This window comes from Heptranchias perlo, chromosome 3 (genome assembly GCF_035084215.1).
Source record: "Heptranchias perlo isolate sHepPer1 chromosome 3, sHepPer1.hap1, whole genome shotgun sequence".
In the NCBI taxonomy this organism is placed as follows: domain Eukaryota; kingdom Metazoa; phylum Chordata; class Chondrichthyes; order Hexanchiformes; family Hexanchidae; genus Heptranchias; species Heptranchias perlo.
This window is the reverse complement of record NC_090327.1, coordinates 45,551,663-45,623,751: the sequence shown is the minus strand read 5'-3', so window position 1 is coordinate 45,623,751 and position 72,089 is coordinate 45,551,663. Positions and strand designations below refer to the sequence as shown.

The 72,089-nt window shown below is 41.2% G+C and overlaps 1 protein-coding gene across 1 annotated transcript; it reads right to left on the bottom strand.

The window, feature by feature from the left end:
- Positions 1 to 16,846: 16,846 nt before the first annotated feature.
- tmem64 (transmembrane protein 64) lies at positions 16,847 to 64,448 on the bottom strand. Its single transcript, XM_067979386.1, has 3 exons — positions 63,041 to 64,448; positions 23,430 to 23,585; positions 16,847 to 20,548 (listed from the first exon to the last, which is right to left on the bottom strand). The coding sequence occupies exons 1-3, from the start codon at positions 63,740 to 63,742 to the stop codon at positions 20,357 to 20,359; spliced, it is 1,050 nt and encodes a 349-aa protein (XP_067835487.1). The 5' UTR covers positions 63,743 to 64,448; the 3' UTR covers positions 16,847 to 20,356.
- Between the last annotated feature and the right edge of the window lie 7,641 nt (positions 64,449 to 72,089).

Here is a 72,089-nt window from a genome sequence, read left to right as displayed (position 1 = left end):
ATTGGGGGTAATATATTAGCATGGATTGAGGATTGGTTAATGGACAGAAAACAGAGCTAGGAATAAATGGATCCTTTTTGGGTTGGCAGGTTGTAAAGAGTGGGTTGCTGCAGGGATCGGTGCTTGGGCCTCAGCACTGAGTGCAATGTATCCAATTTGCTGACAATGTAAAGCTAGGTGGGAAAGTAAGCTGTGAGGAGGACGCAAAGTGTATGCAAAGGGATATAGACAGGATAAGTGAGTGGGCAAGAAGGTGGCAGATGGAATATAATGTGGGGAAATGTGAGGTTATTCACTTTGGTAGGAAAAATAGAAAAACTGAATATTTTTTAAATGGTGAGAAGCTAGTAAATGCTGGTGTTCAGAGGGATTTGGGTGTCCTTGTACACAACACACAGAAAGTTAACATACAGGTCCAGAAAGCAATGAGGAAGGCAAATGGTATGTTGGCCTTTATCGCTAGGGAGTTGGAGTACAAGAGTAAGGAAGTCTTGCAGCAATTGCACAGAGCTTTGGTGAGACCTCACCTGGAGTACTGTGTAGAGTTTTGGTCTCCTTATCTAAGGAAGGATATACTTGCCTTAGAGGGGGTGTAACAAAGGTTCACTAGATTGATTCCTGGGATGAGAGGGTTGTCTTATGAGGAAAGATTGAATAGAATGGGCCTATACTCTCTGGAGTTTAGAAGAATGAGAGGGATTCTCATTGAAACATATAAGATTCTAAGAGGGCTTGACAGGGTAGATGCTGAGAGGATGTTTCCCCTGGCTGGAGTGTCTAAAACTAGGGGACATAGTCTCAGGATAAGGGTTCGGCCATTTAGGACTGAGATGAGAAGCAATTTCTTCACTGAGAAGGATGTGAATCTTTGGAATTCTTTACCCCAGAGGGCTCTGGAGGCTCAGTCATTGAGTACATTGAGATCGATAGATTTTTGGACTCTAAGGGAATCAAGGGATAGGGTGGGAAAGTGGAGTTGAGGTCGAAGATCAGCCATGATCTTATTGGAGTAGGCTCAAGGGGTTATATGGCCTATTCCTGCTCCTATTTCTTATGTTCTTATGTTTCTATCCTTCTGTTAGTTATGTCCCTTTTTTCAACTGCCATTATGTTATCTCTAATTAATACATCTACTGCATGCCCCCGTCTTCCTTCCCTATCCTTTCTGATTATGTTATAGCCTGCAATATTTAGTTGCCATGATTTTTATGTAGCCATATTTCAGTTATTCCTAATACATCTGGTTCCTCGCTACGAATTATCGCCTCCAGTTCCCCTGTTTGATTTTGAACACTGTGTACGTTGCTTTTCAGGCAATTTAATTCATCTTTAATAGATGTTCCTTTTACTTTATTTTTAACAGTCCTTGTATAATTCTGCTTTTAACTGTATTTGTCCCTTGACCATTTATGTTATCTTTATTCCTTACCTTGGTCTGACCTTTTCATTCATCTTTTTCTTTTATCATTAAACTTTTGTTATTGCTACAAGATCCCTCCTCCCATCTTGCTAGTTTAGCGCCTAATGCACCGTCCTATTCATCCTTTCTGCTAGGACTCTGGTGCCATTCCAGTTCAGGTGGAGCCCGTACCAGTGGTACAGCTCCTTCTTGTCCCAGTATTGGTGCCAGTATCCCATGAAATGGAACCCCTCCTTCCCACACCAGTCTTTCAGCCATGATTAACCTTTCTGATCTGCCTATCCCTATGCAAATTAGCACGTGGCTCGGGTCGTAAACCTGAGATTACCACACGTGAGGTCCTGCTTTTTAGTTTAGTTCCTAGCTTCTGATATTCCCTTAGCAGGACCTCCTCCTTGTTCTTCCTTATGTCATTGGTGCCAACATGGCATCAATGCAAATGAGCCCTTAAGGGCTTTGATGGGTGTAAAATTTGCACTAAAAAGATCGAGGAAATTTGTGTTTAGCGCAATAATTATGTAAACGTTCCCAAATGTGCTAAAATGTAAATGCCCTTGATCTTTTCAGCCCAATAACAGCATAGCAACGGCATAAGTGCTGAAGACAATTAGGAAATTCAGGGACATATGCGAAACCTTGGCATCTTATTCAACCCAGACCTGAGGTTCAAGTGCCACATAATATCTATCTTCAAGATTGCTTACCTTCACCATTACAATGTCACTCACCTCCGGCACCCGGCTCACTCCCACTGCTACTGAAACCTTTATCCATACTTTTGTTACCTCTAGACTCGAATTTTCCAATGTCCTTCTTGCTGGACTCCCATCCTCCAAAGACTTGAAATTGTTCAGAACTCAGCTGCCCATATCTTGTTATGCATTAATTCCAGCTCACCAATCATTTCCGTCCTTATTGTTCGACTTTGGCTCCCTGTACCTAAATGTATGAGATTTATAAGCCACATCCCATTTTGTAGTGAAATAAATCCTAGCAATAACAGTGATGGACAACAATAGAGAATAATGAATAAAAGATATTTCTTGCAGGGAAATAATCTAATTACTCAGATGAAACCAGAAGGTAATCTGTTTCTATCCTATTTATTATTATCTTTTATAATATGCATTTTGAAATTCATGGGCGCTTTGGTTCATTTTTCAATGGTTTTATGCTAGAGGTAATGGTGGATATTAATGGCCAGAATATTCCATTCATGATAATTTCCTAATTAAAATATTATAATGTGATTCTCCACATTAATAGTGTTGTATCCTCAATATTTCGGTTGTATAGAGCTGCTGGACAAAGCAGTCTTTTGTTCTTTTTATTATTTACCTTGGCCCTGGAACTGTTAGATGAGATGGTTGGATTTCATAGAGGGATCAAGGGGATTGTCACAGGTATTATGAATATAAGGTCATGTTATATGTAAATGCTATTTTCATTCATTTTTTAAAAATCCTTCAATCTTGAACCTATATTTCAGATTTTGACACAGTGGAAGACTTTTGAGATGGGAGATTATTTGGTAAAAATCTGATATTGTCTCTCAATAAAAGAGACGCCTTGCCTTTTGCACTCACATGCTGGAACGCCATCATTGAGGATCGGGATGTTCATGGAGCCTCCTCCTCCCGTTAGTTGTTTAATTGTCCACCACCATTCACGACTGGATGTGGCAGGACTGCAGAGCTTTGATCTGATCTGTTGGTTGTGGAATCGCTTAGCTCTGTCTATAGCATGTTGCTTTCGCTGTTTAGCATGCATGTAATCCTGTGTTGTAGCTTCACCAGGTTGGCACCTCATTTTTGGTGTTGTAAAACATATCAGTAGTACCTTTGTATTATCAGACAAGAAACCACGAAAATTGGTAACTCTAAAACACAAGTTTTTTTAAAATAACCTTGGAAGAAAAAATGAATTAAACATTGAAAAAGCCATAAAAACAAGTAAAGGAACCTTGAGAAAACACTATCAAGGAAAAGAAACATCACTTACAAATATTTGGGTTAAACTGAGTCCCATTATTAAAATTGTGAAAATTAGCACATAAACATCTAAGGAAGAACAAAACAATGACAGTGAAGTTTAACAGAATTTTGTAATAAATAAATAACACAGATAAACAGAAAAGCCGTAAATAGAAGATGATTATGGGTGCATAAATCCGCAGAGAACTATAAAAAAAAGGGGATGTTTTTGACTGCAGCTGGACTTATGTCCTGTCTTGACAAGGATTCCTCCAATGCCACTGGCAGAAGATATTGTCCCAGGTTTTCTCTGGGTCTGAACTAGGATTACAGGTGAGAGCTGGACTCTCAGGATCGGATAACCATTTCATACACTTAGCGCATGAACCTTCAGTGTTCATGTATCACAACATACAAGTCCATCTCCTGCAATAGAGCCTTAAAAGGTTAACCCTGCATGGTATATACATGCCTGGAATTGCCATAACTCAAATGCATCATGCTGCATTTATCACACAAAACATTTGTAATCCATTTAGAAGTTGTGCATCCTGCGGGATGAAGAAAGCTACCAAACATATTGTGAATAAAACTAGGAAAAGACTTTACTGATTGTTTGAGTTAGTTATCCTAATAAATTGCCTTTTAAATATTTCAGATTTTCCATGAGTGGAGATAATTTCCAGGATGAATTTTATTCATCTAAAACTTGTATTCTTGATACTTCGTATTATTGCAATTATTTTCCTCATGTTAGATTCTTATTGTTACTTATTGATTCTGCCTTCCCATGTGGAAGCTATGCTCACATGCTACAACACTGTAGCCCCGATTCTCTGATCCACACTCCCTGCCAGTGCAGCTCCCCACTGGTAGCTCAGAACTGTATAATCATCCCTACCATTAGTACCAGTTTCGTTACTATTTATGTGATTATAGAGTGGATTTTTAATTACAAACACTCCCAGGTGAGAATAGTGTGCAGCAGGGTATCTGCCTGATGTATTGTGCACAGCCATTGCTGCCTGAATTCCCAGATTGGGCCCCAATTTTGAGCTCCTGCCCGTGCAACTAACTGCCTCTAGATTACATGCGGGGTGGGGTCTGCATCGCTGCAGCGGCTATTTAAAAGGAAGTTCAATATAAATTTCTAAGGCAGCAGCCCTAATATCTGGGGAAGTTATGGAATGTCTCAGCAGATGAACCTCCAGATCTACAGATGCAGGTTCTGCTGCATGAGATGCGTGTAAGGAGATTGCTTTGATTGGCACTCCAGGGTAACTCCACTGAGGGGAGCAGTGCAGCATGACTTGAGTGAATTGGTGACATCTGCTGGAAAGTATGCATATGTGAAGGTTTGGTGAGGATAGAAACCAGCTTTTAAACATTATACCTCTGCTCACCTTTTCTTCACTTCCCTGACATTCTTTTCCCCATTTGCTATCTTTTTTTTATTTTTATTTTATCTGTCTAGAATACTTTGTTCCATAACTTTTTCTTTAAAAAAATGTTTTCTTCTCCTCCCTGTTCCCAAGATTAATTCTGAAGGTGTGAAGCTGCATCAAAAAATGTGTTTTTTGTTGGCTGAAAACACCAAGGCCTGTTTCTACACTTAGTTGAGATCTAAAACATGAAGGTTAATGTTATATTGTAGATGCAATTTTCTGGTGTGAAATACTCAAGCACTAAAGCTGCATGTTAGCTGCCCAACTGCATCCAGATAAGAGAACTTATGGTGTAGAAAATGTAGATTTACAAAAGTTAATATGAATATTATTAGGAACAGGAAAAAGCAATTTCACCCATCTCTTTTTGATAGCTGAACCCCACCTACCCAGCATTTAATCATATCCCTCAATCTCTTCTTTCCAGGGACGCACCATAAACCTATTTTATACTATCCGTTCCAAAAAAAAATCTCAACGGGCTTATTCGCCAACTCTATTAGCCTTTATGTCTAAAAAAAAGTTTTGCCCAACTTCTCTCTTTACTCTTAACTTCTTGATTTTTGTTTGTCGCCACAAGCTTGGATAAGCTTTGTCAGTCCTCTTCATAATCTAGGAAACTTTAGCTAAATGATTGAGAGCTCACCTTTTCCAAACAGAACAAGCTCAAATTCCATAATCTTTCCCACCTTTCTGTACGATTCATATCTATTGAATAATCGAGGTAGAAAAATCATTCTCTCATGCCTCACTTTGTATCATTAGCAGTGCAGACTATTTTTTTTCATCTAGTGTGCTGCTGGGAAAAGCCCAGAGTGGAGGCAGTGAGTTGACACTAATAGACATGAATTAGAAAGATAGCCAGTGATTAAAGCAATGTTTCAAAATTATCTCTTGATCTGTCTTGATAAGTTGCTTATGTCCTCATAAAAGAGTACACTTTTTAGCAGGCTGATAAACAGCAAGGCATTTCTACATTGACAGCTGAACAGAACCAGCTTTTAATTAAATTTCAAAATGTTTTCGGATGTTGTGAGTGCCAGGTATGTTAATCTGAGAAAAGAAACAGGGTCAACTTTCAACACAAACTGTCACCTGATGATAATGAACCCATTTCCAAATACCTCTTACCATTTCAGATGTTACGTATCTGTACAATTTCACATATCTAATAAAGGTCACCCTCCACAATATTTAGATATAAACCTGTTGTTTAAAATGAGACTATGTGGAGGTCCTTATTGTGTGCATTGAAGTGCATTATGTAACTCCTGGCATTAACTCCTCCAGGTCCACCTTCTCTTTTGTGAATCTCTCCTTTCTACTTCTTTTGGAAATAGATGTCAGGCTTGGATGCCAGTGTGAGCCACAGTGATTTGTAGAAATTACTAGCCTCTTCTGACTTTATAAGAGGCAGCTGAGCTCCTGTGCTTCTTGCTACTGCATAATAATCTGACATCTTAACATCTTAAATTTAAATGCCATCCATCACAATGTGCAGTATTAATGATTCAGCAATAAATGTTAATGCTGAAAAACTGTCTAAACTACCTTTGGGAGTGCAATTTCTCCTATCAATAATTTTCATGATAACTTGGTGCGAGTATAAAGCTTACCCACACGGGTAATTCTACCTCCTTTATACAAAACAATTCAAATATAGGCATCTTTAAAGGAAGTAGGTGAGCACATTGCGGATGCCCTAACTATAATCTTTCAAATTTCTCTAGATTCAGGAACTGTCACTCTAGATTGGAAAATTGCACACGTCACTCCGCTTTTTAAGAAAGGAGAGAAGGAAACCGGGGAATTATAGACCAGTTAGCCTAACATCTGTTGTGGGGAAAATGCTGGAGTCTATAATTAAGGATAGGGTGACTGAACACCTCAAGAATTTTCAGTTAATCAGAGAGAGCCAGCATGGATTTGTGAAAGGTAGGTCGTGCCTGACAAACCTGATTGAATTTTTTGAAGAGGTGACTAAAGTAGTGGACAGGGGAATGTCAATGGATGTTATTTATATGGACTTCCAGAAGGCATTTGATAAGGTCCCACATAAGAGACTGTTAGCTAAGATAGAAGCCCATGGAATCGAGGGAAAAGTACGGACTTGGTTAGGAAGTTGGCTGAGCGAAAGACGACAGAGAGTAGGGATAATGGGAAGGTACTCACATTGGCAGGATGTGACTAGTGGAGTCCCGCAGGGATCTGTCTTGGGGCCTCAATTATTCACAATATTTGTTTAAGACTTAGATGAAGGCATAGAAAGTCTCATATCTAAGTTTGCCGATGACACAAAGATTGGTGGTATTGTAAGCAGTGTAGATGAAAACATAAAATTACAAAGCGATATTGATAGATTAGGTGAATGGGCAAAACTGTGGCAAATGGAATTCAATGTAGACAAATGTGAGGTCATCTAGTTTGGATCAAAAAAGGATAGAACAGGGTACTTTCTAAATGGTAAAAAGTTAAAAACAGTGGATGTCCAAAGGGACTTAGGGGTTCAGGTACATAGATCATTGAAGTGTCATGAACAGGTGCACAAAATAATCAAAAAGGCAAATGGAATGTTGGCCTTTATATCTAGAGGACTAGAGTACAAGTGGGCAGAAGTTATGCTGCAGCTATACAAAACCCTGGTTAGACCACACCTGGAGTACTGTGAGCAGTTCTGGGCACCGCACCTTTGGAAGGACATATTGGCCTTGGAGGGAGTGCAGCGTAGGTTTACTAGAATGATACCCGGACTTCAAGGGTTAAGTTACAAGGAGAGATTACACAAATTGGGGTTGTATTCTCTAGAGTTTAGAAGCTTAAGGGGGGATCTGATTGAAGTTTATAAGATATTAAGGGGAACAGATAGGGTGGATAGAGAGAAACTATTTCCGCTGGTTGGGGATTTTAGGAGTAGGGGGCACAGTCTAAAAATTAGAGCCAAACCTTTCAGGAGCGAGATTAGAAAACGTTTCTACACACAAAGGGTTGTAGAAGTTTGGAACTCTCTTCCGCAAATGGCAATTGTTACTAGCTCAATTGCTAAATTTAAATCTGAGATAGATAGCTTTTTGGCAACCAAAGGTATTAAGGGATATGGGCCAAAGGCAGGTATATGGAGTTAGATCACAGATCAGCCATGATCTTATCAAATGGCAGAGCAGGCACGAGGGGCTGAATGGCCTACTCCTATGTTCCTATCTTAGTTCTCATAGCAAAAATACATTCAAAGTAAAGCCTTTACCACAATTCATCTACAGAAGAAAAGCAATGACAATTATTTCTGACTGCAGATAAATGTTTATAGGAACATAGGATCAGGAGTGGGCCATCTAGTCCCCCAAATCTGTTCCGCCATTCAGTTCGATCACGTATGATCTTTACCTCAACTCCAATTACCTGCCTTTGCTCCATATCCCTTGATACCCTTACTCAGCAAGAATTTATCGATCTCGGTCAGATTTGTAACAGTTATGAAAGCAAGAAGTTGTTTTTTACTGCAGCATCAATCCATCATTTTGATGCATTTTTGCAAGTGATGTTGGTTACATTTATATCTACAAATATGGAAACAGCAGTTTCCTTTGGCCCCTGGATTCTCTATAAGTACAATTAAATGAATTATTGCAGAAATAAACAATTTGCTTTTACATAGTGGTTCATGTTCTCAGGACATTTCAAAGTCTTTAACATCCAATTAATTAATTTTTGAAGTATAGTCACAGTTATGTAGACAAATACACCAAGCCATTTGTGCACAGCTTGGTCCCACAAACAGCAAATGATAGTTAATCTGTTCCTGGTTGTAGAATTTTACAGCAGAGAACAAGGCCTTTCAAATATTTATCCACTTTTTTTTAAAAAGCTATTTAAGATTCTGCTTCCACCATTGTTTCAGGTAGGGCGTTCTATGTCCTTCACTAACTGCATTGAAAAAGTCCCTTGTTTTAGTGATGATTTTAAATTTCTAGTAATTAACTCACCAACCAATTTATTTATTCACAATTTATCTTATCAAAACTCCTTATACTGTTAAGCATCTCTATCAGAGATCTTCTTCACCTTCTCCATTCGAGTTGATTGAGGGAGGAATGTGGACCAAGAGAACTCCATGGGCTTCTATGAATCATGTTACGTCTTTAATGTTCACCATAAACAGGTAGACAGGGCCTTGGTTTAACATGTCACCCGAAAGACAACACCTCTGACAATGTAATACACTGTCTGCCTAGACTATGAACATATAGGAACATTCAGCCCCTCGTGCCTGCTCCACCATTTGATAAGATCATGGCTGATCTGTGATCTAACTCCATATACCCGCCTTTGGCCCATATCCCTTAGATAGCTTTGGTTGCCAAAAAGCTATCTATCTCAGATTTAAATTTAGCAATTGAGCTAGTATCAATTGCTGTTTGCGGAAGAGAGTTCCAAACTTCTACAACCCTTTGTGTGTAGAAATGTTTTCTAATCTCGCTCCTGAAAGGTCTGGCTCTAATTTTTAGACTGTGCCCCCTACTCCTAGAATCCCCAACCAGCGGAAATAGTTTCTCTCTATCCACCCTATTTGTTCCCCTTAATATCTTATAAACTTCGATCAGATCCCCCCTTAAGCTTCTAAACTCTAGAGAATACAACCCCAAGTTGTGTAATCTCTCCTCGTAACTTAACTCTTGAAGTCCGGGTAGCATTCTAGTAAACCTACGCTGCACTCCCTCCAAGGCCAATATGTCCTTCCGAATGTGCGGTGCCCAGAACTGCTCACAGTACTCCAGGTGCGGTCTAACCAGGGTTTTGTATAGCTGCAGCATAACATCTGCCCCCTTGTACTCTAGATATAAAGGCCAACATTCCATTAGCCGCCTTGATTATTTTCTGCACCTGTTCATGACACTTCAATGATCTATGTACCTGAACCCCTAAGTCCCTTTGGACATCCACTGTTTTTAACTTTTTACCATTTAGAAAGTACCCTGTTCTATCTATGTGCTGAAGTACTGGAGTACGACCCTAACCCAAGACCTTTTGATTCAGAGGCAAGAGTGTTACCAACTAAGCCAAGCTGACACTAAGCAAAGCATGCTGGATCTTTTAAAATTCAAAATGATTTTGTTGTTCAATACAACTAATTGATTATGTCACCTGGAGCTCAGAAAATGGCAGACATACGATGAAGACTATCACAGGCCGTGTTCAGTTACTTACCTCAAATCTCAGTGTTGTATGCTAATCATTGTAAATATAGTACAGTAATATTTATGCACTTTTATGAAGCCTACAATTAGATTTGAATGTATTCATTAGTAAAATGTGCATGTGTTAAGGCAATTGTACTCACAAAATGCCCTGGGAGCCAAACCGGTCTTTCAGCAGATAGTGGCTCACAAACACATGAAGCAGCCTATTTCACAGCCCACCACTCTGAAATAGAGCTTGGATATGAGTCAGTACATGGAGTTGCTTATGGTAGACCTTAGGAGTGGCCTACAAGCAAGTCACCACTCAAGATTGTGGCCTGCCACAAAAATGTAGGTTGCTCCTGTGACAACTATATTACATAACATTCAGTAGATGAGAAACCCAATGAGAGAGGAATCACTGCTGATCGAGTAATGCGAAATGGACTGGAACAGGTAAGAGATGTAAGCGTAGGGGAACATCTAGGCAATAGCGATCATAACATCATAAGGTTTAAAATAATGATTGAGAGAGACATAAGTAAGACAAAAAACAAAGTAATAGCTAATTTTGAGGGGATGAGAATGAAACTGGGGAAGGTAAACTGGAAAAAAAAAATTGACAGGCAAACCCGCAGTGGGAAATATTTAAAACAGTGATCAAGGGAGTCCAGGAGAAATATATTCCTCTAAAAAACAAGATAGCCTGTAATGAAACACCATGGATGAATAAAGAGATAAGGATAAAATTGAAACTAAAATGAAAGGCATACTCTAAGTACATAGACAATAAAGGAGGATGACAAAAGGGAATACGAAGAGGTTAGGAAGGATGTCAAAAAAACAATTAGGAAAACAAAGAGAAACTATGAAATTAAATTATCAAGCAATATAAAAAAGAAATAGTAAAGTATTTTACAGACACATAAATAACAAAAGAAAAATCTGGATAGGGCCACTAAGGGATACACAAGATAAACGCACAGGTAACAACAGCAAAATGGCAGAAATATTGAAGAGTTACTTTGCCTCAGTATTTACCAGAGAGACTATCAAAGGTGAGCAGGACATTAGAAGAGATCAAAAAAGATAAAGTCATTTAAGATAGAAAGGAGGGAGATAATCGATAAACTAATCAAACTTAAAGAAAATAAAACCCCTGGTCTGGATGGATTGCAACCGTGCATATTAAAAGTTCGGGAAGAGATAGCAGTGGCACTATTACATATATATAAAAATTCATTACAAAAGGAATAGTGCCAGAGGACTGGCAGACAACTACTATTTTTCCTATATTCAAAAAAGGAGAGAGAACAAGTCCAGGGAACTACAGATCAGTTAGCTTGTCAGTGGTAGGAAAGATAATGGAATCTTAACTCAAATATGTAATATATTTTCATTTTCTGATGTTTTTCTAATAGAGTAGTCAGCACAGATTTCAGAAGGGAAAATCATTCTTGACCAACATTATTGAATTCTTTGAAGAAGTAACAGCAAGAGTAGACAAGGATAATCTAGAAGATGTAATATATTTGGATTTTTAAAAGGCCTTCGATAAGGTACTGCATTGTAGACGCAAACTAAGGTCAGAGTATGAGGAGTCAGGGGACAGGTAGCAGAATGGATAGCAAGCTGGCTACAAAACAGAAAACAGAGAGTCGGGGTTAAGTGTAGCTACTCAGACTGGCAAAAGTTAGGAAGTGGTGTTCCACAGGGATCAGTGCTGGGACCACTGTGGTTCACAATTTACATCAATGATTTGGACTCGGGAATGAGACGTACAATTTCAAAATTTGCAGTCAACAACAAATTGAGAGGGGGTTGTAGTCAATACAAAGGAAGAATGCATCAAAATGCAAGAAGACATTAATAAACTTGCAGAATGGATGTGTAATTGGCAAATGAATTTCAATATCGATAAGTGTGAGATGGGGTATTTTGGTAGGAAGGATAAGGAGGCCACATACTGCTTGGATAATAATTTAAATGGGGTAGAGGAGCGAACGGATCTCGGGGTACAGATTCACAAATCACAAGGTAGCGGCACAAGTTACTAAGGCCATAAAAAAAGGCAAAACGAGCACTGGGGTTCATATCTACAGGGATAGAATTGAAAAGCAGAGAAGTTATGTTAAACTTTTATAGAAACTTGGTTAGACCACACTTTGAGTACTGAGCACAGTTCTGGTCTCCATATTATAAAAAGGATATAGAGGCATTGGAGAAGGTGCAAAGATGATTCGCAAGGATGATACCAGAACTGAGGGGATAAACTTATCAGGAAAAACTAAACAGGCTGGTGCTCTTTTCTCTGGAAAAGGCTGAGGGGTAACCTGATAGAGGTCTTTAAGATAATGAAAGGGTTTGAGAGACTAGCGGTAGAGAAAATGTTTCCATTTGTGTGGGGCAGGGGAGGGGATTCCAAACTAGAGGTCAGCAATAAAAGACAGGCATTAATAAATCTAATAGGGAATTCAGGAGAAACTTCTTAACCCAAAGAGTGGTAAGAATGTGCAACTTGCTACCACAAGTAGCTGTTGAGGCAAATAGCATAGTTGCATTTGAGCTAGATAAGCACACAAAAGAGAAAAGAATAGAATATCAGAATAGTATGCTGATAGGGGTAGATGAAGTGGGGAGGGAGGAGGCTCATGTGGACCATAAATGCCAGCATAGACCAGTTGGGATGAATGGCCTGGTTCTGTGCTGTAGACGCAATGGGCGCTAAATTGGGCCGTGTAGCGCCCGTTGTATCGGTGCTACACGGCCTCTCTGACATCCAAGATGGCGTTTTGGATGCACACGCACGTTTCCTACGTGATGTGCGCCAGACGCCATCTTGGTATAGGAGTTAGCGCAGGTGCAGATAACAAACGTTGGAATCATGTAAAGTAGGGAGAAAATGGACACAATCAGTGTGCAACGCTGATTTAAAGTGATAGCCACCATTTTGGGACTAACGCTCAACTCACCGCACAGTCTTAACCCCGACCATCTGAACGTGTCTTAGAGTACCTGGAGGACCCCCCACCAGCGCTATTTAAAGGGACCATGCAGGATTTGCAGGTTAGTGGCTGGATTATAAGCTTCTGGCTGCCAAGACATTTGTAACTGTTTTTGGAGGTCTCTTATACTTGAATACTAGGACGCGGGGACATAGCCTAACATTTAGAGCCAGGATGTGCAGGAGTGAAGTTAGGAAATGCTTCTACACGCAAAGGGTGGAAGACGTTTGGAACGCTCTTCTGCAGATGGCAGTTGATGTTAGCTCACTTATGAATGTTAAATCTGAGATTGATAGATTTCTGTGAACCAACAGTATTAAGGGACATGGGACTAAGGCAGATATATGGAGTTAGGTCGCAGGTCCACCATGATCTCATTGAATGGTGGAACAGGCTCAAGAGGTTAAACGCCACTGCCACTTGCTGCCTCTTGATATGCGCCACCTTGTCCTTCAAGAAAGCGGGACGTGTGTCTGGGTGATGTGCCTGTCGTGGTTGAATAGCTGCCGTGTGTTGTGGATGGACGGCTTGAAACAGTGGTAATGTGTAAGGGTGAGAGGAAGCATCTGATTGGAAGAGTTGAGTACTGATGGAAAGAGTTTGTTGGTATGTGGATGATGAGGGGTATGGTGCATGGAGCAGTGGATGCGGCTCGTGGTGTAGCGAGTAAGAGACGCCACTTGACCTCACTCGTGTCAAAGCATTGAACTTCTTCCTGCACTGCATCCATGTTCATGATGCTGTGTGCCTGGCATTGACTTCATCCCCTGCTGCCTCCCACTGCCTTTTGGGTATATGTCTGGAGGGCCTCTTGTCCCACTCCCCACCGCCCCACCCCCGCAGATATAGGATGTCCCTCCTTCTGTCCACCTCTTGCACCAAGGCCTGTAGTGCATCAGCAAAGAACCTTGGGGCATGCACTCGCGCAGGCCTGGTACCAACTCAGATCAGCACATTGGTGAGGTCTGGTGTGCAGATTGGAGGATGTGGGATTTAGTAGTGGGCAACCTTTATTCAATGTTTTAACATAACACATCAGTGTGTAAACATAGGGATGGGACCAGCATCTGTGTTTTACGTGTGCAATGTCTGATCACTGTTCAGACAGTAGACTGTTATTTTCAGCAAATAACAAGTACCAGCTAGCTTTAAGAGATTTCTAAGAAACATCCTCCCTTTAAGAGATTGGGCTCTCCTGCTGGTGGTAAGTGTAAATTGCATTGAATCAAAGTGCAAGGCCTGGATTGGAACGCTGGTTTCAGGCGAGTCCTCAGGCCGGCCGAAACTCTCGTCTTGCCTGCACAGGGGTCATTGGGCACGGGGTATAGCGCATCACGCTACCCGTGCCCAAAAATGGCCCTTATCCAATTCCCCCCTCCCCCGTAACTCAATATAAAATAGACACATTGGATAATTAAACCGATTGCTAGAATCAGAATGTTACAGTACAGTAGGAGGCCATTCAGCCCATCATGTCCGTGCCAGCCAAAAAAGAGCTATCCAGCTTAATCCCATTTTCCAGCACTTGATCTGTAGCCCTGTAGGTTACGGCACTTCAAGTGCACATCCAAGCACTTTTTAAAATGAGGTGAATGTTTCTGCCTCTACCATTCTTTTAGGCAGAGTTCCAGAACCCCCCCAGCACCCTCTGGGTGAAAAAAATTCTCCTCAGCTCCCCTCTAATCCTTCTACCAATTACTTTAAATCTATGCCCCATGGTCACTGACCCCTCTGCTAAGGGAAATAGAGTGGATAGGGAGGACCTATCTAGACCCATCATAATTTTATGTACCTCAATTAAATCTCACCTCAGCCTCCTTTGTTCCAAAGAAAACAACTCCAGCCTATCCAATCTTTTCTCATAGCTAAAATTCTCCAGCCCTGGCAACATCCTCGTAAATCTCTTCTGTACCTTCGCTAGTGCAATCACATCTTTCCTGTAATGTGGTGACTAGAACTGTACACAGTACTCAAGCTGTGGCCTAACCAATGTTTCATACAGTTCTAGGATAACCTCCCTGCTCTTATATTCCATGCCTCAGCTAATAACGGAAAGAATCCCATATGCCGTTTTAACCACCTTATCCACCTGTCCTGCCACCTTCAGGGATCTGTGGACGTGCACTACAAGGTCCCTTTGTTCCTCTACACCTCAGTATCCTCCCTTGTAGGTTTGCATTTTGATTACCTGTTCTGAGTAAATGATGGCAGTATAAATTCTCAGCTTACTTTTGCTTTTATTTGAAGGGTGCTTTAAGAGGCTACATTGTTTAAAAAGCTTAAATTGAGTCAAAAAATTAAAGGGGCAACACCACTCTTGGAAAAAGTGTTAGTAAACCTTAATGCAGTTTGCACCATGAAAGCATGTTTATGGGCAATGTCATAAAGCAATAATACACATTTGTTTACTCTCTTCCAAACCATAATTCTTGATATTTTTCTTTACATTATTTTTGTTTAATACTAAAAATTTGAAAATGCAGTTTAAAGTGGCAAGATATTGTTTAGTCTCAAGAGTGAAGAAATGCATTTAGAATCGTGCAAGAATGCTGCTTTGTATAAAATCAGAATTTATTTAGCTTACCACAATATAATTCATGATTTATTGTACAGATGAATTGTAGAATTTAGAACCACTAGATAACAGGATATATCTGTCAAGGTGACTCAGTGGTAGAATCATAGAACAATACAACACGAGGCCATTCGGCCCATTGTGCTTGTGCCGGCACAATAGCACAGTCTGAGTCAGAGGTCATGCTTCAAGTTCCATTCTCAGACTTGAGCACAAACTCTGGGCTGACAATTCAGTGCAGTACTAAGTGTGATACATTGCTGGAGGTTTCATACATTAGAGGTTACAACTGAGGCCCTGCTTGTTTGTTTAGGTGGGTGTAAAAGTTTCTACGGCACCAAACAACATTCATCCCTCAATCATCATCACACAAAGAGATTAACTGGTCATTTAATCCCATTCGCTGCTTATAGGACCTTGCTGTGAAAACTGGTTGCCATGTTTACCTACAAAACAACTACACTTCAAAAATAATTAATTGGCTATTTGGGACATCTTGAGGACATGAAAATTGTTATATAAATTCAAATTCTTTCTTTCTGATCAGGGATCATAATACCATACATATCCCTGGAAGACTGAAATCAGCAGGTAGAGTTCTTTTGCCCTGTTTGTAGTATTCTATGCTCCATACTAAACTAAAAAAATGGAGCAAATAAAAACTTTGATTATTTCGTTCTTTGAGACACACAAGATATTATTTTCCCACCAATTTTCTCCACTACTCTCAAAAGGTGCTCAGTTTTCAGTTACTTTCCAGCATTTTGCCAATTTCCTATTCGTGCATGAGCCTAAACAGCAAGGGTCAGCAGGAGTATTCAATCATGGTGATACTACCTGCAAGCTCTTACCCAATGTCCACATATGCATCATTTGCAGCAAGGATCTCTAGGTAGAAATCAAGAGCAGAGCCATGCCTGGTTTCCTTTCCGCCCTCCCTCTCAATCCCAGTGATGAGTTAAGTTGTGCCTTTACTACTGTCCAACTGAAATCAGCTGATGTAGCACAGACCAGGGATCAAACCTGGGGCCTCAGTTATGTGTTACCTTCTCCTATAGATAAGATCAACAGCATTTGAAATATCAAATCATTCAGCATGGCTAATATGCTTCAGGTTTTTTTTAAAGTTCTAATTAGCATAAATTATATAATTCTCATCTGTTTTTTAAAAAATTCTGAAACATACTCCAAAATTAGAAGGGCTGACATGACCTACAGCTATACTGATGAATGATGCAGATGACGAACTGCCAGTTCACTTTGAGAAGTCAATTTATTAAAACAGCTTATTGTACATTAAATATTCAATGTTTCATCTGACATCAATACAATTAAGAAATGCACTTTATCGTAAACAAATGGTATCAATTTTACAGTGTACAGAAACCATTAGTTGTTTCTATGCAAAATACCAGACACCAGGAGCAACTTTAAGACAGTGATCTAATTGAGCCAGTCAAATGACAAACCACAACAGTAAAGGTAGTTTTAACAGTCATCTGAACCCAAGATTAGATTATAGCATTGAAATCACTTTAGAATATATACTAGCTTCAATTTCATACAGGCCTTTTATTCTGGAGTCTCCGTACTGGCAGTAGCTGTCAGTGTGGATACCAACAGTTCATGCGCACCACATTCTTGATGCATGATATTCACACAAAACGTTTAACAACTATGACGACATTTCTGCAGGTTTATCGAGGAATAGTCTGCAGCTGATTACTGGAAAATTCTACAGACATTATATATCATGTACCACTGATTATACATACATATTATTGCCATGTGCCATTATATGAAAGTATCATTGACAATTCAAGCAGAATTCAAATTTTATAAAATCTTAATACTTTCCCAAGAAATATAAAGGGCAATTCAATTTACACACACTAAACAAAATATCCACCATTGTGTATTCGCAAACAAAAAGCTGGATAAGTTTGTTAACCTTTCACATCAGTTCAACTTTTGCTTATAGAAGGGAACAAAGTCACAGCTATAATTTACTTTTATTATTTACAATAAAAAAAGTATCAAGTCATCAAAGTCCCAAGTCAAAGTTGTATGTTTCATACCCGTTTTCAGTTTGTAAAATCAATTGTACTTTACCTCACTGATATACATGGAAAACAGGAAACAAGTTAAAAAGTGAAATTCTTTGCAGTGTGCTATTCTCAAATTCAATACAACTAAACCTCATTCTTTAAAGGAGGGATCTTTTGCGTTGAAGAGTTTAACCCCCATTACGACTGTGACCCACTTCAGGTGTAAAATACATTAGGATTTTAATTTTAAACTGAAGTTTGAGAAAAATGTATATATGGCATATGCCTTGCAAATTTACATAACCAGCTACAAGTCTACTCCCACAATTTACAAAGTTTAAGCATAAACAAATGCCCTTCACTCCCTTACCTCATCACAACTGTTTTCAAAACAAAAAACTGTAAACAGCTCAATATGTCCATTCTAACTGGATCCCAAATATATTTTTCACTACCAGACTACATTTCATTACTTCAGCCCTTAATTACCGCTGTTCAATTTATATCCATGACACTGACAGAACTTGGAATAAGTCCAAATTGTACATAGGCCACATAATTCAAAACATATTATACACATCAAATAAAGCAATTCATGTGCATTTGGTATGGGCTAGAAGTGCACGTCTGTCAACTCTAGTAGCTATTGTGCACCCAAGTTACAAAGACAAAAGGAGTACAAATGGAGTTTGTAGCCTGTAAATATGCTACATCATATAAAAATCATTACCTCATGAACTTTATGTAAAGTGGTTATCAGATTACCATCAAGGCAAAGAGAGAGCCTGGCACAGTTATGAAAATACCAGAGCAACAAACAAAGAGAAAAAATTCATTATGTTGCTAATTCAAAGTAATGGCTCAGAATACATGCAGCACACTTGAGATTTATTGTGCCACAGAACAGCACATTTGGTATTAAACATGCTGTATAAAGGCCAATTACGCAATAGTGCAATAACTGTAACTGATGGTTTATACTGCACTAAAGTATTATTTTATCTTACATGTGGGATATTAAAGCAACATGAAATATTGTATGCTCTGGCCTGCTGAGTTAACAAAACCTACTTGTGGCACAGGACATTTCTGGTATATACATCTGTCTGAAAAGAAAATTTCATTTGATCGATAGATTAATCACACTCAAGCAATTGACCGGTTATGCACTTCCAGCATTTTCTGTTTATATTTCACTGCATTTAATTGCTTATTATGGGTTTTTAAAAAAATATTTTAGTGTTTTATTTGAAGTACCAGGATTTCAAATGCAGGGTAAAATTACCTCAATGTCGTTGCAGAAATAGACTTCCTGTTATTCAACTCACATTCCACAGACTGTTAAGACTACAGACCGCATTCATTGCAAGCTATGTTCCCACTTGTAAAGTCTAGACATTAATACACCAGCACTTTCTGACAAGTCGAGCAGCCCTCATTGATACCACCTTCACATAGTAATGAAGAGCCTCAGGGTGTCGACATATACATCAGTCTGTTCATTATAGTTTCAGACAACAGTTTTAAAAACAAACACCTTGATTTTTGTACATGCATAGGCCACCTTGAACCCACACAGTTTGGAATAGATTGAGAAAAATATAGATCACATTGTGACATTTATATTTTCATTTTCATGCTCCGATGAGCAGGAACATGTTCATGTGCATTTTAACGTTCCCAATGTTACCTGGTTCAAGTTGCTCACTATTAAGCTCCTGTTTTAACATGCTAACTCTAGTGTGCAAAATAATTCAGTTTGGAAATGTTCTTTTTAATCCTACATTTTACCTATTTTAATTATAGCAGATAGCCTCAACAGTAGAATGACAAAGAAATTATATTTGAAACATTCTCTACTGTCATCCTTTATTCTACAAATGGCATCATTCAGATCAAGACCAAGTAACTAAAGTGCATATTACAAGTAACAAAGGATCACCTGTGCTACTTCTACTCTCAATTAGATTACAAAGTAAGACAGACATAATTAGAAACTTAGTGCTTATTTGATTGATCAACAAAACCACTTATTTAATGCTTTAAAGGAGTGTTTAGCCAATTTTTTTTAAAAAGGGTACTTTGTTCAGTGTGAAATTTCATTGTTCTAAACTGTGCAGCTTGTAACACTCCATTCTTCTCTACATGAGGTGGGAGACATTTTGTTTCTTTTCTCTTGCTTGCTCATTTGACATTAGGCAGTTACCTCAAGCAAATAAAAAAACTATCTTACTGGATGCACCATATTGCCACATGAACTAGATTGCAAAATACTGTTGCTACCAAATATACATCACACTGCACAAGTTTAATTGGGAAACCAATTTACAAGGTCAATAGCTAAGGAGAGGAGAGCCAAAACATCCCTACCCTTCTGGTGGAAAAAGCAAATTTACAGGCTGCATTCTTCCACAACACAGATAGACATGGTTCAACTGCACAGCATGTGGAATTCGGTTAACAATATATTACTAATGTTTTTTTTTACATTGACCTCCCACCTTGCTTTCTTTTTCACCAGCAACTAAACTCCATCACTGTATGGCTTGTGATTTACCTTTCTATTTTAGCTGCCAGTACCATATCATTAACTTGTTCGCTATTAAGGCAGTTGTGTGAAGCCATACCTACTGATGCACAACAGTTAGTCATTGGCCTCTACTGACCTAAATTAGTACTGGCTAACAGTTCCCTGAATCTATATCATCATTTCGGTTTACACAATATTAATTCCCCCACTTGTCGTCACTGAAGTCCTCTTATTGCAGAATGTCAAGCTGGCTCCATTTGGGTGGCCACCTTTAATCAGTGAAGTTTTCAGTTCCATCTGGCAAGCCAAAATGGCAGCATCCAATTCGGTATGAGCCCTGTGCACAACATAAAACATCAATCCAACGCTGATGCAGATCTGTAATCAGAAGAAAGCAAATAAAAATAATCACGGGTAATTTAGAGAATACACTCACTAAATACTTCTACAATTTTGGATTTTAACTCCCATGCAATCAGATCTACATATGCACGTCCAGCCAGTAGATGATCAAGACATTTTAAGAGAAGGATCAAAGATTGGTGTGAGAGATGTGGGTTTCAATTTGTGGGGCACTGGCACCAGTACTCGGGAAAGAGGGAGCTGTTGCATTGGGACGTACCATACCTGAACCATGCTGGGACCAGAGTTCTAGTGAATCGAATAACTAGGGAGGTAGATAGGACTTTAAACTAAATGGGGGGAGTTCTGGTGGAGAGAAATCTAGAATGCTAAAGAGAAAAGACAAAGAAGCAGTGCAGGAAAGTGATGGGGGTAAAGATAACCAGATTGAGTCAGGAAAGGTCAAGTGTACAAACAAAAGAGTGCACTAATAGGGTCTGGGTAAGAAAAAAATGCTAAGACGACAAACATGGCCATAGTACAAAAAAAGTTAAGATGTCTAAAAATGTTAAGACAAATCTAAAAGGCACTGTATCTGAATGCACAAAGCATTCGTAATAAGGTAGACGAATTGACAGCGCAAATAGATGTAAACGGATATAATTGCAATTAGAGACATGGCTACAGGGTGACCAAGCTGGGAGCTGAATATCCAAGGATATTCGATATTTAGGAAGGACAGGCAAAAAGGAAAAAGGAGGTGGGGTGCTATTGTTAGTAAAGGATGAAATCAGAGCAATAGTGAGAAAGGATATTGGCTCAGAAAATCAAGATGTAGAATCAGTCTGAGTGGAGTTAAGAAGCAACAAGGGACAGAAAATACTGGTGGGAGTTGTCTACAGGCCTCCAAACAGTAGTGGTAATGTAGGGGATGGCATCAAACAGGAAATTAGAGATGCATGTAACAAGGGTATTACAGTAATCATGGGTGACTTTAATCTACATATAGACTGGCCAAACTAAATTAGCAATAATGTGGAGGATGAATTCCTGGAGTGTGTACAAAATGGTTTTTTAGACCAGTATGTTGAGGAGCCAACCAGGGAACAGGATTTCCTAGATTGGGTATTGTGCAATGAGAAGGGGTTAATAATAATCTTGTTGTGCGGGGTCCTTTGGGGAAGAGTGACCATAACATGATAGAATTCTTCATTAAGATGGAAAGTGAAGTAGTCCAATCCAAATCTAGGGTCCTAATTCTAAACAAAGAAAACTACAAAGGGTTGAGGAGTGAGTTGGCTATGATAGATTGGGAAACGTCACTAAAAGGCATAGTGGTGGATTGGCAATGTCTAACATATAAGGAATGAATGCATGAATTGCAATTGTACATTCCTTTCTGGCGCAAAAACACAAAAGGAAAAGCGGCCCAACCATGGCTAACAAAAGAAATTACGGATAGTATTAGATCCAAAAGGAGGAGTCATATAAAGTTGCCAGAAAAAGTAGCAAGCCTGAGGATTGGGAGCAGTCATGGGTTTGATAAATTTAATGCAGATTTTTTTGATGAAGTAGTAATAGATTGGATAAATAAAAGGAATGAAGTAGATGTGGTGTTTTTGGATTTTCAGGAGGCATTTGATATGGAGTCTCATAAGAGGTTTGTTAAGAAAAAAAGACATGTGGTAGAATGTTGGTTGATGGACGGTGATCAAAGGGCTAGTATTAATATCCATGATGTGGAGATGCCGGTGATGGACTGGGGTGGACAAATGTAAGGAGTCGCACAACACCAGGTTATAGTCCAACAGCTTTATTTGAAATCACAAGCTTTCGGAGCTTTGCTCCTTCGTCAGGTGAAGTCACTTCACCCGACGAAGGAGCAAAGCACCGAAAGCTTGTGATTTCAAATAAAGCTGTTGGACTATAACCTGGTGTTGTGCGACTCCTTACACTATTAATAGGTATTACTTGGATTACAGAAAGTTTGTAAGTGGTCTATCCTGGAGGGTGAGAGCCAAGTCAACTTTTGTCCTCAGTATAGATAGCACAACATTGCAATGTACAGACAATACCAAAGTAGGGAGTTTGGCAAACCGTAAGAAGGACTATAGTCTTTAGGAGAACATGCATATTTAGCAGAAAGAGTAGCAGGTGGCAGATGCAAGTTAATGTGAATAACTGAGAAACATAGAATGGGAATATATATTAAATGGAAAAATACTGACAGCAGCCATGCCTTCAGCTGCCTAGGCCCTAAGCACTGGAATTCCATCCCTAAACCTTGCTCACCTACTTTAAGATGCTCTTTAAAACCTACCTCTTTGACCAAGCTTTTGGTCACCTGTCCCAATATCTCCTTATGTGGCTTGGTGTTAAATTTTGTCCGATATCGCTCCTGTGAAGTGTCTTGGGGTGTTTTACTACTTTAAAGGCACTATATAAATGCAAGTTGCTGTTGTTGAATGGGATGAAGAGAAAAACCTAGGGTTTTAAATTAAATAACTTCCTGAAAATAAAAGTGCAAGCCAACAACATTTTGGATTTTATAAATAGGGACACAGATTACAAGACCTAAAAGGCAATGATAAATTTGTACAAGGGAACGATTAGGCTACAGTTGTGTACAGCATTGGGTGCCCCATTATAAAAAGGACATTAAAGCCATACAAAAAGTGTACAGCATAGTACATCAAAATTATACCACAAACGAGAAAGTAAAGTTACAAGAAATGCAAGATACTGGGACTGGAGAAGAAAGTTAAGCGGAGATTTAATAACTGATTCTAAAAATATAAAAGGGTTTCGACAAGGTGAAAAGGGGAAGTCTGGTTAAACAATTCGATTTAACCTTTGTTAGTAAATTTTCACTGTTTCTTATGAACAAGACAAGAGTAATACCAGCAATACACCCTACCTGTAGACTGAATATTAAATATCCGCTGACACTCTGTTCAGCAATAACATCTTCCATTGTGCGCAGGGTTGTTCCCAGGTAAGAATTCAAAAGCTGAGTGGGGAGCAGTCCAACTGAAGATGCAACAAGGTAGTTCGGGAGAGATAAAGCGGTAATCTGTAGGACCATAAAACTAATTAATTAAGAATATCAGAAACTATAAATCAACAGCTACATCAAATTAAGGATCAACGTGTCAGAAATCCCATAACTAAATAAGCATCAGTAGCGCTCAAGAAATATTCAAGATCAAAATCACAATTTTGAGGGAAGATTTGACTCTACTACCAAGCCACAGGCAGTTACCTGAATAAGTGTTAACCCCACCAAAGCTTCTTTAATCAATCAGCACAAATAGTTCAATGATCTGTATTCCAGCAGAGTTAAGCCTCACAGAATTTCGAAACTAAATGGCCACGCCAATTTTCTCCTCTCCTCCATATATCTCACGTAGGATACAGTTCATGGACACCACATACCTCCCAATGCTTCAGCAACATGGCATTCATGTTGTAGGTTAGACAGCAAGTTTTAGGAAGCTATTTTAACCAAGCCCAAAAGGAGGGGGACGGGGCAACAGCCAAACCCAATCCTGTTCTCACCTGAAGTCCACATGCAGACTTTCCAGGAGGAGTCATTAGACAGGATGAAATCCTCACCATCAGATACTGATTGTAGCATTCCCAACTGAAAGCAGCTAATTCAGGACGGAATGGGACCAAAACTAGAACCTTCTTGATTAATGAGCGACTGTAGTTACCAACTGAGCTTCCACTGGCTCTCTCTAAATTGTAAACAACTGTGCAAATAAAAAGTTGATTAAGCTCTAATAATATTATGGGTAAATGTACAACTTGGTGTGGCACTGAGCCTTCAAGACTAGAAAGATCCCAGGTTCAATTCCTGGTCTGTGTTACTGATGTAAGCTGGGGCGGCAATGAGGCCTTCCTGCCATTTGGTGAGTTAGGGGTGGGGGTAAAATTAAGATAGATCAGGATTTCTATTGTCAAGTGATTGGCAGTGAATTCTACCAAAAAGTATACAAGTGAACGCTGGGTGGGGGCCAAGATCAGGTGTCGCTGTGATGCTGCCCCTACTCCCTATCATACAACGTGCTGACATTGCCTAAGCTCACATGTAAAGAATGACCACTTGACCAATAGTTTAAGCAGTGCTACAAGAATAGCTTGTTCATGTAACAATGAATCTAAATTATGAAACTTTCATTATTGCACCGGGATATGATCAGCCAAACTACTAATTTTACGTCATTTCATTCAGTTTTGGACTCACTGAATATTAGCCAGTGTCTTCGGTCCCCGCCACAAACTCCGTTCCCTTGCCACCGACTCCATCCCTCTCCCTGGCCACTGTGAGGCTGAATCAGACCGTTCGCAACCATGGCATCCTATCTGACCCTGAGATGAGCTTCTGACCCCATATCCGATCCATCACCAAGACCGCCTACTTCCACCTCCGTAACATTGTCAGTCTCCATCCCTGCCTCAGCTCACCTGCTGCTGAAACCCTCATCCTTGCCTTTGTTACCTCTAAACTTGACTATTCATTCCAATGCTCTCCTGGCCGGCCTCCCATCATCCACCCTCCTTGAGCTTATCCAAAACTCTGCTGCCCGTATCCTAATCCGCACCAAGTCCCGTTCACCCATCACCCGTGCTAGCTGAGCTATATTGGTTCCCAGTCCGGCAACGCCTTGATTTTAAAATTCTCATCCTTGTTTTCAAATCCCTGTGTGCTCCCCCTCTCTATGTCTGTAACGGCATCCAGGTCTACAACCCTCCGATATCTCTGCACTCCAATTTTGGTCTCTTGCACATTCCCAATTTTAATCGCTCCACCATTGGCGGCTGCGCCTTCAGCTGCCTGGGCCCTAAGCTCTGGAATTCTCTCCCCAAATCCCCCTAAGACATTCCTTAAAACCTACCTCTTTGACCAAGCTTTTGGTCACCTGTCCTAATATCTCCCTATGTGGCTAGGTGTCAAATTTTGTTTGAGAACACTCCTATGAAATCACCCTGGGTCGTTTTACCACGTTGAATGCACTATATAAATGCAAGTAGTTGTTGTAAGCAACTGCAAGAACTATAAGAACTTGTTGATTGTTTATATTACTATGACCCTGGATTATAGAATATTCCATTACCACAGCTGGTTCTGATCAGAGCAGCTGTTCGTCTCTTTTCCATCCAGCCTAAATGATACTCTGTAGAGTACTTGGTGCAACTCCATTGTACACCCAAATTAGACAGCTGTTACATTCTTTCCACCACAAACCTCAATTAAACAGCCACTTTGATTATAATTTACACCCATGTTTAGTGAAGCACAATGGAAACTAATTCACAGAAGGGAACAGTGATCTGAAGACTAATGCATGAATGTCTAGGGGCATGATGTAGGGTTGCCAACTCTGGCTGGATGTATTCCTGAAGGTTTCATCATGATCTGCTGCCTCCAGCCACCCTGCCCAGTCAACAGCCTCTCCCACCCCCACCCCACCATCTCCAATAATTTTACAACTAAAAAAGTGTTCAATGAAAAAAAAACACAATTTAATACCCCTATGATTTTTCTTCTAGAGATTAATTCCTTAATTAATTCAAAGAAAAAAACAACAATCCTAGAAGGCTGGGAATCCTATCATATACAATCCTGCATTATTCTATAAACAGAAAGTAGACAATTCCAGCTTTCTGCAATGCACTGAGTAATATGAATCTGTAGCTCCAGATTTGCAGTTATGCACTGAAAATTGAATTCTGCTCTGCATCAGAGTAATGTGCATTACACAGAGGATTCTTCTTGCACAACACAAATTACCCAAAGGAACTCTATCCTTTGTTATAGACTCAACTAGCTCAGAACAGTTGCTAATGAGGTGCAAATCTGCATTAGTAGATACAAGTATAAAATGAAAAACTGTTCACTGCTTTCTGCTTCATCCAATAACTTACCCTGCAGTAGACTGAAAAGCTTCTGGGCAGTTCACATTTGTATATCCAACCAAAATGCTTGTATTTTGTAATAGGGAGTGTCTTCATTGCTAAATTAAGTTGTGAATTGGATATAAATGGTGCACTAAGCCCCTTTAGGTGCAGTGAACTTTGCACTTAGAAGTGGATTGCTTGTGTGTTAGGAACCGTAAACGTTGAAGCAAGCACAATTTCACGGATGTATATTGTGATACTGTTTGAACACAATTTTTTTTAAATTTAAGAGTGGGTTTCTTCCAAGTGCCTCACATCAAGTTCATTCAATATTTACCACTTACTGACAATCAGCACATCTCAGCTCCAATATCAGGGGTGGGTATCCTCAAGCAAATTTACTTTTGTTTTTGCGATTTACATGCTTCTCCCTCTATTACGCTGCCTGTTCCTTTCTGGCTGAACTTCTTGGGCTTCATGCTTTTGGGGGGTGGGGTGGGGGGCTGTTCCTGAACTGTTATTAGTGGATTTAGACAGGTACAAATTCAGCTGAGAAGGTAGTTTAACAGAATGGGAGAGGAATCAATGCACAAAGCAGCATCAGAGTCGGAGTAGCGGCCTCCCATTCACTAACGCGATCAGCCTCTGATCTCCACTGCTCCTTGGCTCACAGGCCACTTTGTCTGTGGGAAACTGATCCATTACTTTTTAAAACTAATATAATTTGTTGCAGTACACCCCTTTAGGTGCAGTAAGTCTTGTACTTAAAATTGGATTTTTTTTTTCTGTTGGGAACCTTAACAGATGTATTATAAATGCTATTTCCCAGCTGCAAAGAGCAGCCAGCCTGGCAATAGTGCCAAGATGAGTGAGAGAGAGAGAGAGAGAGAGAGAGAGTGTGAGTGAGAGAGAGAGAGTGAGAGAGAGAGAGTGAGAGAGAGAGAGTGAGAGAGAGAGAGTGAGAGAGAGAGAGTGAGAGAGAGAGAGTGAGAGAGAGAGAGTGAGAGAGAGAGAGTGAGAGAGAGAGAGTGAGAGAGAGAGAGTGAGAGAGAGAGAGTGAGAGAGAGAGAGTGAGAGAGAGAGAGTGAGAGAGAGAGAGTGAGAGAGAGAGAGTGAGAGAGAGAGAGTGAGAGAGAGAGAGAGAGAGAGAGAGAGTGAGAGAGAGAGAGTGTGACAGTGAGTGTGACAGTGAGTGTGACAGTGAGTGTGACAGTGAGTGTGACAGTGAGTGTGACAGTGAGTGTGACAGTGAGTGTGACAGTGAGTGTGACAGTGAGTGTGACAGTGAGTGTGACAGTGAGTGTGAGGAAAAAAAATAGGAAAACAATGAGGGGAGAGAGAGGTGGGAGTGGGGTCATATGAGAATCAGCAACTGAAGTGTCAGCCTTGATTACATGTTCAGGTCCTGGAATGAATCTTGAAACACAGCCTTCTGACTCAGCCAAAAGGGCTACCACTGAGCCAAGCAGACAGTTGGAAACACAAATACACACAGGGATTATAGTCAATCTCCCTTAGTGTTGCACTTGGGGAGTAAGTACCTCAATACAACCTCCAGGTGCAATACCAAAGAATGTTCCTGCCATTCACTGTTTTCCATTTATATCTGTGTATGCATAACGAACATCAACTTCCTGTGGTGTTGCACATGGGGAGCTGAGACCAATTGCAGTCTTCAGGTGATGCAGGATTACTGGGTGGGTGATAATTGGACAGTAGCACAAATGTAATTTGGGTCACCTTTTAAAGTCCACTGTGATTAGAGACCCAGTGGGGGAACTTCAGGCACCCCAATGACAAAATCCTTCTGCACACGTGCCGGGCCTGCCAAGGATGTCTTTCCCTGTGCAAAAGGGTATTCCAGGCAGAATGCTGGGCGAATGGTATCTAATTACAACTCCCACTTCGCTGCGTTGTCAATTAGTGTACAAACAAGTCATTGACAGCAAACGCAGCCTTTAAAGTTACATTGTTTTTTTAAAAAATGTTGTTACAAATAGTGCAAAAGAACTCACCACTGTTAACGTTAGTGCTGTAGCAATGGCTCAAAGAACAAAAGGGCTGTGCATGATATGGTTTTGAAGAATATAACCACAGTGGTTATAATTAGCTGCCTCTAAAGGAACTTCATGTTTATTTTTAACTAAGTAGCACATTTGGCTCATTTTAAAAAAAACAAAACTTGTAAGAAGTAACAGACCCCTTATTCATGCAGTCGCATGCGTGTGGTCAGATACAAGGAAATGCTTAACAGGAACATATATTAAGAATTGCTAGAGGAAAAAAGACCAACGTCCATCTAGTTTGCCTTCTACCATCCTGGTAGTCGCATGATACAACAATATGGAGTTGCTGACTAATCATGACAATCAATCAATCTCCAATTAGTCTACAACAGTCCCAGACATGAGACGAGCAAACTCCCAATGGTGGAAAGCTTTGGGAACCACAGGTCCAAAGTCACCTGCTCCTCCCAAGCATGTTATATGTACCATTGGCCACATCTCAAATTACTCATACTGTATCCCAAAATATTATTTTCTGAAAGAAATCTATCCAATTTGCATTTGAATGCATCAACGCTATCCACTTTCGCTATCTCCCTAGGGAGCCAGTTCCCTAGATTTACCAATTGCTCAATGAAATGTTTCCACAAATTAGTTTTGAATTTACTCCCCCTTCAAGGTCGTCTGGTTCTACTGTTCTGGACAAGGAGAAACAGCTCGTCCTGGTCTACGTGATCTATTTCCTTTAGAATTCTAGAATCAGTAATCATATCACCTCTCAACTTTCAACTTTCCCTTTTCCAGTGAAAACTGGCCCAATTTACATAAATGCTCTTCATAATCCAATCCCTTCATCCCCTCAATCATTCTGGTTACCCTCTTCTCTACCCTTTCAATAGCTGCAATAGCCTTTATGTGCTGAGACAACTGGAACTGTATACAGTATTCTAAGTGCGGTCGCATCAATGATTTAATAAACGGCAGGATTACCTCAATATTCACCTCTTAACATACCCGAACATCTGATTTGCTGTACTCCCTGCCACCAAGCATTGACAATAGATTGAAGCTATCTCAATCAGGATTTCCAGATGTCTTTCGTTTTCCATGCACATTATTTTCTTTCCATTTAACCTATAGCCCCATCCAGGACTTTTTGTCCCAATGTGAGGCACTTCACATTTCATCAGCCAACTGTCCACCCAATTTATAAGTGTATTCAAATCCTCCTGTAACTTAGATTGTTCAGCTTTGCAGTCTACTACTTTAGCTTTGTCTCATCTGAAAATTTAGCCACTGTGCTTGTGACTTTGAGCTTCAGATCATTTATGAAGGTATTAAACACAAGAGGTTTCAAAATAGATCCCTGTGGGACCCCACTGGTAACATTCCCCGTACTACCACCCATTGGGTTCTGATGGTCAACCAATTACGTATCCATTGTAAAATATTTCCACTGATTCCTGCTTTCTTTATTTTCAGTACCAACCTTTCCAGAGGTACTGTATCAAAGGCCTTAGTGAAATCCATGTACACCACACACACTGCCTTACCCCCATCAAGCTCCTTTGTCACAACCTCAAAGAAAAACAGTAAATTGGACTCGCATGACCGCCCCTGCGTGCATCTATAATTACATTATTTTATTTGTATCCAGATCACTGATCTTTAATAAGGGTTTCCATAACTTTATCCACAATGAACATCAAATTCACTAGTTTGTAGTTTCCTGGGTCACTTTTGAATCTTTTTTTATAAAATAGGAGTAACATCTGCCTTTCTTCAGTATTCAGTGATTTCTGGAAGATTTATGCCAGAGTTCTGGCAATTTCCTGAACGATCCTCAGATACACCTTATCTGTCTAGCAACTATGCCGGTAGTAATGTGAATAGTGTCATAACTTCTGCAACACCCTCTAGTTCCCTTTCCATATCAAATAAGTTATCAGTCTTCTCCTTGGTTAAAAACAGAGGCAAAAAAAAACAACTTATTTAGCACTTTTGCAGCCTGTGTAGCATCAGAAGCCATGTGCTTCTAGTGTAGCTTTGCACAAGATGGGGACGTGAAGTCATGTTTATAATACCTGCAAGTGGCACGCTGGACCTACTGGGACTTAATGCAGAATCTTTTTCTCGGCACAGTAATGTTAGGCTGAACAGCCTCCTTCAGTGCTGTAACCTTAGGAACATGAGTAGGCCATTCAGCCCCTCGTGCCTGCTCCGCCATTTGATAAGATCATGGCTGATTTGTGATCTAACTCTATACCTGCCTTTGGCCCATATCCCTTAATACCTTTGATTGCCAAAAAGCTATCTATCTCACATTTAAATTTAGCATTTGAGCTATTTTTTTTTAAGGCTACGATGGTGGAGTCCAGCACGTGAGTGCAAAAGACAAGGCTGAAGCGTTTTCAACCATCTTCAGCCAGAAGTGCCGAGTGGTTGATCCATCTCAGCCTCCTCCCGATATCCCCACCATCACGGAAGCCAGTCTTCGGCCAATTCGATTCACTCCACGTGATATCAAGAAACGGCCGAGTGCACTGGATACAGCAAAGGCTATGGGCCCCGACAACATCCCAGCTGTAGTGCTGAAGACTTGTGCTCCAGAACTAGCTACGCCTCTAGCCAAGCTGTTCCAGTACAGCTACAACACTGGCATCTACCCGACAATGTGGAAAATTGCCCAGGTATGTCCTGTCCACAAAAAGCAGGACAAATCCAATCCGGCCAATTACCGCCCCATCAGTCTACGCTCAATCATCAGCAAAGTGATGGAAGGTGTCGTCGACAGTGCTATCAAGCGGCACTTACTCACCAATAACCTGCTCACCGATGCTCAGTTTGGGTTCCGCCAGGACCACTCGGCTCCAGACCTCATTACAGCCTTGGTCCAAACATGGACACGAGCTGAATTCCAGAGGTGAGGTGAGAGTGACTGCCCTTGACATCAAGGCAGCATTTGACCGAGTGTGGCACCAAGGAGCCCTAGTAAAATTGAAGTCAATGGGAATCAGGGGGAAAACTCTCCAGTGGCTGGAGTCATACCTAGCACAAAGGAAGATGGCAGTGGTTGTTGGAGGCCAATCATCTCAGCCCCAGGACATTGCTGCAGGAGTTCCTCAGGGCAGTGTCCTAGGCCCAACCATCTTCAGCTGCTTCATCAATGACCTTCCCTCCATCATAAAGTCAGAAATGGGGATGTTCGCTGATGATTGCACAGTGTTCAGTTCCATTCGCAACCCCTCAAATAATGAAGCAGTCCGAGCCCGCATGCAGCAAGACCTGGATAACATCCAGGCTTGGGCTCATAAGTGGCAAGTAACATTCGCGCCAGATAAGTGCCAGGCAATGACCATCTCCAACAAGAGAGAGTCTAACCACCTCCCCTTGACATTCAACAGCATTACCATCGCCGAATCCCCCACCATCAACATCCTGGGGGTCACCATTGACCAGAAACTTAACTGGACCAGCCATATAAGTACTGTGGCTACAAGAGCAGGTCAGAGGCTGGGTATTCTGCGGCGAGTGACTCACCTCCTGACTCCCCAAAGCCTTTCCACCATCTACAAGGCACAAGTCAGGAGTGTGATGGAATACTCTCCACTTGCCTGGATGAGTGCAGCTCCAACAACACTCAAGCTCAACACCATCCAAGATAAAGCAGCCCGCTTGATTAGCACCCCATCCACCACCCTAAACATTCACTCCCTTCACCATTGGCGCACTGTGGCTGCAGTGTGTACCATCCACAGGATGCACTGCAGCAACTCGCCAAGGCTTCTTCGACAACACCTCCCAAACCCGCGACCTCTACCACCTAGAAGGACAAGAGCAGCAGGCACATGGGAACAACACCACCTGCACGTTCCCCTCCAAGTCACACACCATCCCGACTTGGAAATATATCGCCGTTCCTTCATTGTCGCTGGGTCAAAATCCTGGAACTCCCTTCCTAACAGCACTGTGGGAGAACCGTCACCACACGGACTGCAGCAGTTCAAGAAGGCGGCTCACCACCACCTTCTCAAGGGCAATTAGGGATGGGCAATAAATGCTGGCCTCGCCAGCGACGCCCACATCCCGTGAACGAATAAAAAAAAACCAGATGGTCGCTTGCTCTCTTCCATCGTTACAAAAAAATAGAACCTCCGTAGGAGGGGTTCTCTGCAGGTGTGGAAGCATCATCTTGCATAGCACTCCAGTTTGATGAGTTTTCCCTGTGGACTAACCTGCAGTTTCACCTATAAATCTCAGATCTCAATGGTATTCACTGGAAGATGCCAGAGGCATCGGTTGCTCTTGCTGATTCATACCAATACTGCGAATGATAGCCTCAGAATGGTTCAAGTCCACAGGAAGTGTTCAGATGGGTGAAGAGCACTTTGGTCTATCTCATCTTTCTTCAATCATGGCAAAGCCCCAGTGGAGGTCAAACTTGATCTTCCTTCATTGTTTAAGAGATCCTCAGCATACAACAGAAAAGCTTACTCCAGCCAATGTATGAGATCCAGGATCAAGCAAAAGGTAAATTTGTTTCAAAATGGGAAAGTAGCTGCAGGAAGGGCAGGCTACAATCTATATCGATTGTCAGAGTGGCCTTTGCCCGGGCAGAGGGGGGGGGGGGGGGGGGGGGGGAGGGGGAGAGAAGAGAAAGGAAAAAAAAAAATCAGCCTTACACCATGCATTGCCAATTTGTCAAAGCCCCTTCAAAGGATAGTCTGACTTTAGTTTCACCTGTTGTGCTTCACCTATAAGTCTTAGGTTGCAAAGGTATTCATTGGAAGGAACAAAGGTCAAGTGCAAGTGGTAACACTCTCGCCTGAGGCAAAAAATAGTGGGTTCAAGTCACGAGATTTGAGCACCAAATCTAGGCCGACACTCCAGTGCAGTACTGAGGGAGTTTTGCACCGTCAGAGGTGCTGTCTTTCGGATGAGACGTTGAACAGAGGCCCTGCCTGCTCTCAGGTGGACATAAAAGATCCCACTGCACCATTGTAAAGGAGAGCTGGGGAGTTCTGCCCGATGTCCTGGCCAATATTGATCCCTCAACCAACATCACTAAACCGCTATACGAATGCAAGTCTTTTTTTAAAAAAAACATAAGACCATCAGAAATAGGAGCAGCAGTAGGCCATCCAGCCCCTCGAGCCTGCTCCACCATTCAACAAGATCATGGCTGATCTTCTACCTCAACACCATTTTCCTGCACCATCCCCATATCCCTCATTTTCTAGATAATAAAGACATCTATCGATCTCTGTTTTGAATGTACTCAATGACTGAGCCTCCACAGCCCTCTGGGGTAGAGAATTCCAAAGATTCCTCATCTCAGTCCTAAATGGCCTACCCTTTATTCTGAGACTGTGACCCCGACCCCTGGTTCTAGATTCCCCAGCCAGGGGAAACATCCTCCCTGCATCTACCCTGTCGAGCCCTGTAAGAATTTTGTATGTTTCAATGAGATCACTTCTCATTCTTCTAAATTGAGAATACAGGCCTCGTCTACTGAATCTCTCCTCATACGACAATCCCACCATCCCAGGCATCAGTCTGGTGAACCTTCATTGGACTCCCTCTATGGCAAGTATATCCTCTCTTAGGTAAGGAGACCAAAACTGTACACAATACTCTAGGTGCGGTCTCACCAAGGCCCTATATAATAGTAAGGCATCTTACTCATGTACTCAAATCCTCTTGTAATAAAGGCCAACATACTATGCGCCTTCATAATTGCTTGCTGCACCTGCATGTTAGCTTTCAGTGACTCATGTTCAAAGGGACCTGGGGTGTCCTTGCACAACATTTCCCAATCTCTTACCATTTAAAAAATACTCCACATTTCTGTTTTTCCTAGCAAAGTGGATAACTTCATTTTTCCACATTATATTCCATCTGCCATGTTCTTGCCCACTCACTTAGCCTGTCTATATCCCCTTGAAGCCCCTCTGCATCCTCCTCACAACTCACATTCCCACCCAGTTTTGTGTCATCAGCAAACTTGGAAATATTATATTCAGTCCCCTCATCCAAATCAATAATATATTGTGAATAGCAGGGCCCAAGCAGTGATCCCTGCAGTACCCACTAGTCACAGTCTGCTAACCTGAAAAAGACCTGTTTATTCCTGCTCTTTTCTGTCCGTTAACCAATTCTCAATCCATGCCAGTATATTACCCCCAATTCTATGTTTACCAACCTCCTGTGTGGGACCTTATCAAAAGCCTTCTGAAAATCCAAATACACTACATCCACTGGTTCCCCCTTATCTATTCTACTAGTTACATGCTCAAAGAACTCCATTAGGTTTGTCAAACATGATTTCCCTTTCATAAATCCATGTTGACTCTGCCAAATCCTATTATTTAAGTGTCCTGTAATCACATCCTTTATAATAGATTCCAGCATTTTCCCTACTACTGCTGTCAGGCCAACAGATCTGTAGTTCCCTGTTTTCTCTCTCTCTTTCTTAAATAGTGAGGTTACATTTGCCACCTCCAATCTGCAGGAACAGTTCCAGGATCTATAGAATTTTGGAAGATAACAACCAATGTATCCACTATCTCTATAGCCACTTTTCAAAACTCTGGGATGTAGATCATCAGGTCCTTGGGATTTAATAGACTTTCAGTCCCATTAATTTCTCAAATACTATTTTTTTTAAACCAATACTAATTTCCTTCAGTTCCTCATTCTCGCCAGACCCTTGGTTCTCTAGTATTTCTGAGAGGTTGTTTGTGTCTGTCTTCCCTTTTCACATACCTATAGAAGCTTTTACAGTCTGTTTTTATGTTTCTTGCTAGTTTACTCTCATTCTATTTTCCCTTTCATCAATTTCTTGGTCCTCCTTTGCTGAATTCTAAAATGCTCCCAATCCTCAGGCTTACTGCTTTTTCTGGCAACTTTGTAAGCCTCTTTCTTTGATTTAATACTATCTTTAATTTCTCATGAGCCACGGTTGGACCACTTTTCCTGTTGTGTTTTTGTGCCTTAAAAGGAATATATATTTGTTGCAAATTATGTATTAATTCTTTAAGTGCTGGCCATTGCCTGTCTACTGTCATACCTTTTAATGTAGTTCCCCAATCAACCATAACCAACCTGCACCTAAAAAAATCTGTTCCAAATTAAGCAGTTGATGATTAAGTATGGTACGCAGCATCGGATTCAGACATCTAGAACGTCAAGGTGGTTGGCATGATACGAGCTGCTCCGTATAGAGCCTTCCACGACACTAAAGGCCGATGTCAGTCATGCAGCGGACGAGAAAACTCCGACTTGTGACAATTCCAGTTGGAAGGTGTACCCGGAAATCAGGTATGAGAACAAATGCTTATTTATTCAGGTTTCAGTACCAACTATGACTGATTTGCAGACAGGCAAGCGACTGCTGCAGACGCTATCCACTGCCAAATGGTGGAACCACCATTCCATGTGGCATGTCGCATCATGCTGTAGTCAGGACAGTGGTGGCAATGCGCCGACACATCTTATGGTGAGCTGTGCTCCCCTGTCATTCATGAGGAGCTCCCAGTACCTGCTGCCCACCTAGCAAGGACTCAAATCCATGCTGGTCAGCCAACCAGTGACCACTCACCTTTGGGAGCAAAGGGGGAAAAGTAAGATGATTCTTGAGTGGTCCTAGCTGGATAAGTGTTCTGTGCCGGTGAGCTTCATAGTTTTATCTTGGTAAACTTTTGCAGGACCTCTGCACACATTTGGGGGGGGGGGGGGGGGGGTGGTAAATGAAAGAAAGATTCCCTAAGCCTTGCTTCTGTCAACTTATGCCAAAGATCTCTGGTGTCAGGCAAATGAGGAGTGTCCCTGAGGGGAAAAAAGTATCCTTTATTGGGCGAAAAGAAATTCTACAAGTACAGATCTCAATTAAGAAAGTTTACATGTATTAATAATTAAAAACTTTCATGGGACTAAAAAAAGTCAGAAAGTCAACCTTCTTTTGACAGATCTCAATCCCATTATCTATCTACTTGAATCCATTTATACTATCCACTTTAAAGGCCTTCCCTGGCATATCAATCATGTTGTAACATATTCAACAGGCCCATACAGTTGCCATAGAATCATCCAAATACCCTGCCCTCTAATAGCACACTGGAATCATTGTTGATGTTGAAATCGCTGTGCACTCAATATTCTGGAACATTACCAACATGTGTTGTAATGATCTCCCTATAGTAATATCACATGTACTCTTACATAAACATCACAAAATGCTGGGTAAAATCTGTTAAAATTAATTCAATATACTAAAATCCAAGTCAAAATATTCAAATTGAAAAAAAAAATCAGTGAAACAATATATTTTAAAATAATTTTTTTAAAATGAGATTTAAAAGAACAAAATCAGAAGCAATGATGGCTCTCATCTCTGGCAATTAGATTCAAAGACAAAAAAAAAGTTATTCTATAACTTCATAGTAAATATGTAAACATTACAATAAACTGGTTTAGCAAATGAGAATTCTTCTAGTCAGGAAACAGGAAGTAGTTTAAAATTTTCATTTTGGAATTAATTTATTTAGTTAAAATTCAAATATTTTCTGCTAATTTTGAAAATGCACAAGTATATTTCCCACTAATTACAAGTAGCATGCCTAGTAAGTATTACGTTGAACACTTATTTTTACCAGTGTGATGCACATGTTTTGATGACTTTTGTATCATCGTGTAATTTAGTCACCTGATTGGACTCCTCTTAACCCATATTGTCTCATATAAAAGCACTGCCAAAGTCCACAACAAAACCATTCTTTGGCAGTCACAGAATTGGTATATTAGCAAAAAGCATTGAGCAGCAACATCAAATGACCTGAGATTCAATGTATACTTCTTAAATCAACTTTGCAGCGAAAAAAGGTCACAAATTTACATCTGAATGAGGTTTTTTTTAAAATTGACCTTCCAGAGGTCATTTCAGTTTTTTTTCTTGTTATTCAAAGCACACAATTTGAAATAAAACATAGCTCCATCTGTCTGCATAATAGCCTCACACCGCATCTTTGGAAAACTGATCTAATATTTGTGTATCAGAATAGAGATTAAGGGATATTCAACAATCCTATCATGTGGTATTGTGCAGATCAGAGGATGAATGGCACTCTCAAACACAGAAGGGAGTCAATCCATTCTCACACCAACTAAAAGTTTAAGTTAGTTCAAATATCCATCAAGCGACATCGCTATAACAGATTTTATTTGGTCATTATCTCATTGCTGTTTGTGGGACTTTGCTGTGTGCAAATTGGCTGCCGTGTTTCCTACTTTACAATAGTGACTACAATTCAAAAAGTACTTCATTGGTTGCAAAGTGCTTTGAGACGTCCCAAGGTCTGAAGGGCGCTATATAAAGTATCTTTGTTTTCTAGGCATTTAAATGTTGTTTAAAAAAGTGTAACTTAAGTTGAAATTACAATTTAAAAATTCAAGTTCTAACTGAAATTTTAAATAAGCTGACGCTCTTCACCTGGTCCAGTCTTGTCTGGACTGAATTCATAACTGTATAGTCAGAGGTGTCAGCTACCAATCTGCATTTTAAATTTTGTCCACGAGCACCATAGATGGTCGGGTAGCTAATCGTAGCTGTTAGTCTTGCGGTCCCCTCTGTGGCACAACTTGAAAACCCCTTGAAAATCACGATGATAGTGTAAGATTTACCCTTCCGAACGACCCCATGTATCTAGTTTGCACATTTTTGCATCATTTTCAGCGGAAGAAATAGTTTTAGATTACTAAAATGAATGATCGAGCCAGCCTGTTCGTCCAATCAAATCACATTCGGTAAATCAGAATCGTATCAACCAATGAGAAGGGCAGTTTGAGAGGTACGGCAGGTGACAAAGAAAAAAAATGATTTGCACGGTATGAACAGCAGAACCTATGAACAGATCTGCTGTCTATCAATAAGCTTTCGGAATCCATAAGTGATCCTTCAGAATTCAAAGCAGCATTCCTTATTATGGCCAATTTGGTAGAGATAAATTCTTTGATTAAAAAGGTGTTATGCCCACATTTCTAATGGAGATATCAGGCCATTCACTGAATCAACGTTGACAACAATTTTACAGAGAGATTTGGGCAGATCTGGTCAGAAATCAGACTGAAATAGTAAAGTGCTTTGTGCAAGATCATAATCTACGGAACATTCCTATGCCCGAAAACACTGGTTGCCATCGAAAATGCTACTAGTATTTCACCGAATCATCAAAACAGAAACGGGGTTTAGTCGCCAAGAAGCAGCATCCATTGCAGGTAGACAGAATGTTTAAATTTATCTGATTTTTATTATGAAAACTGAACAATAGTCAAACAAACTCGGGTGAATTAATAAGCTTACGATTTTTTGCAGTTTTAAAAATGAATTCTCACTTTCCATTTGTTCATCTTTCGGTTTATTTTAGCGCTCAATGACTTGTTCTTCATAGTCAGTGTTCTTGATGAGTTTTCGCTTGCTCTCTATACAAGTCCATGCAGAGAGTAGAAAGCCACCAGAGCCTGCCAAGAAGCAATCAAGGATACTGCGTTCTCGTTCTGGACTTGACCAAGCAGTTCGATCTTCTCACATTCTCCCCAAAGTCCGCATCATCTGCCGTGGCTCAAAGTATACCACAGACTTGAAGCATAAGACATCCTGAAGTTCTGGTGCAATGTGAGTTGGTTAACGGTGGGCAATTACTTGAAGCTGCCCATCTCAAGCAAGACCAGAACCTGCTGCCACATATGGAGAACCAAGATTGTGTGGCAATAGAAGGTTGCTACCATGCCAGCTGCTATAGTTTTTACACGCACTTACTCACATAACAAGGACAGACAGGAGAGCAACTGGAACCACTATATTCAATTTACAGTCATAACAGTTGAATACTGTATTTTCTTGCATATTAGCTGATGACAATTAATGTCAATGACCTTCCCTCCATCATAAGATCAGAAATGGGGATGTTCGTTGATGATTGCACTGTGTTCAGTTCCATTCGCAACCCCTCAGATAATGAAGCAGTCCGTGCCCGCGTGCAACAAGACCTGGACAACATCCGGGGTGGGCTGATAAGTGGCAAGTAACATTCGCGCCAGACAAGTGCCAGGCAATGACCATCTCCAACAAGAGAGAGTCTAACCACCTCCCCTTGACGTTCAACGACATTACCATCGCCGAATCCCCTACCATCAACATCCTTGGGGTCACCATTGACCAGAAACTGAACTGGACCAGCCATATAAATACTGTGGCTACAAGAGCAGGTCAGAGGCTGGGTATTCTGTGGCGAGTGACTCACCTCCTGACTCCCCAAAACCTTTCCACCACCTACAAGGCACAAGTCAGGAGTGTGATGGAATACTCTCCACTTGCCTGAATGAATGCAGCTCCAACAAAACTCAAGAAGCTCGACACCATCCAGTACAAAGCAGCCCGCTTGATTGCCACCCCATCCACCACCCTAAACATTCACACTCTCCAGTGTGTAACATCCACAGGTTGCACTGCAGCAACTCGCCAAGGTTTCTTCGACAGCACCACCCAAACCCACAACCTCTACCACCTAGAAGGACAAGGGCAACAGGCACATGGGAACACCACCACCTGCACATTCCCCTCCAAGTCACACACCATCCTGACTTGGAAATATATTGCCACTCCTTCATTGTCGCTGGGTCAAAATCCTGGAACTCCCTACCTAACATTGTGGGAGAACCTTCACCACACACACTGCAGCGGTTTAAGGCGCCAGCTCACCACCTTTTCAAGGGCAATTAGGGATGGGCAATAAATGCTGGCCTTGCCAGCGACGCCCACATCCCATGAACAAATGAAAAAAACTATTACATGGCCATGGTGGTCAATTTTTAAAAAGCACTACTTGTTTGCCATGTTATTTTCAGCAGGAACTATGGGTTAATGTGCAACTTTTGTGCGTGGGATCAGTTAAAATCTTGATTCGGCACACTTTGCCTATACTTTTAACAACATTTCATTCCCTGCCAAGGAGGAACCACAAGAATCCATTTCTGAAGGGCTTTGAGTTGCACGCCCTATAGTCTACCACTTGAGATCAACTAGTTACTTTAAAAAATAAGAGTCACATTTCTTTCAAACGGTGGGTAATGACATGAAATTGTTAACGCCTACCCCAAACATTAAATAGTAATATTCATAGCATTTTTTTTAAAAAAGTGAACCAAACAGGGCTCACATTGGCCTAGACTCATAGTTCACTACTACTTGCCACTTTCAACCATAGATTATGATTCTTGTGTGCTGGATACACAGGTTTACACTTTTACCTGATCAGTCTTCCGGGTTTTTATATGAAGACTACTGAAAATTTCCACCAAAAGGACTTAAAGCCCTTTAAAAATCTTGAATCATTTTCCCAGTTTCAGCTGGTAACACTGCAGTAAGTGGCTGATAATTGTTGCCATTCTCCTCAGGATGCTTCATTAACAAAACAGTTTAGATTGAAAGGAGATAAAATATATGTATTTACTTTTCTGGTCTATTACCAGGTCCCGACAGGTTGGCATGCCAAGGATATATTACTTGAAATGTAGTTAGTCTTCAACTGCAGATCCTATGCTAGCTAGACATAATTGGTGCGCTCTCACTTGTGGCTCAGAAGTTTGTGGGTTCCAGTCTGACACCAGATTTGAACTCCTAACAGAGTGCTACACTGTTTTGGATGCAATCCTTTGGATAAGATGTTAAACCAGGGTCCCATCTGCCTGTTCAGGTTGAGATCAAAGATCTTTTCAAAAGGAGGAGAACGGAGGCCATCATTCCTCCATGCATTAATATCACCAAATCAATTTCATAATATATGTGGTTACTCTTCCTTGAAGGACACAGCTGCCACACCACGTCTGGGTCAGATGGCTAGGGGAACACCACAAAGGAGTAACCTACTTGCCCTCAACTTCAACAATCCAATGCTCTCTTGGCCATCCTCCCCCCTACATAATAGGTCCTTGGGAGATTCCAGAAGTATCAATATGGGGGTGGGAAGAGAAATCAATGCTGGAATTCTCTGGCTTTCTCTGAAAACTGAACATTTAAAGAATATGACAACACCAAACAAAAAAGGTGTGAACATTAAAACTTGTGCCAAATAATCAAGAAATCATCAGATATTTGGTACTAATTGATGAATTCATCTCCAGTCAAGTCATTTTGCTTTTTTTTTCCCCCCTGCAAACCACGTACTAACAAACAAAAAGCAAAATGCTGTAAAAATCAAAACCAAAAACAGAATAGGCTCTTGGATGGCAAGGGCCTTGCTTGCAAGTGAATAGACATCCTGGAAGGAAAGGCGGTGAGGGCCAGTCATTGTTGGCAGAGTCCAAGGAGGCAGTGGTGGATGCGGTGAGCATGACAAGATGTTGGTGAGGTGTCCCCCCACCTGGCACTCAGGGCGGAAAGTCAGCGAAAGAGCATGGAGCAATTGGGGTTGCTGTTTTCTGAGAAGGCAGCAGCAGATGCATCAATGGGCCCTTCAGAGAATGCCAACAGAGGCACAGGACTTAAAGGGGGATTGACGTCTGGGACTGTGGTACGAGATTGGGAAGACAGAGGAGTAATGATAGGTTGGATAGGGGAGCAAAGTACCTCAGAGGAAAAAATGAAAGGAGTATGACTGGGTGACTGGAAGGGGTGGGGAGAGAGATAAGAACCTGAAAAAAAAAGGAAATAGAAGTAATTGGCTCGGATCTAGAGCCAGAGTCAAAACGCACACACAAATGGACACAGAAGAAATTCAGGTTAAATAGGCACAGAGATTAGTAGGCCAGTGACTTGTCCTGGTTGTAAAACAGAGGACAGGTAGATGACAATACGAGAAAATGTAAAGCTGAAGTTGAGGCTCCGTGGAGGGATAAGAACATGAGAAATAGGAGTAGGCCACGTGGCCCCTCAAGCCTGCTCCGCCATTCAATCAGATCATGGCTGATCTTTGACCTCAACTCCACTTTCCTGCCCGATCCCCATATCCCTCGATTCCCCTACAGTCCAGAAATCTGTATCTCAGCCTTGAATATATTTAATGACTCAGCATCCACAGCCCTCTGGGGTAGAAAATTCCAAAGATTCACAACCCTGAGTGAAGAAATTCCTCCTCATCTCAGTCTTAAATGGCCGACCCCTTATCCTGCGACTGTGCCCCCTAGTTCTAGATTCTCCAGCCACGGGAAACAACCTCTCAGCATCTAACCTGTCAAGCCCCCTCATAATCTTATATGTTTCAATGAGATCACCTCTCATTCTTCTAAACTCCAGAGAGTATAGGCCCATTCTACTCAACCTCACCTCAGAGGTCAACCCTCTCATCCCAGGAAGTAATCCAGTGAACCTTTGCGGCACTGCCTCTAAGGCAAGTATATCCTTCCTTAGATAAGGAGACCAAAACTGTACACAGTACTCCAGGTGAGGTCTCACCAAAGCCTTGTACAATAGTAAGACTTCCTTACTTTTGTACTCCAACCTCCTTGCAATAAAGGCCAACATGCCATTTGCTTTCCTAATTGCTTGCTGAACCTGCATGCTAACTTTGAGTTTCTTGTACGAGACACCCAAGTCTCTCTGAACACCAACATTTAATAGTTTCTCACCATTTTAAAAAAAATTGTTTTTCTATTCTTCCTACCAAAGTGAATAACCTCACATTTCCCCACATTATACTCCATCTGCCACCTTCTTGCCCACTCACTTAACCTGCCTATATCTTCCTTACAGTTTACTTCCCCATTTAGCTTCATATCGTCAGCAAACTTGGATACATTATACGCGGTCCCTTCATCTAAGTCATTAATGTAGATTACAAATAGCTGAGGCCCAAGCACCGGTTGTTACAGCCCACCAGCCTGAAAATTACCCATTTATCCCTACTCTGTTTTCTGCCCTTTAACCAATCCTCTATCCATGCTAATATCTAACCCCCAACCCCATGAGCCCTTATCTTGCGTAACAAACTTTTATGTGGCACCTAATCGAATGCCTTTTGAAAATCCAAAATATATGACATCCACTGGTTCCCCTTTATCTACCCTGCTAGTTACATCCTCAAAAAACTAAGATTTGTCAAACACTATTTCCCTTTCATAAAACCATATTGACTCTCCCTAATCATATTATGCTTTTCTAAGTGCCCTGTTACCACTTCTTTAATAATGGATCCAAGCATTTTCCCCAATGACCAACGTCAGGCTAACTGGTCCGTAGTTCCCTGTTTGCTCTCTCCCGCCCTTCTTGAAGAGCGGGGTAACATTTGCTACCTTCCAATCCGCTAGGATCTAGGGAATTTTGGAAGATCATAACCAATGCATCCACTGTCTGCAGCCACCTCTTTTAGAACCCTCAGATGTAGGCCATCAGGTCCAGGGGATTTGTTGGCTTTTAGTCCCATTAGTTTCTCCAGTACTTTTTCCTCCAGTGATATTACTTTAAGTTCCTCACTCTCATTAGACCCTTGGTTCCCCACTATTTCTGGTATGTTCTTTGTGTCTTCTACTGTGAAGACAGATACAAAATATTTGTTTATCACCCTGCCATTTCCTGATTCCCCATTATAGTTTCTCCTGTCTCAGCCATTAAGGGACCGACATTTACTTTTGCTACTATCTTCCTTTTTACATACTTGTAGAAGCTCTTACAATGTTTTTATATTTCATATTCTATTTTCTCTATCAATTTTTGGTCGTCCTTTGCTGGTTTCTAAAATTCTCCCAATCCTCAGGCTTACTACTCTTATTGGCAACATTATAGCATAAAGCTGATTTGTAGACAGCATGGAGTCAGTTTGGAGAGATCATGAACCAAGGTTCAAGGTTGGAGTCAGTTGTGGACAAGGAATGGATCCAAGAGTCGTTCAAGGAGCAGAGTGTCAGCAGGAATGCTAGTGGAGGATTTAAAAGCAAAAAAAAAACTTGCATTTATATAGTGCCTTTCATGACCTCAAGACCTCCCTAAGCGCTTTACAGCCAATGAAGTACTTTAGAAGTGTAGGGCTAATTTTATTGGGATGAACTGAGACCTAACCCACATTAGTTGAATGGCAGATCAAACAGCACTCCAGTAGTGGGGAATTGTGCAGTAACTGATTACTATTACACCAGAAGCAGCTCTGATAGGTGCAATGCCCGCTTATAAAAATCAGCAGGAATTCAAACATCCCACATGTGCTGAGATTGACCCAAAATGCACCTCCTCCAGCTACACAAGGCTGCATCAGTTAAAGTGAAAAACATTTTTGTGGCATCTCCTGATTGCTGCATGAAAGTAGAGATCCTTGAAGCAGCTGGCTATGAGTCACACAATCCCTACATGATTACAGGCAGGGTGAGCAATTTGAACTTCTCAATCCTCCCCCCCACTCCCCGTTTTTGAAACCAATAGGATTCAACTCATCTTGTTGGGGACTACAATACTGTCTCTTGGAAAAAGGGAGGCAAGAATGGGGCAGGAGTCTCCAGAGAGGCCAACACCAATGGAATGGAAAGGCCATAAAGTCAAAAAAGTGTATGTGCATCAAAGCTTTAAAATTAGATATTTGAAATGCAAACAGGCATACTAGACTACTTCCCTTACACTCCAGGGAAATAAACTAAACAGGCCACTGGGCGATAGTTCCACCAATCAATTCCTCCCTCGTTCTCACACTAACCGCTGAGCCTGATTTCCCCAAAGTTTTCCGACAGCTGCCTAACAACCCCCATTTGGAAACCAAGAAGAGGAGGAAGAAAAAGACAGCCTAAAGCCTTAAAGTATTTCTCAGTTACAGACAAACATTTCTTTGATGCAATCTGGTACCAGTAACTAAAAAGTGAAGCATGGCTAGTATTTCATGTATCAGTTTTGCTACTAGGTTTATTTAGCTTATTGGTACTAATACAGTTTTAAAAAAAACATCAGTGCTGGGCTCAGTAACTTTCTTGTGTGATGCTCTTAATTCATCAGCTCAAACTGTTGCCAACACAACTACCACTACTCCACCCAAGTGCTCACCTCAAAATGCTCTGCCCAGACACAGCTCACATTGGGAGAAGCAAAATCTATAATTGTACTGTTATGTATCTAGTTCAAGTGAGCATAGCACAGGCCGATTACACTTAACTGAATCTTAGTGAGAATACTAACGTCTAGTATATTTGATCTGTTTCATGCAATCTTGGGGAAAAAAACCTGGAGTTTTCTAATTAGAAGAGTTTAGATACAGATCAGTTATCATCTTATTGAATGGTGGAACAGGCTCGAGTGGCTGAATAGCCTGTTCTATGTTCCTGGCCCTGGCCTTGGCAACGTGATGTTTGAAAACAGAGCAAACAGAGGCAAAATGAAATGCTGAAAAAGCACTCCACAGGAAATCTCTGGCAGGATATGGATTATATCCAAATGCTAGAGAAACTGCTCAAATAAATAATTTTAACAACTACATTTTTTTAAAAAAGTATCAAGCCTGCTCCTTCAAACAATTCTGCTAATTTTTGCTTCAAACTACTGACTATAAAAGATGCATGTATTCAAAATGGAGGCAGAAAATACAGACCAATTTTTTCTTGTATGTTAGGTCTGGAACAATGCAACTAGAAGTACTGACAACTCACAATGTTGATCTTGATGGCTGCTAAGAGTATGAGACCTGGAAAGGTTATACCAAGATCCCAATAGGCAATCCAAATTTTTCCCATGATCTACCATGCCCCAGAAATTTAATTCTGGTTAAAAAAATAGCATCACATCTGCTAAAAGGAACCTTCAAATCAATAAGCTGTTCGCTCTTCCTTAGGGGCCTAGCATTCTGGGTCTCTGTTCACATTCCAAGCTAATCAACTAAATTTTTTCCCCCCAGATAAAGTTAGAAGGGAGATGCAAATGCAGCATTTGTGCATCTCAAAGTCGCTCCATTAATTTTGATGAGTGTTAGTCCTTTCACCTAGCCTGGAGACCAATCCAGAAAATGCTAGTATCAGTGCAGTCCGCAGTCAATACTAAAATTTCCCGAAACATTTATTTCCAGACCAATCTCTGTCACCTTACGCATCTTGAGTGCAAAAGATTACAGCCAAGTACAACCTTGTTCACTACTTCATCCATGGAGGATACAGACAGCTAAAGTCAGTAATGTGTACAGCAAATTCATGTAGGCTTTGCACTGCATCTGCTGTCAGAACATCATTGTCATCTGGGTTAGATACAGAGTAAAGCTCCCTCTGCACTGTCCCATTAAACACTCCCAGGGCAGGTACAGCACGGTGCAGATACAGAATAACGGTCACTTTACAATGTCCCATTAAAAACTCCCAGGTGAGGTACAGTACAGGTTAGATAGAGTAAACCTCCTTTTACAATGACCCACCAAACACTTCCCAGTACGGCTGAAGACTGGTACACTCAAAACAGAATGGGTTCCACCTGAAAAACATCATGCAAAAGAGCAAGGCAGGTAGGAAGATCAGAGTGGAGGATTGACCATGAAAAGACAGCTGCAGGAGCTGCCGGAGCAAACTGAGTGATAACTATGTCCACAACATGTAAGGCCAGCCTGGTTATAATTTATTGCCTAATTTATTAGATAGCTGATTTCACCTCAAAGATACAACACTAGAGATCGCTAGTGATGAGTGAGTTAGATGGTCTTTTGAGGAATAAAAGAAATCCAGTAATGGCCTGTGGAAATATTCTATTTGTTCCCATTTAAATGCAGGTGAGTATTAGGAGTACTTTATAAAATGCAACTTTTTCTGCATTTGCAATTATTGTACCATTAATGGAAACCACTGCAAAGATGCAGAACAAATTTTCTGACCTGTTCATTTGCTCGTGACAGCAGTGCGTGCAGACACAGCTTTGGCAGGTTAGGGTGGTGTGTGATATTTTCACACGAGAGTAATACCACTTCAATTTGTACTGCTATGAGGGGTTACTGATAGTTGTTGATGTCAGTCCCTGATGAATAGAGATTTCTATAGATAGCTATCAGTCTATGGCTTTACTAGCATACATCTGACAGGAGAACTGTAACCCTATTAGCACTCAACATAAAAAAGACTGCCCTGCAGAAAACACTGCTATTATATCTACAGTCCAAAACCCTAAGCAAATTAAGCAACAGTTGCAAAATGCATGTAACCCATAAAAACACTCATAAGATCACTGGTTTTCAATTGAAAGATTTCTAAGTCAATTCTAGTACAGGTATTGAATGAATACTACGCAGATGTCAGCATTTATTCAGAGAGAATATATAAATCAGAGAATGTTACAGCATAGAAACAGGCCACTTGGCCCATCAGGTTCACGTCAGTGTCTTTCTCCATAAGCAACCTTATCTAATACCACTCTCCTACTCGCTACCCAAACCAGTGAATATTTTCTTTTTCAAACAACTATCCAATTGCCAGTTAAAATAATTTATGGGCTTTGCTTCAACAACGGATTGAGTCACATTCTAACCACCCCATGTGTGAAGAAATTACATCCATCTTTAACTCAGTAATTCTGAAATTTGTTCCCTGCCATCCAGTGGAAACAATCACTATTTAAATCAGAATCCTTTGTAATCTTAAACTTTTAGCAATTCAACCCTTAATCTTCTCAGTTTTAGTGCAATAAAGCCTCAGCTTCTCAAGTCTCTTCATAATCCCTCATCCTGGTAATATCCTAGTGAATCTATGCAACACCTCTTACTTCAACAGGATGCCCAAAACTTCAACTGTAGTCCAATTCTTGTACAGATTCAACATTGCCTTTTGTTTTATTAAGGGCTTTGTTTGCCTTTTTTGGCCTATTAACTTGTGCTGCTCCATTTAAAGTGCATTTCCTTTCTGGATTCTTACTTAAAAATGTAATACTTCACATTTTTCTACACCGAGATGCATTGGCTACCTATCTACATTGTCCTACAGTCTTTCACAATCCTGATCACAAATTACTGTACCCCTAATTTGGTGCCATCAGCAAATTTCAATATTGTTCCATTAATTCCCAAGCCTAAATCACATTCACATCTTTCCACTGAGAAGCTAACTTTTACCCATCTCTCATCATCAATCATCTCTATCCATATGGCTCCATTCATTATCTTTGCCATTTGTCTAGGATTATAAACTAAATTTGAAACAAGAATTTGTCTGAACATTGAGCCATTAAACCCATTACAGACATTATTCTACTATGTATCCCAGTTGATAGAATAATTTTTTTAGGGTCTTAAAATTTATTCAAATATTTTTGACGAAGAGTTGATGGCACATTGATAACCCACTGTATGAGGTTCAGACAATGTCAACTGGAAAGTAATTAGAAAGGAGATGGTATTTAGAGACAATTACCAGGCTGGGTTTTGTAGTTTCAAGTCCAGAAAATTAATGGAGGGGCAGAAAAGAGATCAGTGTGTGTTATCTCATGCTGTGAGGCAGACTAAAAAAAAGGTGATTTTTCTGCCTCGTGTCATTCTGGCATACCTTCTGCACATGCCTTCAAATGCCATTTTTAAAAAAAAAGTTCGTATATCTGGAACTGGGGAGATGCTGTTTTGGTACTTGCCCCCTCCCCCCCCCCTTTAATACTAGTAGGTACAACACATTAACAGTCGCCAACCCACTCTACTTCAGCAATCTGAGCATTTCATCTGTACATGTCAATTTAGCTTCATTAGACTCAGCAACTCAAAGAGGAGTTTCTCAGATCATCACTTATAGTTTAAACCAAGAACATCTATAGAAGACAAGAGTCAAATAGCCTCTTTATATTACAGAGTTGGTTCTGCAATAGGAAGGAGTTGCAGTCCTGTGGAATGTACCCTGCTTAAATCAGTCATTCAAACATCATTTGAAAGTGGAGAACAATTTTCATTTCTATATGGACTTTCCCAGGCATCTGGAAAGTCCCTGCAGGTCTAGATGGCCCCAGTGATAGCAGCACTATAAATTGAAGACAAATATACAAAATCGCCCTTTTAAAATAAAATTAGACATTTGTGTATAAAAGCATTATACTGGAATACTAGTACATTTGTTCATGCATCGGGAGACCAACTGAAGTAAAACAGAGTTGAGCTATTGTTAAATGTTAATAAGCAGCCCTTTGACAAGCTTATAGACAGCTTGTGCATTGTATCCTCAGACACAGGATCACTGCTAAAGGACACCACCCTACAATTAAAGCAAATGTAGAACAGCAGGTAAATTCTGATTCACCCCATTGCATAGGTTAATTGAAATAACCTTGTCCAAATCTTGTCATTCCCAACGCTGACAGATCAATGTACAAGACAAGAATCCAACTCAGAAAAAATTAGATTCAGAATAAACGTCAATAGTGCTCATTTTGTAGGGCTCTACCGCCAGGCAAGATTACCACTGAAGACATCGGACCTGCCCAATGGAGCTCTCTGCAAATGTACCACCTCAATAACAGTTAATAATCTGCAGGAATGTCCCCACTGCTGAATAGACAAAGGATCTGTTCAATATGTTACATAGCTGCAGTGCAATTTGTGCGCCAAATAACTAGCACAGCAAAACTGATACTTCAGTCCATCAACACAAAATCTTGGTTTTTAAAAAATATTTTACTTTCGGGATATGGCTCTTGCTGGCAAAGCTGAATTTTTAGAGCCCATCCTAGTTATGCTGAGAAAGTGGATTTTTAAGTCAGCACCCAGACTACATTCTATCCTTTGCTTCCTCCAAGTGGTGTTCATTATGGAGAACTGATGGGTTTTTTTTTTGGGGGGGGGGGGGGGGGTGGGGGTGCAGAAGAGGTGGTAGGTGCTAATCAGCAAGTTTCTTTACCTTGCTTGACCTGAAGACACCTGACTGCATGGGGTCTGAAGTCAATGTCATGGACTCCCAAGGCCTAGCCAGCCAACTGTATAACACTGTGCCCCCACCTCTGATGGGCCTATCCTATCAATGAGCAGGACATACCCAGGGGTGGCAATGGAGAATGCTGGAATGTCAGCTGATAAGAATTTGAGTATAACTATATCAGGCTGTTTGATGGGTCTCCCAACCTGGGCACCAGTCCCCAGGCATTAGCATGAAGGACTTTGCAGGATCGATGGGGCTGGGACTGCCCAAGTCTTGTCCTGATGCAATAACTGGGTCAGTCAATAGGTCTGTCCAATATTTCTTTGTTCACTGTGTTCTGTAGTCATTGCTTGCAACTGGGTGAATTGCTGGTCCACTTCATAGGGCATTAAGTGTCAATCACAATGTGGGACTGCAGTCACATGCAGACCATCAAGTGAAGGGGGGGGGGGGGCAGCAGGGAGGAGGGGCGGCAGCAGGGAGGAGGGGGGGCATGCTCCCTTTCCTAATGATCTCATTAAATGGTGGTGCAGGCTCGAAGGGCCAAATGGCCTACTCCTGCTCCTATCTCTTATGGTCTTATATTTATGAAATCTGGCAGCTTTGATGATTATTTTCAAGGTGCCAGTCTACAATTTTATTGAATTCAATTTCAAAACTTGACATGGTGGGATTTGAACTTATGACTTCTGGGTTGCCACACTTGCTTTGAACCATCTACCATTAGTCTCCATTGCAGCATAAATGTGGCAGAAAAAAATTGTAGCAGGGTTAAAGCATGTACTAATTGTACTTTACCATAAAGTTTATTGATACTAAATTTAACCTATTCATACAGTTTAGTTATATGTTTGACAGAACTAATGTCTGAACACAAGAATCTCAAACTTAAATGTACTTAGACACTGTAATTTAACTAGTAGATTGCCTGGTGTTTCTTCCCAGTTAAATTGTAGTGCCTTAAAAACTTATTTAAAACTAAAAGTTCCTGACTCATGGGTAAAAAAGGGACAAAACAGACTCATTAATATTGGGAGCGGGGTGGAAAGGGGCAAGACCCTCAGAAATGTAGTTAATTCTGCATTTTCCCAACAATTGAAAACCACTAAATGCAGAGACCAATCATTTAAGTTACTATTTCGGTATTACTATCACCACCTTCAAAAAAGCAAAGACCATCAACGCCTCTCCTGAACTCATCCCACTATCAATTACTCCACCCACCCGAGATTACCGAATACAACTTGCAATGTGCATTTTATTCAGCCTGCAACTAATGCAGCACCTGCCAAATCATCTTCCTCTCTTCAACCTTCTGGCCTGAACACTGACTTCTGCCATCTCCCCAGTCTTCCTACCCAACTCACCTTCCACTGTGTTTACTGCACTGGAGTGTTTTTCCTCACCATTTGTCTTTCCAGTGGGTTATCACGGGTTACTAAGATTACTTTTTTTTAAAAATCATTCATCTCTTCATATTTTAAAATACATTTACAAGGTTTTAAACCTACCAGCTGGTTGCTTTGTAAAAGTATTAGCATATCGTACTATTGAACCTCGTCGCTGCATCTGCCTCCGCCATGTTATTCTATATTTTCTTTCTTCAGATATTGATGGACCTGTTGTATATTTCAATATTTAATTTGGATTTCCAACATTTAGAGTTTTGTTGATTTGATACCCAGATCATGCCTGAACAAAATTTTACTTATAGCATATTTTTAGTTAAACTGACACAATCACTCCCCAGCAGGATAACAACCAACTAGGCTAGCCCAACTACATTTAGCTCAACATCACAATAACTTAAAAAGTAATAAAGTTGTTAAAATATGTACCCTGCTGGAAAATAGCCATGGGTAAGCATTCCACCAATACTATTAATTTAAAAAATGTTAACGTAGGCCAACATTTATGTATAGAGCTCCTTTATCAGATGCCAAATTTAGAAAGTTTACAAAAATAGTATTTTCACACTATGGAAATCAACAACAGTTCCATTCTGTTCAGTTACATAGAGGCTCCAAATGCAAACAAAATGTGGCCAGAAATGCCATATTTTCAATTTTCTAAGAGTTTAAAAAGACTAGCTCATTTCAAAATAACCTGAAATTAATTCTTGGAATGTAAAATTGATTCTTGGAAATAACAATCAACACTTAACCTTTTCAAACAGTGAATTTTGTTTTCTCCCTTAAATATAAATGATCAGTTTTAGCAGGAGCAGCAAATTCACTGCTTTTTCATAATGCATTTTGCCATCCAAATAACCCAAGGTTCCTTCAATTTCTTGAGCAGTTTTCTTGTACAACAGCCATGCATCAAAACTGTTGTGGACCCTCTCAGCATAAAGATCCTATTCAACCATACCCTACTTCTCACTAATTGTCGATGGATTTTTTCCTCAAATAATATATAGTTAAACACGAAATGTTAACAGAACACCCAGAGTCACTTGAGCAGTACGTGTGCTTTAGCTCCATTATATTCAGGGTGTAGAAACTTCAGAAATGCCAGTAACAGGTAAAGACTATTTTATCCAACAAGCCCAGCTCATTTTGTTTGATCTCAGCCCACCCAATCATATCCTTCACTCCATAAACACATCTGTGTCTCTTGAATGGATTTATATCACTTGCATCAATCCCCACCCCTTACAATTTTCCAGCTGCTATTCCCCTTTAGGTAATATAGTTCTGCGCGAATATCAGTTACTCCTAATTAATTTTAAAATTATATTCCCCAGCTTGTAACCCCTTTGGCAGGATTCAACTTTAGCAATCTCTTTATAATTTTTGAAAAATCTATTGCTCTTTTCTCCCCCCATTGAAAACAAGCCCAACTTCCTTCACCAATTTTCAATTTAGCTGCCAGAGACTTGGGAGCATCTTTGAAGCCCAATACCCACAGGAGGAAAGCAGGAAAGCACCCTTATTTCCCCCCCCCACCCACCCCCCCCCCGGAAAGGTAAGGTGACCAGTACTGCAGTGTTTTATGAAGTAACCACCTCTTTTTGTTGGTATTTTATCCCAATACTAATTCAACAGTTTGCCTTATTCACTGCAGCCATATACCAAGCAGACAGATTCAATTTTTTTTCTCCAAAAGACAAACTCAGATTCTTTCCTAACCAATACACTGCATGGCAATTCAATGCCTATTTCTTGTTCTGTATTTCCATAATGTTATTTAACTTTTGTCTCCACTGAACTGCATTTGCCATCTAGTGGTCCAGTTTCCTAAAACATTCAAATCTTTTTCAACCTGTTGCATTGCTTATTATTTACTCTGCCTCCAAATTTAATATCTTTGCAAACTTGGAGATCCTGCTATCAATATCCTTATCCAAGTAATTTATATTTAATGGGGAACCAAAACCAACCCCAGATGTACCCCATTTGTAATTCCTTGGCTATCCTCTGCTTCCTGTTTTTGAATGACTTTTCTATCCAGCACCCTATTCCAGGCCCAAAAAAACATGTACACTAGTTTTCCTATTAGCCCAGCCAATAAAATAAACCTCCAAGATCAAAGTTTTGGCATTTTTATAAACCTCCCACTTCTGCAAAAACACTTCCCAGTTTATTCTCTTTATCCAGCCAATCAAGATCATCTAAATAAAACAGTCTTTCCTTTTTTATCCTCAACTTGAGTGCAAGCCATTTCTTCTGTCAAAATGTATAATTTCTTCCCACTAATGCAAAAGTTCCTACATCCATATTACCATCCCCCCTCCCACCACAATGTGCCTATTACTTCTGTAAAATCTATACCCTACCATTCTAAACTTACAATGTCTTAATTTAACCAAGTCGCTATTACTCTAATTAATTACAGCCGTACAGCCAACACCTGTTAATTGAAAGTCATCTTTTGATCAAAATAAATGAAAATTGTCAAAAATTTTGAACTGAACAATGTAAATAAAACAGCTCAGGAAGCACTTTATGCTCAAAAAATTCAAATCATCAGATAATTCAAAGATACCTTAAATTAAGCGGACAGTATAACACTCATCCCATAGCTCCCACTGACCTTCACCTAGATTACCTCTCTCTATTTCAATTAGATATGCCCATTCTCACCAATAACTATTCCCCTGTTTAACTACCATTAGCCTATGCATCTCTTATTCTTGCAGCCCTGAATTGTTTTAGCCACAAACTGCATCCAACAAGTTACTCTACCACTGAGTCCAATGGAACCACTATACTTTTCCAACCTTGCAACTATCTGCAAGTAGCATTGACTTCACTTTTCCCCCTCTTTGTTAAGTTGGGGTTTAACTGGCAGTATTCTCTGTGCCTACATTCTAATTTAAAAAGAAAAAAATCTCTCCCTGTTGCAACATACTACAAACATATCTTAAGGCTGTTCACTCCTGAAGCAAATGAACATATGCAACTCCCCTTTACAGCAGCAACATTTTGGTAACTTTACTCAGCTGTTCAACCTCTCTAACCTTTTGGTGCTGGAAATGCTGGGTTCACTACTTTCCAGTGAAGGAAATTCAACCTGGCATTTATGCACACTTCAGCTAACATTCTTTTAAACTGTTTTGCGAGTATTCGCTCCTACATCAATAATCAACTCCATTTTCCTCCTCTCTTCTAATAGATCATAGTACTTCTTTGTAATCAAGGTCGCATAATGCAACCACCACTGGTTTTGGAACTTTCAGTATTTTATCCATGTCATCAAATACTTAGCTAGCATTAAGGAATATAAAATATCTGGGAATAAGATAGAGGCAGGTTAGCAGGATGAGCAAGCAGGTGAAAGATGCAATATAATGTGGATAGGTTTATGGTAAACTTTTATAAATCACCATTTAGGCCTCAGCTGGAGTACTGTATCAATTCTGGGCAGTACACTTTTAGAAGGACGTCACGGCCTTGGAGAGGGTGCAGAAGAGATTTATTAGAATGGTACTTCAGTTACATGGCAAGACTAGAGAAGTTGGGATTGTTCTTAGAGCAGAGAAGGTTAAGCAGAGATTTAAGAGTTAGAATCATAAAGGTTCCAGCACAGAAGGAGGCCATTCGGCCTATCGCATCCACACCAGATCTATGCAAGAGCAATCCACCTAGTCCCACTCCCCCGCCCTATCCCCGTAGCCTTACAAATTTTTTCCTTTCAAGTACTTGTCCAGTTCCCTTTTGAAGGCCATGATTGAATCTGCCTCCACCACCCCCTCAGCCAGTGCATTCCAGATCCTAACCACTCGCTGTGTAAAAAAGTTTTTCCTTATGTCACCTTTGGTTCTTTTGCCAATCACCTTAAATCTATGTCTCCTGGTTCTTGACCCTTCCACCAATGGAACAGTTTCTCTATCTACTCTGTCTAGACCCTATCAAATCTTCTTGCAACCGTCTCTGTTCCAAGGAGAAAAACCCTAGCATCTCCAGTCTATCCACGTAACTGAAGTCCATCATTCCTGGAATCATTCTAGTAAATCTCTTCTGCACCCTCTCCAAGGCCTTCACATCTTTCCTAAAGTACGGTGCCCAGAACTGGACACAAAACTCAAACTTGTGAGGGTTTTTGATAGAGTAGATAGGAAGAAGCTGATTCCACTGGCGGGAGAGTCAGTAATCAGGAGACACAGATTTAAGATAATTAGCAAAAGAATCGGGGGGAAATTAGGAGACTTTTTTAAAATAACGCAGCGAGTTATGATGGTCTGGAATGAACTGCCTGAAAGGATGGTGGAATCAGATTCAATAGTACCTTTCAAAAGGGAATTGGGTATATACTGGAAAAGGAAACATTTGCAAGACTATGGGAAAGGAGCAGAGGAGTGGGACTAATTGGATAGCTCTTACAAAGAGCCAGCACAGGCACGATGGGCCAAATGGTCTCCTTCTGCGCTGTGGGATTCTATGAAGTGTTAGGCAATACACTTTAGAGGAAAAACAAGGCATGGGAGTATGCACAATGGAAAACGACTGAAAGGGTGGATGTGAGGTTCAAATACTTAATTCCTTGAAAGAGGCAAAGCAGCCATTAAAAATACTAGCTGCATTTTATAAATAGGGGCAAAAAAATTACAAGAGTAAAGAAGCAATGATAAATTTGAACAAAACACTAGTTAGGCCACAGTTAGAGTAAGGTCTGCAGTTCTGGGCATCTCATTATAGAAAAGGCCTTAAAGCAAGGGGCATACAGTGTAGATTCACCAGGATGATGCAAGGGATGGAAACTATAGTTATGAGGAGAGATACTGGCACTATTTCCACTGGAGCAGAAAAAACTAAGGAGATTTAATTAAGGTTTTTAAAATTATGAAGGGTTTTGATGCAGAGTAAACAGGGAAAAGATTATTTCTTCCAGTTTTGTAGTAAGTGATGAGGGATCATCAATTTAATATTGTCACCAAGAGTAAGGAGAGGGATTGGAGAATTTTCTTTAGAGGGTTGTTACAGTATGGAATGCTTTGCCACTGGGTCTGGTCGAGGCAGATACTATTTCATTTTTTAAATACTTGAAGCAAAGGCCCAGTGTTATGGGGAGAGAACAGGGCATTAGCATTGCACTGCTCTGGCAAGGAGCCAGCAGACACAATGGGCCAAATGGCCGCCTCCTGTGTTGTAAACTTCTACAGTTCCATGTCACTACCCACAAATAGTGTGCAACACAATATGGTATTATGCTTTTAATTGATCCACACATAGATCAGCTGTTTTAACAGCCTCACTTCTTTTTGTTCCAATCACAACCATGGGAATACATACAGTCCTCTAAGCAACCACTACACTATTGCGTTATATTGAAATCTACAGTACACTTTAGCATCTCGTAACGCTAGGTTCCAATATTTTTTTTTCTTAAAGTGTCACAATGCCAATCCATGGTTCATCTTTATAAGAAAAACAAAGTCCCTAAACAGAACAGTAAATTTCCAATAGATCCATATACACACACATTGGGGTCATTCAACTCCACATAATTTTAAAGCTAAACATATAGATAGGCCCAGAGTTTCCACTTGATTTGCGCTGGCTTTTTCAGCGCAATCGAGCCTGACCGGCGCAAAACAGAGGAATTTCGAATTACAGAGTGCAATTTACACATAATTGGCCCAATAAGTCTCCCCACGCTCAAAACAACGAGGATGTGCATTTCCGCCGAATGCACCAGCCTGCAGCCATTCAAGGAGGATTTTAAAATTAAGCTAGTTTTCTTAGGTGCAAAAGCACAAGGTTTAAATGTTTTTAAATACTAAAAAAATATTTTGAGTCATTTTCAGTGATTTTAATTCAGGTTACTCTCAGGCAGAGGAATGGACACCTTTATTAAAAATTCTTATTTTTAGTGATAAACCCATTTTCAGCTGTATTAATAAAACTGCACCAGGTTACCACTCTTAAATATATCAATGAATATATTTTATTGAAAAAAATGGACAATTACGCTATGTTAAGATGCCGAATTGCACTGATACATGGCAGATTTTACATTTGTGATCACGTTAATGCATTTTAGCGAAAATTCGGCAATTCTTGGCCTAATTTGCACCAGTGCAATTTTTGGGTGCAATTTTCACCAATACTGATTGCACCCAAAGAGGTAACTCCAGGCCATAATATTGAGATTCAAAAGTTTATCCAGTCCTACAAAGATGGAGGCAGGTGACCCATTTTTCCATACTTTCATCTTAAGAGCGTAACTCATAGGCTCAATTTCTTCTACATTCAGGTTATAGCAATCCCCAGGTACTTGACACCTGCTCTCATTAAGCTGTTTTGTAAATCACTACTCCCTGTAGATTTATAGCAGGATTATTTTGTATTTTGCTGGAAGATAGTCACCGTTTGCAAACTTGCACTCAAGTGTTCTCAGCTTCAGGACCTGACTGAGAATGCAGCTCACATTTTGAAGCAACAGCACATCAGAGCAGCGCAACATTGGGCCCAGTGCATATTCAAGATGTACATAGAGCAGACGAGACTCCATGCCAAGTAATATAAAAAGGAATGTATGATTCAAGTACTGCTGATACCACTTTTTTTTTGTAGGAGACACTGCTTCAAACTTGGCCTACGAAATGTTTTTATCTTCCTTTACAACTCCTACAAAAAAATGTTGTGGGACAGCTATAAAGGGTGCTGTATTACTATTGTTTGCAGTGATAACCAAGCTGTTTTGCAAATATATGTACTGAAGTAATTAGTACGTGTGACCTACTCTCTCATTGAGAGAGAGAGAGAGAGAGAGAGAGAGAGCGAGCGCACCCCAGGGTCCTAGAGCCCGTGTGGGGGAGGGGATAGAGATTGGGGGATCTTAATGCTAAAGGGATCAAAGGATATGGGGAAAAGGCAGGAACAGGGTACTGAGTTAGACGGTCAGCCATGATCATTTTGAATGGCGGAGCAGGCCCAAATGGCCTACTCTTGCTCCTATTTTCTATGATTCTATGATTAGTATAAAAAGAAAACCTCATGCTGTTTATTATGTTATCATTTTAAGCCTGCAGAAGCAGAATATTGGAATGATCACTGCAGTCCAAGTGGCTGGTCTTAAGTTAAAATACTCCACATTGAACGCAATAATTTTTTCTTTTGCCAAAAAACTACCCTGCATCCTCTTGAATCTGCCAACACTATCTAATTCCACTGTTTCTTTGGGTAGTCGGTTTGACAAATTGACAACCTTGTTTGTTCACCTCTCCTCTTCTAAGATCCAGTATGTGCTCTCTGGTCATAGTCTGTGGTACAAACAATTTATTCGGTTCAGTGTACCTAAACTGCTTAGAATATTAAAAATACACTGGGCCAGATTTTGCTGAGAAAATAACGGCGTATGCACAAATCAGCCAGCAACTTGTAGCGAGGAAGAGATACTCCGTGAATTGCGAATCACAAGTTGCTGGCCAATTTGCACTGCTGCTCCGTAAGCTTTGCTAAAACAGTATTGCGTGCTTAACCACGCCGTGATTTTCATGACTTTGCTGTATTTGCACATTAACTGCCCATTAAACTCGCCATAGAAAGTTAAGTCTTGTGATTAACAGCGCAAGTACCCTTTTAATGATGTGATAATTGCTAAAGGCTGCTAGTCAACCTTTTTTGTCTAGAAAGTGAATTATAAGTGTGGTGTCTCATTCCTTCAGGTTATGAATTATTTGAGATTTTAAAAATGTCAATTTTTAAATTTTAAAATTCTTACTTTTGTCTCTTTTTTTCCCTCTTCTCTCTTAATCCAATCTGTTTCCTCTCTTTTTCATTTTGTACGTGATTTGACATTGAATTTGCCCTCCTTCTCAATCCTTCCTCAGTTTATTTCTCCACCCTTAAATCTCAATTGGTTAAGGAGATACACTGTTTCTCCCATTGTTCCCCAAGCTCCCAGATGCCCCGTTTCCCTTGCTGCACGCACTGTTATCAGCTCGCACTTCCAGCAACTTTGTGGCCACAAAATTTAAAAACCCAAACATGCACGAACAAGTCTAACTAACGAGGCACGCCACGAGATGCCCCGCTCCAGCAAAATCTGGCCCAATAAGTCTCCCCTTTGCTCCAGTGTAAATATTACCAATTTCCCACATCTCTTCTTTCAGATCAGGTGCTTAAATCCTAATTTTTCAGTTTTGTTGCCCTCCTCTGTATCTTCTCCATAGTCACGCTGCCCCCACAGTAGTACATTGATGTGAACTATACAGAGTATCCCTGGGAAGTCTTTGGGGCTTGTAGTGCATTCTTCAGGCTAAACACCCCCAAGATATTTGGCTTCTTTACTGCTGTTACATGCTACTTTGATATTTTCAACAAGTTATCCAACAGCACTCAAATCCCTCTCCTGTGTCGTACATTCTACCACTGTTCATCTTATACTTCCATTCCATGGTTCTCAGTCTCATCTTACATTTGTTCCTATTAAAATGACATCTGCCTTGTCAGCCTAGTCTCCAATCTATGAAGATAACTTTTGTACTTGACCTGCACATTCCAGGTGTGTGCAGCCCCCACCCGTGTTCGTTTCATAGCAACAAAAGTTTGTTTCTCTTCCCCCACTTCCAAATTATTTATAGTTGACCACAAACAATAATGATCTGTCACTGACCACAAACATTCCAGTAACCATCATCCATTGCAGTTCCACGAACAACTACCCTTTGCTTCCTCTGACTGAGCCACTTTCTGATAGCTCTCCCCATTATATGCCTTTTGCACCAATTTCCTGTATAGCACTGTCAAAAACATTGCTGAAATCTAAACAATATCCATCAAGTACCCCTTATTCTAGGAATTATAGGAACAGCAGTAAAGCATTCAGTCCCTTGAGCCAGTTCTACCATTTAATTAGGTCATGGCTGATCTGTACCTCAACTCCATATCCCTTGATACCCTTAACTAAGTCTTGAGAATTTCAACTGACTCAGCCTTTTTGGTGGGGTGGGGGTGGGGAAACAGAGTTACGGATTTCCATTACCCTTTGTGTGAAAAAGTGGCCTAGCTCTAATTTTAAGATTATTCCCCCTTGTTCTGGATTCCCCCACCAGACGAAATGGTTTCTCTATCTACACTATCGGATCACTATCATTTTAAACACCTCGATTAAATTACCCCTCAACCTTCTAAGTTCAAGGGAATAGAAACCAATTGTATGCGGTCTGTCCTTATAATTTAACCAATTAAGTCCTGGTATAATTCTAGTGAAACTGCACTGTACCCCCTCCAAGGCCAACATATCTTTCCTAAGGTTCAGTGTCCAACACTGAATGCAGTACTCCAGATTCGCTTTAACCAAGGTTCTGTACAACATAACTTCCTCACTTTTGTATTCAGACCCCCTTGATAAAAGGCCAACAGTCCATTAGCCTTTTGATTAGTTTTTTTTACTCTCTAGGTCTGTTATCTCCTTGAGGCTAAAACAATTAGTCATCCCATAAAGGCATGCTGACTCCCTCTTAGTTCACATTGCCCAAGGTACTTTATTATTCCCTCCTTCAAGATGCCATCTAATGCTTTACCTACTACAAATAGGATCAACAGCCTGTAACCAGCAGGATTCTCTATACCTTTTTTTTAATAAATCATCATGTTCATCCTTTATCAATCCTCAGGAGCTAGTCCACCTTCCAATGAATCCACAATGTGATTAATTTCATTAACAGCTTCCTTACATATCCCAGTGTGCAGTACATTTAAGCCAGGTGCCTTTTTAGTGCTCTTAGCCTGACTACTGCATCCTGCATCCTTATTTCTATCTTAAGATGTTCTCAACACTCCCTAGAAATTCCCCCTCTGTACTGGGAAAGTAGACTTTTTTTTGTGAACACACAACTTATAAGTGGCACTGCTCCAATTTCTCTTGCAGTAGGCCATTAGTCCCAAACTGAGTGCAAAGCAGGTCCAATAGGGATGGAGGCCCACATTTCATATTATCCTGAGTGGCAACCCCCAGCGTGCACAGAATTTTCAATTTAGGACACTATCGAAAGTGTGGAATTTTCATCTTTTACTGTAAAGTGTAACCACTGGTTAGTGTCACAATCTGTCACTGGTATTATATTGCCAAACTAAAAGCACAAGGGTGTTAACTACAGGTACTGCTTTCAGATGATACCTGTATGGGCAGATCCAAATTATACTGTCAACTTCTGCATCATTGTCTACCCAGTGATGACAGTGTTCTTTGCAGGCATATCAATAGAAAGATCTCACCAACATCCAAATATCATTTAAATTTTCATGTTAGCCTGTCAGCTCTTTCCTAACAGTAAATAAAAGTTTACAAAATTTGGAATCATTAAGAACCTTTTAAACGTGACTTCACACTAAGCTACAATTACACTGCAGTGGAAGTAAAGCATAAAGAGCAGAAACAGAGTGCAAGGCTGCCTCCTGAAGTGATCTCATACTAGAGTTTAGCACTGAGTTCATGCTTGGTCAGGCACAGTGGTACATGTAATCTATTTTAGTGATGCTTTACAGGGTGGGCCAATAACTTATTCAAGGTACACAGTATCCCGATGCTCAAGAAGAACAGCGTGAATGCGAAACAATGTCGAAGATGAATACAAGTTTTCCCCTCAGTCTATCTCATTTAAAATATTAAGTCAACTGCATTGGCAAGTGGAGAAAAGTAATTTAACATTGATTCTGAGTAGCTGTATGTTTGATTCCACTAACAATTAAAGTCATGTAAAAAGACAGTGCTATCAGTTATTGAAAACTAGGGTCTGAACCATTTGAGCGTTATACAATGTTTTTAATTAAACTTAAATAATTGTGAGCTGCACCATGATAAATATATTGCTGCTCCCATTCCCCAAGCTGCAGCACAGTGATCTCTAGACTGGAGGAACCACCAATAAGCCCCCATGGAAATTAAACAAGCACAAATACCCTCCCATGCCACCGACCTGTTTGAGATATGAAACCAAAAAGCTTTAGTAAAAACACAGGAATCATCTGCAAAGTACTATAATTGAGACACAAAATGCAGCTTGTGATACTATAATGTATCTCTGCACATTCCCTAAACAGTATCCCTATCCTACAAAATAGTCACCCATTAAGCAAAATGAACTTTAAATAAAATTATAGATTTCAATCCCAAATTAGATGGCTAGACTTGTTATTTTTCGTCTGGATAGGGGGAAATATTCAATGTGCCAGGATTTGGATGGGTTACATCTGAGCAACAAGTTGTAAAAAAAATGACCATAACAAGGAGTAAGCTTGCAGCAGTTTTTCTTTGGCTATTACTGTTTACAATTGCAATAGAGGAGATGGTGCAGGTCAAAGTAATATCCCATTGCGCCCCTCATATAGTTTATAACACTGATACTAACCGAAAACACTGCATTCTGCAGCCCGAAAGGAATGGGGGTGAGTCTGGCCAAAGCCACCACCTTCAGTCCGCTACCTCCTTCCACCACTCTGACCACGGCGCTGAGCTGCTCGTTGCCCCGGACCTTGGCGAGGACCCATGCCGTCAGCAGCCTCTTGCAAAGCAGGTGAGCGATAAACGTCCCGATCAACACCCCGATCACCACCAGCCCCAAGCCCAGCAGGAAGCCGTACAGGTAGCCGGCGGCCACGTTCAGCACGATGTAACCCCAGCTGCAGGGGAAGGAAACGGCGATGAAACCCACGATGAAGAGCAATGCCCCGACCAGGCTGTCCAAGCTCTCCACCCACAGCAGCAGATCCTTCAGGTAACGTCGCACCAGGGCCAGCGAGGAGAAGCAGACGATGGTCAGCACGCAGACCAGCAGGAAGCTCTTCAAGCAGCAGCCGTTCAGGCAACACGTCGCCTTGGGGTCTCCCAGGATGGGCAGCTCGCTCTCCATCCCCTGGTGCTGCAGGTTCAGCTCGGGCTTCACCTGGATTCTCTCCTCGTACGAAGCCACGTCCACCGCGTCTGCCTGGCCCAGCAGCAGCGAGTTGGGGCAGGGTCTCTGCAAGCCTCGGCTCAACGCCAAGTGACCTTTGCTCAACTTCTTCAACACTTTGGTCAAAATCTGCAAAGGTTCAACGCCAGAGTTCCACATATTTGGTCAGGAGGAGGAGGAGGAGAGGGGGGAAAAATCAATCCCTCAACGCGTTGCAAACAATCTTTTTAAGTCGAAATATGTTCTATTCGCTTCAAGAACTCGTGCCAATCTATGTGATATAAATACATGTTTATTTTTTTTTAAAAATCCGAATTTGCCTCTGGTGACTCGGAAAGGTTCACTCACTTTGGCCGAAACTCGACATCGCTCGGTTGCAGCTGCAGCCCTGGGGCGGAGTGAGTGAGTGAGTGAGGCTCAAAGTGATGCCCGAGCGCTGCTACTGCAGCAGCTCCCCCCACCCCCAAAAGGGGTGGAGAGGAAGAGATGTTCCCAAAGGCCCAGAGAGAGGAGGAGGGAGGGAGGGGGGTGGTTTGAGCAAGGGGTTTTTAGATGGTCCCGGTGTCTGTGACGGGGCGGCGGGAGCAGCCGGCGGAGGGGAGGGGTGTTGCTGCCACGTCCTGTCTCATCCTTCCTCAGGAGGAAGCGAGAGCGAGAGGAAGGGGGGGGCAGGCAACAAAACAAAAACCCAGCCCGCAAACACCCTCTTACCCCCTCCCCCGACTACTGATCGGGGCCCGGGGAGGCTGCGGGGAGAGACCGAGCGCGCGCCGCCCGCGGACCGCCTCTCGCTGGGTCAGAGTCCCGAGCGGCCCCGCCGCCATCCGCTCCGCACAGCCCAGCCCAGCCCGCCCTCGCCCACACCCACAATCCGACTGCTGCTACACGTGACTGAGCAGCGCACTGTTTAAAGAAACACTGCAGACATGTTCAGGTTACACTGTTTAAAGAAACACTGCAGGCGAGCTCAGGTTACACTGTTTAAAGAAACACTGCAGACATGTTCAGGTTACACAGAAACACTGCAGACATGTTCAGGAAACATTTGCCTGAGGAAGGAGAAAATCTCCGAAAGCTTGTGAATTTAAAATAAAATTGCTGGACTATAACTTGGTGTTGTAAAATTGTTTACAATTGTCAACCCCAGTCCATCACCGGCATCTCCACATCATGACAGTTTAAAGAAACACTGCAGGCGAGCTCAGGTTACACTGTTTAAAGAAACACTGCAGACATGTTCAGGTTACACTGTTTAAAGAAACACTGCAGGCGAGCTCAGGTTACACTGTTTAAAGAAACACTGCAGACATGTTCAGGTTACACTGTTTAAAGAAACACTGCAGGCGAGCTCAGGTTACACTGTTTAAAGAAACACTGCAGACATGTTCAGGTTACACAGAAACACTGCAGACATGTTCAGGAAACATTTGCCTGAGGAAGGAGAAAATCTCCGAAAGCTTGTGAATTTAAAATAAAATTGCTGGACTATAACTTGGTGTTGTAAAATTGTTTACAATTGTCAACCCCAGTCCATCACCGGCATCTCCACATCATGACAGTTTAAAGAAACACTGCAGGCGAGCTCAGGTTACACTGTTTAAAGAAACACTGCAGACATGTTCAGGTTACACTGTTTAAAGAAACACTGCAGGCGAGCTCAGGTTACACTGTTTAAAGAAACACTGCAGACATGTTCAGGTTACACTGTTTAAAGAAACACTGCAGGCGAGCTCAGGTTATGATGTGGAGATGCCGGTGATGGACTGGGGTTGACAATTGTAAACAATTTTACAACACCAAGTTATAGTCCAGCAATTTTATTTTAAATTCACAAGCTTTCGGAGGCTTCCTCCTTCGTCAGGTGAACGATGTGAAACACTGTGAAACAACTTAAAGAAACACTGCAGGCGAGCTCAGGTTACACTGTTTAAAGAAACACTGCAGACATGTTCAGGTTACACAGTTTAAAGAAATTGTAAACAATTTTACAACACCAAGTTATAGTCCAACAATTTTATTTTTAATCCCACAAGCTTTCGGAGGCTTCCTCCTTCCTCAGGTGGTATGGAAATCAGGTGGTAATTTCCACACCACCTGAGGAAGGAGGAAGCCTCCGAAAGCTTGTGGGATTAAAAATAAAATTGTTGGACTATAACTTGGTGATGTAAAATTGTTTACAATTGTCAACCCCAGTCCATCACCGGCATCTCCACATCACAGTTTAAAGAAACACTGCAGGCGAGCTCAGGTTACACTGTTTAAAGAAACATTGCAGACATGTTCAGGTTACACTGTTATAAGAAACATTACCAGAGGCTACTGGTTTACCCCAACTAAATAAACCAGATTTTGTTTTAATTACATGGGATTCTGAAATTCTTACCTCTGCTTAAGTGTATATTATGGGTGTTGCTGGTTACTAAAAAAAATCCCCATTACAAACATTTTTTTTTGCTTATTGAAGACACGCATCGTTTGGCATTATAAGCCCTAAAACACTCGTCAAAAATTACTAGGGATATAGTAGCTTAGAATGGTACTTTAGCTGTCTGAAGTCATTTATGGAGTTTGTTTGGCATTGTAATGCACCTAAAATACTGACAAAGAAATACTGCAATGAGTGCAGTGACTAGGAACAAAAAAAATCCTGTTCTCAGTGTCTGCAAGGGCTGCAGCGCCAAACAAACTGTGCCAAAGGTACATGGCTAGGAGTCCCATTTGAAACATTCCATCATTCATTGCAGCATCAAATAGATAACAGATCTAGCAAACAGATAGGAAAAAGTAAAAGAACAAATCCAAAGGCTGCAAATCTGAAACGAAAACAGAAAATGCTGCAAATACACTGCAGATCAGTCAGCATCGAGTGTTTTCTGACGTGGGTTACATCTAGGGTTGCCAAGTCTGGACAGATTCCTGGAAGTTTGATTATGTGGTACTTGCCTGCAGTTTGCAAATGTTATTATACGTACCTTATAAATGTTGGGTCCTCTATATCAAAAGCAAAATATTGCAGATGCTAGAAATCTGAAATAAAAACAGAAAATGCTGGAGAAGCTCAGCAAGTCAGGCAGCATCTGTGGAGAAAGAAACAAAGTTAACGTTTCAGGTCAAAGCCCTTTCGTCAGAACTGGAAGATGTTAAGAGAGTTAAAGTTTTTGAGCAAGTACAGAGCTAGGGAAAGAGGGGCAGGGAGGGGAGGGGAGGAAAGAACAAAAGGGAAGGTCTGTGATAGGGTAGAGGGCACGAGTGATTAAATAACAAAAGGGATGATGCTGCAAGGCAAGGAAGGTGGTAATGGTACAGATTAAGAAACAAAAGATTAATTAGGAGTATCTAAATGACAGCAGCAGAACCATTACCAGCACTAGCTGACCGAAAAAATGGGAGCAGTGGTTATGATCTGAAGTTATAATGTTGAGTCCAGAAGGTTATAAAGTGCCTAAATGAAAGATGAGGTGCTGTTCCTCGAGCTTACGTTGAGCTTCATTGGAACAGTGTAAGAGACCGAGGACAGAGAGGTCAGAGTAGGAGTGGGAAGGAGAATTAAAAAGGCAAACGACCAGCAGGTCAGAATCACGCTTAAGGACAGAGCGGAGGTGTTCAGCAAAGCAATCACCCAGTCTGTGTTTGGTCTCCCCAATGTAGAGGAAACCGCATTGTGTCCTCTATGGTTGAGTGTCTTTGCTCCTGGTGAGCCCCAAAAAATGTTTTTACTCACTGGCAGGGGTGGACTCAGTATCAGGAAATTTCTCGAGTGCCCATGAATGGTCCCCTATGATCCCCCACCGTCCCAAGAGTTATGCTCTCTGACCCCAACCGACTCTGAGAAATCAAAGGTGGTCAATTCCTTATAATTTCAAACAAAGCCAGAAAATGCTGAAAACACTCAGCAAGTCAGGTGACATATGTAATCCAGGAGGATTGGCAACCCTGCCACGCACACAGGCATAAGGAGCTGAAGGGTAGGGATTTAGTTATTTTACCCTCTGCTTCAATTAAAAACGACAGGAGGGATAAAATTATTCAGAGGGGGGAAAGTCTAGCAGTAGTTTCCAATCATTTCAGTCCCAAAATGATCTGAGGCAAATGGAAAAAGGAACTGATTGCAATGACAAAGATACGACAAGTACTTACCTAAATGGCTACGGCTGCAGCCAAAATGCAAACAGCTATTACTGCCTACAGCGCTTGCACAGGCTCCAGTGCAGCATCACCTGCTAACTAAAACCCGCTTTCGCTCCCTGCCTATTGGCCCGCCTGTTAAAGCTGTGCCTCCTCTCATTGATGCACTGGCGCTGCCCGTCAACTCTAATTCCTACTTTCTCCCGGGCTGCTTACAGCTATGCCAGAGAGATCCATCCTCAATTCCGGGAGACTCCCTCATAATTCAGGAGAGTTGGCAACCTTAGTTTCACCTGATGAAGTGCTATATCTGAAATGTGTCTTTTCACTTTATAGATGCTGGTTTGTCTGCTGTGCATTTCTAGCATTTTCTGCTTCTAACAGACCAAAAATTAGTTTACTCAACACTTAAGTGTTGCAAAATGGGGAAGGATTAATATGTTTCTATAAAAGCATAGATGAAAAGCATAGCTACGTTATTCTTACTTCAAACTTGGGTCAACAGGCAGGGTCAGTCATCGGGGGGGGTTGGGGGTCAGTCATCGGTGGGGGGGGTCAGTCATTGGGGGGTTGGTCATCGGGGAAGTCAGTCATCCGGGGTCTGTGGGTCATGGTGGGGGGGGGATGGAATGAGGGGTCATCAGGGGGCTTAGTCATCGGGGGAGTCATCGGGATTGACGATCACTGGGAAGTCATCAGGGCTTAGTCATGGGGGGGTTGGACATTGGGAGGAGGTCGGAGATCGCGGGGGGGGGGGGTGTCAGAGATCGTGGGGGAGGTCGGAGATCATGAGGGCGGTCAAACATGGGGAGGGGGTTGGCTGATCGCATGTGTGAGATCATGGCAGGTAGGCTTGTTGGTCCTGGAGGAAACACTCCTGCTGCTCCTGGCCCTCAAGTAGTGAAACAAAGGCACTTACCTGCTGAGCCGGGCCTTCTCGCCTCCTCTAATGTGGCGTGAAGCAGGAGGCCAGGGAATCCCGGCCCCCAGGAGTTAAAAATAAAAAACCTGTCAAAATGAAGGCCCACAGCCTCCTTAAAAGATTTTACTGTCCGACCCCCCTCCTGAGAGCAGGTTAAAACCGGAAGTGGGCGGGTTGGAGGTGGGTTGGGGGCGGGTTTTACTTTTTTTACAATTTTTACCTTCCCACCGGCCCCAACCCACCCGTTCATGGGGTTAAAATTTATCCTTTGATCTCTGCCCATTTTGTTAACCTGTCTATATCTTCCTTCATGAATTCTTTTACAGTCTTTCTCGTTGTTTGCCAAAACCCCTACTTTTGTGTCATTAGCTAATTGCAAGATTGTGTTCCCTATACCCAAGTCTAAATCATCTCTATATATCAAGTCAAAAGTTGACCTAGCCCTGATGCTTGGGGTACAGCACTTCCAACCCCTCTCCAATCTAAGCAACATCCATATCCCAGCTCTTTGTTTCCTGTCTATCAACCAAAGGTGTTACAATGGTCAGTCTCAGTCTTCATTCAACAGGCTAGGGTGCATGCCATCCAGGCCCAGTGACTTATCCACCTTGGGTTTTGCCACATTTTTCAAAAAGAATTATTTTTTATAGCTATCCGTAACAATTATTCTGCATTCTGCTCTTTTGTACCTTCATTCACACTTCCACCATCATTTGTAAAAATTAATGCAAATTATTTATTTAATAACACCAATATCATTTCATCTTCTATATTCAGAATCTCCCCTTATAGAAGTGCTTACTATTTTCTTTTATGTTATCTACTAACCTTTTTGTCATTTTCCCTTTTAGCCTTTCTAACCTCCATTTTCACTTCTCTACTACAATTCTATGTTCCACATGATTACATTTAGTATTGTTAGCCATAATTTTATTATGTGCTTTCCTTTTAATTTTAATTTAGTTCTAATCTCTCTATTTATCCACAAAACTGTATTCTTTCATGCACCCATTTTCAACTTATAGGATGTTAGATTTCAGTGTGTCGGAAGGTGCCTTTGAATATAATCCCTTTGCTGGGACTCACCCTTTTGTGTTTCCATCTCTGGTTAGTTCTTGGCTGCGTTAAGTGTGGATCTCCTTGAAGGACTTGAGTTCCCAGATGGAGGCTTCCCCGCCTCAGAGAGCAGTCTGCAATTATGTGCTGATTTCTTCTGTAAGGATAAAACAGAGATGAAGCTAATTATAGTGTACATTGCCAGTTACCAAGTCCATGTGAGAAAGGAGACTGGTAAGAAAGAGGAGTGGATTATCCAGATGAGCTGCCGTTCTAACTTGGGAGCATGTACAATGCTAAGGGAAGGAGTACTGTGCAAAGAAGGTAGAGTAGACTGAAGCCAGAAGGATTTCAGGGCCCATGCCAAAGTCAGACATCATTAGGGGTAGAATGCACTGAATCACACAGAACCAACAAAAGCATATCTGGCCAGTGGCCTACCTTGCTCTTTTTGGCGAGGTCTGTGAATTTTTTCCAGCACTGCAGCCATGTGAAGCATACAGTGCTGCCGGAGTTAACTTCCTCCTCACTTTCTACCACGCTTTTCAGCTTACAATCTTGATGACTTTTCTCCCTGTGGCAAGTTGCAACACGGCCTTCCTTTGTTGCACAGCTTACAGCAGTACGCCGTTGCTATCGTTATCGAAATGAGGCGCATTTACTCTTGTTTGGAATTTTGATACCATTGAGCCTCCTGGAGAAGCAAGAATACATTCACGGGGAATGACAAATTAAAAATAGCAGAGACGTGCAATGCAAAATTTCTGTCAGGCAGCAATTAGTTTTAGAAATTTAAAATATGCAGGAATGGCTAAAATCTTATCAAACTTATTTTTGGAAACTTCATGACCACAAAAATCGTGATTTCAACACTAGCTCCTCCTGCACCAGCTTCTTTAATGCAGTTGTTGCCTTTAAGGCCCCAGAAGTGTCCAGATTTCCTCTTTCTCCTCTGGGCCTTCACCAAATTGTGCACCATCATAAATAGCCCCATGTACTCACTGCATTCATAGTAGTTCGCACGCTAAGGTCAAGGGCTTATAGAGTGTGCTTCCAGTGCAGACCATATATTCCATGCCTTGTACCATGTAACACATAGGGAGACAATTACTATGGGATTCTCCTGATCCACTGCCGTAACCTCAGTGTAAAATCAGCGGCACTCTGGGAGAAACGGCGTAAATGGAAATTTTTAGTCATTTATAAAGGACATTCTGGAGGGGGAGGGTGAACAGCCAGTTGTCGTGGTGCATATAGGTACCAACGATATAGGTAAAAAACAGGATGAGGTCCTACAAGCTGAATTTAGGGAGTTAGGAGTTAAACTAAAAAGTAGGACCTCAAAGGTAGTAATCTCAGGATTGCTACCAGTGCCACGGGCTAGTCAGAGTAGGAATGACAGGATAGCTAGGATGAATACGTGGCTTGAGAAATGGTGCAAAAGGGAGGGATTCAAATTCCTGGGCCATTGGAACCGATTCTGGGGGAGATGGGACCAGTACAAATTGGATGGTCTGCATCTGGGCAGGACTGGAACCAATGTCCTAGGGGGAGTGTTTGCTAGTGCTGTTGGGGAGGGTTTAAACTAATGTGGCAGGGGGATGGGAACCGATGCAGGAAGTCAGTGGGAAGTAAAGTGGTGACAGAAACAAAAGGCAGTAAGGGAGAGTGTACAAAACATGACCGGACAAATGGTCTGAGAAAGCAGGGCAAAGACCAAGGCAAGTCTAGATTAAACTGCATTTATTTCAATGCAAGAAGTCTGATGGGCAAGGCAGATGAACTCAGGGCATGGATGGGTACATGGGACTGGGATGTTATAGCTATTACTGAAACATGGCTAAGGGAGGGGCAGGACTGGCAGCTCAATGTTCCAGGGTACAGACGCTATAGGAAAGATAGAGCAGGAGGTAAGAGAGGAGGGGGAGTTGTGTTCTTGATTAGGGAGAACATCACGGCAGTAGTGAGAGGGGATATATCCGAGGGTTCGCCCACTGAGTCTATATAGAATCATAGAATCATAGAAGTTACAACATGGAAACAGGCCCTTCGGCCCAACATGTCCATGTCGCCCAGTTTATACCACTAAGCTAGTCCCAATTGCCTGCACTTGGCCCATATCCCTCTATACCCATCTTACCCATGTAACTGTCCAAATGCTTTTTAAAAGACAAAATTGTACCCGCCTCTACTACTGCCTCTGGCAGCTCGTTCCAGACACTCACCACCCTTTGAGTGAAAAAATTGCCCCTCTGGACCCTTTTGTATCTCTCCCCTCTCACCTTAAATCTATGGCCCCTCGTTATAGACTCCCCTACCTTTGGGAAAAGATTTTGACTATCGACCTTATCTATGCCCCTCATTATTTTATAGACTTCTATAAGATCACCCCTTAACCTCCTA

Excerpts from the sequence above, each read along its gene's own strand:
- tmem64 (XM_067979386.1), bottom strand. The coding sequence starts at position 63,742 with ATGTGGAACTCTGGCGTTGAACCTTTGCAGATTTTGACCAAAGTGTTG. Across the intron at positions 23,586-63,040 it reads TGCAGAATGCAGTGTTTTCG|ATTACCGCTTTATCTCTCCC; the intron begins GTTAGTATCAGT and ends ATGGTCCTACAG. Across the intron at positions 20,549-23,429 it reads ATTTAATATTCAGTCTACAG|ATCTGCATCAGCGTTGGATT; the intron begins GTAGGGTGTATT and ends TTCTGATTACAG.